General features: G+C 48.8%; 2 protein-coding genes across 3 annotated transcripts; both read left to right on the forward strand.

Annotated features, from left to right (window-relative positions):
- The first annotated feature begins 20,909 nt into the window (after positions 1 to 20,909).
- XIRP1 (xin actin binding repeat containing 1) lies at positions 20,910 to 43,525 on the forward strand. 2 transcript variants are annotated; one of them, XM_084222971.1, is made up of 4 exons: positions 20,910 to 21,050; positions 31,420 to 31,574; positions 33,234 to 33,287; positions 34,879 to 43,525. In XM_084222971.1, exon 4 carries the CDS (start codon positions 34,879 to 34,881, stop codon positions 42,562 to 42,564), a length of 7,686 nt encoding a protein of 2,561 aa, XP_084079097.1. In that variant the 5' UTR covers positions 20,910 to 21,050; positions 31,420 to 31,574; positions 33,234 to 33,287; the 3' UTR covers positions 42,565 to 43,525. The 2 variants fall into 2 exon arrangements, with proteins under 2 accessions (XP_084079097.1, XP_084079098.1); XM_084222972.1 differs by lacking the exon at positions 31,420 to 31,574 and having other exon boundaries at positions 20,916 to 21,050.
- Positions 43,526 to 56,308: 12,783 nt separating this feature from the next.
- On the forward strand, positions 56,309 to 64,486 carry LOC311157027 (solute carrier family 22 member 13-like; the record flags this gene model as incomplete). Its single annotated transcript, XM_084211399.1, has 11 exons — positions 56,309 to 56,680; positions 58,177 to 58,280; positions 58,718 to 58,872; positions 58,975 to 59,143; positions 59,544 to 59,664; positions 60,257 to 60,351; positions 60,836 to 61,050; positions 62,287 to 62,395; positions 62,510 to 62,720; positions 63,058 to 63,304; positions 64,356 to 64,486. 11 exons carry the CDS (start codon positions 56,309 to 56,311, stop codon positions 64,484 to 64,486), a joined length of 1,929 nt encoding a protein of 642 aa, XP_084067525.1.
- Between the last annotated feature and the right edge of the window lie 2,214 nt (positions 64,487 to 66,700).

Below are 66,700 nucleotides of genomic sequence, written 5' to 3' on the forward strand. Positions count from 1 at the left end.
GGGAGGGAGGATGGAGCAGGGCTGTGAGCTGGGCCCTGGGGAGGTGCCCCAGCCCATCCAGCATCCCTGGGCGCTGACACAGCCCCCGTGCTCCAGCTGCACTCAGGGCAGAGCCCAGCTGAGAGCAGTGGAGCAGCACAATTCCTCCTCCTGAGAGCAGGGCAGCCGCGTCTGCTGCCGGGGTTTCTGCAGCAGGGCACTGATGCAGGGCTGGAGCTGCTCCCGGGCTCCCTGCCCACTCTGCTGAGCCTGGAGTGGGGAGCAGCTCCCTCTCACCCAGAGACACCAGCACTGACATTCCCCAGGCAGATCCTCACAGATTTCTCACCTCTTTCCTGCAAGGCTCGGGGTCAGGGCTGGCAGGCAGCAGGGACTGAGCCAGATCTCCCAGAGCTGCTCCCTTTCCTCTGAGTCTGCACTTTCAGGTACATGAGTTTGGGCTGCCAAGAGTTTCTAGTGCATACACAAGGAAAAAAAAAAAAGAATGCACCAAACCTTTGCACTCTTTTCAGACAACCCAAAAATGCACTGCAAACTGTGCACAAGGGCGTGTTTACCAGGGATGCTGAGAGGCTGCTGTTGCCTTTCCCCTTCCTTCAGCATCAATCACGGCAGTGTGTATGCTCCAGGCTCTTAAACAAAACAGGGATAAGCTTCATATTGTGTGGCTTTTGCCCTGCATTTGCCCAAAGAGTACAAAAGCACAGGGTATGCACAGTGTGCAGTTTGCAGACACACACACACAGAGCCCCCATGGTGTCTTAGAGGCAGCCAGGAAATATTTCCTCCTCACAAGAAATGTATTTTTGCTGGTTTTAATTTTCAGAGCTTCCCAGGGGGGAAATAAAAAAAGATACTTTTCAATGAGAAGCTGAAGCCTGAACAATCTGTGGTTTCTCATTTTGCTGGGTGGAAAGAGGGTGGAAGGAGCATCCACCTCCAACCGCTTTCATAAAACCATCACAGGCAATTCCCCCTTCTCACAGGGAAAAGCCTGTGAAATAAAAACATGATCAGCCTGAAGGGACACTGCAGCCCCATACAGTCAGAGTATGATGGTTTATACACTAAAGATTGAAAAAATGAGGTTTTCTCTTGAGAAAAAGCAGTGCCTGGGATGAGCAGAACACTCAGCTGTGTGGGGCTCATTGTATTCAGAATTAAAGGTAGCTCTAGTTCTTCCTTTCTTTCCTCCTTTTCTTCCTTATTTCCACACAAACAGGCAGTTTCCCTGCTGTGATAAGTGATGAAGACTGAGGGGATGTGATCTGTACCAATGGAAAGGTATGGGACAAATTAAGGGGGTTTGGGGGACAGCCATGTGAGTTTGAGAGCAGCTCAGGAAAGTGTGGGGAGTTGATCTGTTGCCCTGTTCTTTTAAAATTCTTCTAAGTTTTCCGATGTTTATATTTTTGTAATGGAGTTTCTCACTCACTTTTCATGTAAATAATGATTGTTTTGCATTCCTTTCTGGAGGAAGAGAGTATTGATGAACTATTAGTTTGACCAGCGTGGCTAGAAAGGAAGCAATTTCATCCTCCAGTCCATAGTCACTTTTAAAATTCTATAAATATCGAGATCCAGAAATAAAGGCACCTTTTCTTGCCTTAGACATCTCAGCACGTGAGGTTCGTTCATTTTGTGTCGTATCGCGACATCGATCCACAGACGTGGGGGCAGCAGTGGATCCTGCTGTGGGGGGTAAAGCTGGTGTTCCCCTTCCCAACATCAGCATGGGAGATCCATGGTCAATCAGTGGATCCAGGAGGGCTGGATTCAGCTCAGGACTCCCCCAGATGGAGACAGCCATGGGGCTGGGCGCAGAATCCACCTGGGAGCAGGGCAGCAGCATTTTGGGGAGATGAGTCATGTTCTAAGTTCATGTTCTAAGAAGGGGAGCTCACCCCCCTGGGGTTAAGTTGCACCCCAAGAGGAGGTGAGCACTGGGAGGAGCCCATCAAGGTGCAGCATCTGACCATGGTGCAGAGGACTGACCTGCAACTGCCTGGAAGGAGCCCTAGAGAGGTGGGGATTGGTCTCTTATCTCAGGAAACAGGGGTAGGATGAGAGGAAACAGCCTCAAGTTGAACTAGGGGAGGTTGTGGTTGGAACAATTTCTCCACCAAAAGGATAATCAGGATTATCCCAGGCTGCCCTGGGAAGTGGTGGGGTCCCCATCCCTGGAAGGATTTAAAAGGCATGTAGATGTGACACTTGGGGACACACTTTAGTGATGGATTTGGCAGTTCTGAGTTGGTGACTGGACTTGATGCTCTCAAGGTCTTTTCCAACCTAAATGGTTCTCTAATTCTCTTTCATTCAGAGGGGGATACTCTTGTGGCAAGGAGAGACATCATCAGGTATTGCTCAAGGCCAGCTCTGGACAAGTGGAGGCTGTGTGAGTGCAGCCCCACACCATCAAAACTATCAAACACCAAAACCATCACATACCAAAACCATCAAACACCAAAACCATCAAGCACCAAAACCATCTAACACCAAAACCATCTAACACCAAAACCATCAAACATCAAAACCACCAAACATCAAAACCACCAAACACCAAAACCATCAAACACCAAGCAGACCTGCTGCTGTCCCACATGGTCCTGTGCACCATGAGACAGCCAAATTTGGGCAGCATTTCAGGGTGTTATCTACTCACAAACCCTGTCAGGTCCTACAGGCTGTGCCAGTGCTGTTCTCAAAATCAGCCCCTAAAACTCTAAGGGCACCAGAAGCCTTCTCTTTCAGAGTTTCATTTCTTACGGTCCAGAATGAGCTTTATTTCACACACCCTGTGGTGGTGAGTGGATCTATCACTGATGTCCTGAGAGCCACACCTTGGCTCCACTGAAGTCCAAGATTTGCTGATTTCACCTTCTGAGGCCAAACCGGAGCTGGAGTTGGCCTGGAATGTCCCCATACCCCGAGCCCTACATCCTTGGCCATCTCTGCAACTCAACCACCACCTGAACTTGAGAGCATGGAGTCCAAAAAATTCAAAATTTGTATCTTTTCATTTCCTTGGGGAAGCCAGGGGCTTCTTGAACTGGAAATTGCCCCCACAAAACCCAGCAATTACAAAGTTCCCCCCAAAAAAATCCAAGCTTTCCACCCTGCATGAAAGAAAATCAGAAGAAAACGCTGGCAATCAGGGAATATTCAAAGGGAATGTGCATTCATGAAGGCTCTTGCAGCAGTTTTCCTGTGCTTCCCACAGACAAAGCATTTGTGTTCCTACATGTTGGAGTGAAACTGGAGCTCCCCAGTCCCAGGAGGACGGGTTGAGCACACGTGGGGTCCCTCCCCAGCACGTGCCAGGGCTGTGGAAGCTCATCCAAATGGGCCAAGAAATGTGCCAGCTGCAAATGCACAGACAGGTCTTTTCAAATAAGCCCCATTAGTTCCACATGTGCATTTGATAGATAACTTTTTTTTTTTTTGAGTTACGTAACGTGAAACCAATAATTATGGAAATGAGTGTGAGGATCCAGATAGTCTCCAGAAGAAGAAGGCAGAGACAGGGAGAGTGAACAATACCAGAGACTTTACAGGGATTTTTCCTCCCTTAATGCAGCCATCCTAAGCAAACTGCTGGTGCAGAGCCCCACTCAGCAGAGCAAAGGAGAGGAATTGGCTCTGGGAGCTTCATCTCCCTGGAGCTGCACAGGGCCTTCAGCTGCAGGATTAAAATCTGGCTGTGCAGTCACATATCCAGCCCTGAGGCCACACAGGCAAATGGCTCTCCTCACCCCCAAAAAATGTGGAGAATGTGCTGGAAGGAGTGCAAATTCTGGTTCTTCCCTCAACTGCTTGTAGTTAGTTTGCTGTGAATTCCTTGGTTAGGGATCAAATCTGGAGGAAACAAACATCACAATCAGTATTTTTCAGAAAACCATTTATGCATCAATCTGTTTATAACAAATAGCAGATTTCTATTCACACCCAAACTGATTTATTCTCTCATGCTTGCTGGCTCCCCACCATCCCCACTCACACTCCCCTGAAAAACAGAGTACAAATCTGTGTGCAACTAAGCTGGGTGCATGGGGAGGAGAGAAAGAGGAACACACGGGTTTTTAGTGGGAATACAGCTATCAAAACAACATTATACAGTTGGGGGGGGGGGGGGGGAAGTAAAAAAAAAAAAAAAGTAGAGGTGATTATGTAAACTGCTGTCCCTGTCTGGTCAGCACAAATCTGGTGTAGGCTTAGGTCAGTCTGTTTGACACAGCTAGAAATGGTTGTCTGTGTTAACCATTAGCAGCTCCCAGTTCAAAGTTCCCTGTGAGCTGCCTCTGCTCCCTGCCAGCATTCCCTGTGCCTGCTTCAGGTGAGATGCAGGCAGCACTGCCCACCCCTGCCCATGTCCATGCTGCAGAGCTCAGCCCTCCAGCAGGGAATGAGGCACCAAACCTTCCCTTCCAGCCTGGGTGCTCCCCACAGAGAATCTGACTACAGCAAACAAAACTGTTGGGAAGGATGAAAGTTTGACAAGAAAGTCCCACAGATATGTGTGCTTGGCAGGAAGATTTTTGAATGTAGAATCTGAAGAAGAAATAGAGATGGAAGCAAGTTTTGATACAGAAAAAAAGAATTGCTGAGCCAGTCTTACTGGGGTAACCAAGGAGGCAAAGGGTGTGTTAGTTAGAAGGGGGTTTTATGGCTTAGAGCAAAGGATGAACCCACCCCAAACAAGAAGATGTTTTTACTAAGCAGACAAAGAAGTCAGCAAATGTTGCAAGTAGAAAAAAGGTCTCCGAATTTTCCACTGCAAGACAACCAAAAAACAACTTCTAGCTTAAACTGTAATGTACTGACTTTTAGTGATTGGAGAATGGTAACATGAATATGGTAATTATAGCAGTTATGACAGGCTATAGGTAAAAGTTAAGGTATAGATTGGTTCTACTGTATTAAGGTGCTCAGCAAAGAAAAGTCTATAATGCATTGTAACCAAAACCAAAGGGTCTCCAGGCCTGCCTGCAGCTGGAGCTGACAGCTGTAGGCACAGCTCTGTCACCCACCACCCTGCACTGCTGTAACATCTGGGATGGAATAAACTGCATTTGGAAGAGCTGCCTGGAGTCCTGCATCCCTCATTGTGGCTCTTACACAAAATCAAAAAGCAGAGTTTGCTGTTCTTAGTGTAGTGGTCAGGAGATGTCCTGGGCAGGCAGTGAGGCCTCAGAGTGCCTGGAATAAAACTCCAGCCCCGACCCTGGAAAAGTCCTGGAATGCAATCACAGGACAAGGAAGGGTGGGTGGTTCTAACAGGTAAAGGTGTGATCCAAAGGAGGAGCGTGGAAATGGCATCATCTGCTGCCTGGGGAAGCATCTGGAGGACTTTTATCACCCTTCTCATATTCTGCAGGGAAACCCCCATTGTTTGAGGGAAAAGGGTGGGATTTGGCTGTTTGTCACTAGAGGAGAGAAAAGGAAGCTTGGATTCTTAAAACCTATCAGCTGCCTTGTCTGTCCAGGTGTCATCAGGACAGAGACACACAGAAGTAAGGTGGTGGTTGCCACCTTTCTGCTGGAAACAGAGGAGGTATTTGAGGTTGGCTGCTCTTTCTATCTCAGCAACCAGTTTTTAATTAGAGTGAAGGACATCTGGAAAGGCCCTTCCAGAGGTACAGTCAGTGCTGAACTCTTTGCTTCCCTTGGAGAACAGGAGCAGAGCAGCCAGAACACAATTTGTGTCCCAAACATGTCAAGGGCTGCTGGAGAGAGCATTTGGGGACCACAGAGGTGCAGAATGATCCTCACATCACCTCCTTACCCCTTGCCCTCCACAGGGGGAACTGCTGAAGCTCAAAAATCACATCCCAGCAAAGCTTCCAGTTTCTTCAATGCATCTCTTCCAACTTCTCACACAGCAAGGCACAATCCCCAGGAGTCTTCAAGAGTGGATCCTTTCCCTTCCTTGGTTGTTGGAAGAAAAGTTGTTTTGGGGGCTGGTGCATCCATCCCTCCACCCTCTAACTAGTCCCCCACGGCCCTGATTTGCTACCTGGAGCCAAATCAGTGTGATTCAGACTCCTCTTCCTTGTAACTTCTCAGCATCAAGAATTCCTTCCCATCTTCCCACAGATCCTTGCCAGCAGAGCAAACCCAGAGCACCACTGATGGCGAAGGCTGAAATCTCTATGGGATGAGCAAAGCCCCCAGCAGAGACAGTAGCTGAGGAATCAGCCTGAGGCTCTGTAATCCTGGCAAAAACAGTTCCAAAACACACTTTATCTAGTGAGGGTGCCTCAGAGCTGTGCAGGGAATTGTTTCATGCAGGCCTTTTATGGAGAGAGGAGCTGGAGAGCAGTAGTCCCCAAAATAATTCATGAGGCTTTTAGCAGCCTCTATTACTTGCTATTGGAAGAACTGAAGTGCTCATTGTTTCATTCTGGCAGCCAAATCCTCATCCACTAAAATAAATAACTATCGAGGATGCATCCCAGCTTCAGAGCTTTGGGTTGCCCACAAAATTAAAATCCTTCTATCCTCCATCAGGTTTGTCTCTTGATAATGCAGCAGCTGCTACAGTCACTGGAATTTTCCCATTACCATGCAGGGCATCCTGCACAGGGATCCTCCAAGAAAAATTGTCCATCAGTTCAGGGAGACCCTGGGAAAATGCCTGGCACAAACCTGAGCTTGGACAAAGCCAGGGCTCAGCTCCAGGCTGGTCTCAGGCACTGCTGAAAGGAGCACAACTGACACCATGAGCAGAGTCCACCATGTGGAACCAAACTTGTATCTGTCCACAGGACAGGGAATTAAAGCCATTAGTGCTTCTCAGCTGTTTTAGATGCTGAAATAAAAGCTCAGTAAGGAGGTTTGTTCCAGTAAAAGCTGAATCAGAACAGATGGAGAAGTGCAAGCTATTATCTCCTACAGCAATGACAGGGACACTCCATTTGTTTATCCAGATCTCTGCCTTGCCCTGACTCACTGGCTTCCCATCTCAAAGGTTTCTTGCTCGGCTTAGTCATTTCTGGGTAAATTATTTTCCAACTTTTGATGTCAAATGTAGCTTTTCCTGTTCATTATAAACCAACACAGTGATCTGCTCTTATTTGTGCACTGGCTTTGCTGCTTGGTCAACTTTCCAGCGTGAGCAGAATAAATCCCAGGGAGAACTTTGCAGTAACCCAGTTATTGTTAGGTGAAAATCAGCTCTTTTTGTGTCACAGTGCTTTTTGTGAGGAAGAGGAGGCTACTTTTGCCAGACTCTGACTTTAATCAAACTTAGATTTTGGCTGAATCAAATCTCCTCAGACAGTCCTGCCCTCTGTTTCCCCTAATGGTGAATTATTTCAATTCATTTCATCTGGACCCTGGGCTGCCTTTTCTTCTTGCCAGCAGGAGCAGCGTGTTCCCTGGAGCTGTTAACACCCCAGAGAGAAACCCTCTCCTGCAGCTCCTGCAGAACCTCCCCAGCACAGCCACAAGCCCAGGGGACCACAAATTGAACAGAAAACGTTCTCTGGTTTGGAGTATGGGTCTATGACCTGTGCCAGAAGCATCCATTTAAAAAATCCTCTTATTAGTGGAGCTCATTCTGAGACAAGATGGGGACAGGGATTCCAGCAGCTTCCCACCTAAATCCGACTCCAGCTTTGGGCTGTGGGTGCCCAGCCAGGGTCTGAACTTACCTGATGATTTTATGGGGAGGAATGAGACCTCAATAATTGGCAAAAAGCTGGCAGGAGGAGGGGGGAGGCTTCATCTCCTCCGCTCCTCAGTGTCAGCTCTCCAATTCAACACCATCCCCATTTGCACATCAGCTTTTAATATTTAATTGCAGCTCTGCCAAGGGACTTTGCCTCCTCTCGTGCACAGGAGGGGGAGAGGAAGGAGGCAGCAGTGTGGTGCTGGAGAGCCCCAAGGAGAATATCAAATGGCAGATCTCAGGCAGAGGGAAGAGCTCTAGCATGTAAGTGATTTTACACAAAAACCCCTCCCAGATCACAGGAGATGGAATGAATTAATATCAGAAAAATCCTGTAAACCCTTAGCAACTGGGAGGGGAGGGGGGGTGCTGTGCTGGCTGTGGGAGCTGTTCAGGGTGGGCTGAGAAGGGTATTTTCATCTGCTGCCTGTACTTAAGGGAAAGGAGGGATAAGGAATACTGGTCTCCTAACAGGCTCATTTTGCCAAAAAAAAATTTTAAAAAATTTAAAAAATAAAATAAAATAAAATAAAATAAAATAAAATAAAATAAAATAAAATAAAATAAAATAAAATAAAATAAAATAAAATAAAATAAAATAAAATAAAATAAAAAAAAAAAAATTTAAAAGCAACTAGTGAGAGATATATTTCCCTCCCTCTGGTCTTTATTTCAGATGTCTTAACAGGCATGAGAAGGGAAGCAGATACTCACAAGCTGCTGAAAGATATTCTTATCCCCCCCAAAAATCTGTCCCTTTTGAGTGCATCTGGAAGTGGACACCCAAACATGGGTGGACAATGACTGGACACTGAATAAATAATATTCAGGCCAGAGCCATGGAAATTGCTGATGAAACATTTTTTTACAATCAACGTGGCTTTTAGAACAAATACTTTCAAAATGTAAATACAAGTACTTAATAATCCTGCAGTTCAAATGTCTGTGTCAGTAATTAAAAAGCAATTACATATAACTTGTAGGTCCCCAGAGCTGTGTCTGCATTCAGAAAATGAACCCCAGATGACCTAATGTACTTCCAAGTGTCAGATCAGTCACTGCAAATACAATGCCTGAGACTTCTGCTGTGCATTTCTGAAGTCTGGAAAACAAGAATATTTTTGGCAGAAGAGGCCAAGGGGTACTTAAATCTCCAGTAACTGTCTGAATCCAGAGCTAGTTCAGGTCTGTGTGACACTGGAAACATCAGAAAATTTTAACTGAAGTTGCATATGCAAATGACATTAAATAACTTTTAAATTATTTAAAGCTAATTTTCTTCACGTCTTTTCTTCCTTCACATCTCTCACTGTGATAGAAATGAACTTGGGGACCTAAGAGAATGAGATAAGTGGCAGACAGAGTAGAAAAGACCAATTCACTGCATTAAGTGTGATTTAATTTAACTTGCGTCTGCTTTACCCCATTTTGTTTTTCAAAAGTGCATTTCAGTGATGAGGTTTGCAGATGTATCCATGAGGACAGCATTTGTTGCCCTCCCCTTTGCTGATGCCCTGAGTGGAGATGGACACACCAAATTTTGGCCTCTTTTCCCTGAGTCTTCACATCCAGCACCATAACCTTTGCTCTCCTTCCAATGCCAGCAGACAGAAAACATGGAAAAAGCTGAGAGGCTGCGGCCAGCTCGGTCCTTCCCATCCCTGTGCCACTCTCCAAGGAGCAGCCCGGAGCTCAGGGCAGTTGTCCTGAGGAAAGCTGTGTCCGTCTCAGAGCTGGTTGCCAGGTGGGTGGTGTTTAACCTGTGGTTGAAGCTCCCCTCAGATCTGAGGGGTTCAGGGAGGACTGAACCCCCTCTCCACCTTTGTAACAGACAAACCTCGCTCAGATAAGACCTTTCTCAAGCACAGCACCCCAAACTGTCAGGTCTCAAGTGAGAGCTGAGTGTTTTCTGTCACGAGGGCTCCTCTCTGTTCTATATTTCCTGTGCATTATTATGTCTTGAAAGACAAGTCCTGATTTGAAATCCAGACACACTCAGCAATCTTCACTAAATAAAATGACACAGAGGAATTTGCCCTTGACCCCGAGGACTGGAGCATTCCCAGGTGGACAATTAAAGTTTTTAATCTTGGTAGTCTGTAAGGTGCCACAAGGGAAAGGAGCAAATGCTGGAGAGATGAGCTGATGGGGAGGAAAGAGGGGAATGGGCACTGCATCCCCTCCTGGTTTCTCTCAACTGTCTCTTCCCAAAAGGCTCCAGGGAGAATCACATTTCAGCCCAAGCCTCTTAAGGGCTGATTTCTGTTCTTGTTACAACCCATAACTGAGATCAGACCAAAACTCTGCCAAGCGTGAGACAAGATTAGGAACAGACCCCAAAGTACATCTCCCTCCGTGTAAGAGTGACGGAGCAGCTGTCAAGTCTGTCTCTTGAACTTCCCCGTGGGACAGTTTGGTTCCAAATATCCCAAAACTGGTTCATTTCCACTGCAAATAGCCATCTCTCTGACAGGGTCTTTGGGGAAAGCTGAGAGTGCATTCCCCAGAGCACAGAAGACAAGGAAGGTGGTTTATTCTGCAAAAGGTCTCACTCACCACTGGTGTTATATTAGGTCAGGTACCAACTTAATAAATCCCTTTACATGAGGTTAAAGCTGAATAAATTGACCTCCTGGAAAGCCTGACTTCAGCTCCAAGCTATAAATCAGCAAAGTGCAACAATACACCTCACTCAGGCAGTGTAGACCCCCTACACATCCCCCACCAGTGGGGACAGGGATGCTCCAGGGACACTTCTGCATGGAGCTGGGAGGAGAGGGCTCACCATGGCTCTGGCAGTACAGCCCTGAGCTAAAACCAGTCCTCTTTGGGAGATTTCTCACCTCTCTGTCACTCTTCAAGCTTCTCTTTGAGTCTGTCAGCTTTGATGTTTTCCAGAAGGTAGAGGAAGGTAGAACAAGCCTGTCCACAAAATGCAAAAATATATTCAGGCTGAAAAGGGACTCAGGTTCCATCTCCTGTCTATTCTGCAGGTACCAGCGCATCCTGAACGGTGAAAAAAGCGTGACCAAGCAAGAACATCCCAAGGTGAGAGCCAAAGGCTCAAAGCTGTTGGTGTGGGTTCTCCTCACAACACAAAGCTGCAGTTCTTGGCAATGAGAGACAAACCAAAACCCAGAATTTTCTGCAATAACCAGTGCTGTTCTGAGAAACCCCAGGACAGGTCAGGCCCAATTGTCTCTCAGTATGTACAGAGGGGACTGGCATACATAGGATGCTCCAGGATGGAAATTTTCTGTATGATATTCAGGTTGCTGTGGAGTGAAAAAAATGTGGAGGTAGAGACTAACAAAAACAATCAAGAAGTGAAGGACCTGGCAGAGGATTTAGTGCTGGCTTGAAAGTCATGAAGGCACCCAGAGAGGCACACTGGGCTGGCAGGGATGACTCTGGGACATCTCTGCCCTCCTGCTCCACCAGCTGGAGATTTATTGATGTTGCCCTCTGCATCTCAAATTAGGTGCTTGTGTCATTTCTGCCACGCTACTCCACCATTCTAGCACTTTCTTGGTGTTTTTTACTGTAATGGGACTTTGACATCAAGTTCTTGGGTAGATTTTGCAGTTAGGCGTCTGCAGTTCAGGATATTAAATGGAATTCCCCCCAGCCAGAAGCTGTGACTACTGTTCCCACATCATGGCAAAGGGACACCTCCCACCTGCCAGTATTCCTCCTATTTTGATTGCAAACTCACTGGCATAATGTGCAGTTTTCAGCTCTGTGTTTGCTCATTTGACCCTGCTTTGTGATAAGGGGCTCCTTACAACCTGGAATGAAAAAGATAACACACCAGAGCCAGATATTCTGGACTTTATCCAGCTTTTCTGCTAAAAATGGGGTTGATTCCCACTGACCACAGAAAGATGAATTCCACCTAATTAAACAAAAGGCAGAATCTGAGAATTTTTATTTTCAGTCTAGGTTTCTAAGATGCTGGAGATTTCTTATTAAATGATAGAGAGGGGGATTTTCTCCTGTTTGGAAGCACATTTTCATAGAATAGGAGGATGGAGATGAGAATCAAGCAATGATCCAAGAGAGGAAACAACCACTGGCCATATTTTTTTGACTCCAAGACTTTCTTGCATGTTCAAGTCAGGAGGGCTCACCTGAAACAAAAGTGAAAAAACAAGCTATTGTGTCCTTAACATTAATTTCAGAGACCATAGAAAGTGGTGGAATACTCTTTCATTCCACAAAGTTAGAAAATCAACAGATGTGACGCTTGAAGTAGAAGAGCAGGAAATAGATATTTCACATAGGTTATTATTGAAATTATATAAGAATCTATTTTGATATTTTGGGTTTGTTGGTTTTGGGTGTTTTTAGCTCATGGAGGCAAGATATCCATCACAGAACAATGCCATTCCAGTGGGGAAAAACTGTGCCTTACCTCGAAGCCATCCCTATGACATGTACCCAAGCAAGCCCATGGAGGCTGTTCCCATCCCTAAGACTGGTGCTCCAGCAAGGAATTTCAGAGGACTCCTGACCAGCTGTGACACCCCTAAAACCACCCCACACTGTAAGAGCTCACCCTGTGCTCCACTGGAGGTACCATCTCCCAAAGGCCCTGTGAGGAAGAGGGAGGCTGATCACACCAACATCCTGACCACAATCCAACCCCTGAGCCTGGAGAGCAAACCCCACAGAGACCCAGCCTTCCTCTCCCCTCTCCAGAGCATCCAGAGGAAGGCACGCTGGAGTCCTGCCACCACCACAGGGAAGGAGTCTGCTGCAAAGGTCAGTCGGTGTTTTCTGCAAAAAGCTCTGGAAATACTTTTTATCCTTGTAAATTCCTGGACTTCCTGGTGGTGTTTTATCACTCACTGATGTGAATCCCTAGGCACAGGGGAAAGGTTTCCCTGTGGATGTTTATGTCAGCTCCATCCAGCCCTGGGTGATTTGATGGCACCAGGGGCAGGGGTCAGATGTTCAACAAGATGTTCCTTGTGGTGATCCTCTTCCTGGAGGGAAGGAGTTGGTAGGAATGGGCAGCCTGGAGAGAGACCTACAACCAGAATACATGGGACAGTCTATCAACCATGTTGATATCATCTGGAATATTAATTATGGATGAGATCCTATCAGAAATTATCTTGTTCATCTCTTTGCTGTCTGAGATCACCCAGTGAGGGATTGGTCCTTCACTGGGAGAGCAGCAAAGGACAACACCCATCACTACTGGGTTTGAGACACAAAAATCGTTGTGGGCGTTGGTAAAGGAAATGGATGGATAATCCTATCTCAGAAATCAAAGACAGGTAGGGAAAATACCAACTAGCTCTGGAAATGAGGCAGAGCATCAAAAAACTGTGAATCCCTTGGAGAGAACAGAGCAAAGCCAAGGCTGGGTCCTGCAGGAAAAAAAAAACACCTTTGGCTCTGGAAAGCCTCTGGTGCTGTCACTTTCTCCTCACTGGGTCTTTTGCAGTTCTTCTCCTCTATTTATGGGAATTTACCTGTTTCCCTGCTGTTGCTCCCACACAGGAAGGGAAGCAGTCCCGGGACAGGCAGGGGATCATCTCTGCGGTGCCGGATACAGCTGGTGACTCAGCCACGGGCAGAAGCTGTGAGTTGGATTTATTTTGGTTTCCAGGCATCATTGCTACCCTGTTTCCCCCTCTACAGAAGCAGCTGGGAAGGCTCTGCTGGATCCTTACAGGGAGCTGTGTTTCCCACAGAACCCCGCAGCAGACGCTGACCAGGCGATGCTGCCTGGGGACACGTGGGTCCTGCCAGGACTGGACACTCAGGAATGTGGCCAAGGATAGGGAGCACAGAGAGCAGACAAGCCCTTGACTGCAGCCCTGATCAGTCCCACCACACAGAGCTGGCAAATCCCAGCACAGCCGGGATCTGGGCCAGTGATGAGTCCACAGAGCCATGCTGGCTCTCCCTGTGCTGTTATCCCAGCAGTTAAAAATAGCTGCTATTAAATACCAAGGAAGAAATACATCCATGTTTAGTTTGGGATGAGTAATATCTCCCTGCACCTCAGCCTTGAGGAGAGGAAGAGGGAGAGGTTCCTTTGCACCTAACTAAGGAGTCTTGGCTGGGCTCCTTTTTGAATTTGGCAGCAGTGGTGTATCAGAGAGAGTCATCCTTGGCTTAAGATAGGGCATGTAAGTGATCCCTAATGTTATGATATCATCAGGACTAAAGCAGGTCAGGGATATTTCAAGGCAAGAGGCATTTGTCAAGAGTAAAAAATCCAAGCTTTGCATGGGAAAGAGTAGAATTTTACAAAACTTTGCCGTTTGACTTGGTGCTGAAAAAAAACAGATCTCCAAAAAAATCCCAAAATTACTGGATTAGAGACCACTGGACCATCCCAGGATTTTTGGCCCTGGATCAGGAATCCAGGGTCCCCTTAAGCCACGTATTTAGGATTTCTTTTTACTTTCCATTTCTTTCTTGCCTTTCACACAAGAGGGGGGAAAAGTATCACACGCTGCCTGGATTTGAGACCCTGTATTTAATTACCCAGCTGCATGGGAAAAGAAGTCTCTTACAGGATCACACAAATGATGGAGTTTTCCACAGCATTGCTGGGTTTCCACAACATTGCTGGGATTTTTTTTTTTAGTATCAGAGCACATGATGTCACCAGGCTATCTAGCTCAACGCTGTCAGTTTTGTGTGCCTTTTCCAGCACCAGGAATATCTTTTCCCTGGCTGGCCAGGGGTGAATCATGGCCTATCTTGGAGCCTTACACCACTCCCCAGCCCCTGACTCAAAGGCCTTGTAATAGCCATGGCTTCATGGGAAGGGCTTTGTGCAAGGTCCTTCTGGGGAGGCAATTCCATCCAGGGAGCTGGGAATGCCACAACTCCTGCTGAGGTGGGTGCTGGATTTGCTCAGAGACAGGAGCTGTAATGCTTCCTAAAAAAGTCCAGGGGCCAGCTGTCCCAAATCTCTCAGGGACCAGACACATCCAAGGCTCTACCTGTGCTGTGCTCTGTCATTCCCATGGAGCCAGAAAGGTGTTGGTGCTCTATGAGCCCCAGCTGTGACCAGGGCAGATCTTCTATGGGAGTCCCCTCACCACCCCACAGGGACAGCCCCACTGCCCTTCCTGAGGGGTGACGAGGTGTCTCAGTTTGGAAAGACAGGTGTCTGCTAAGGAAGGCAGGAGCCTCCCCTGAAATGGAGAATATAAACCCTCCTCACCCCTCCGAATTGCTATAAATTTAAAAATTAAGAGGCTCTCAGGCAAAAAAAATTATGGGAGCAGGAAACAGTTCTTTATTAGGGAATAAAATAAAAAGATAAAATAAACAATGCAGTAAACTAAAAACACTGACAGAGTCAGAACACAGCCTGACACCCTGTGGGTCAGGGTGTTGGCAGCAGTCCCATTGAAATTGTGGCTGCAGCCTCCTGGAGTGTCAGGTGTGGTTCTGTTGGAGCAGGGATCCTGTAGGAAGGGTGTAGTCTTCTTCTGAAGATCCAGTGCAAGAGGAAGCTGCTGTTCCTCTGGGAAATACAGCAGGGAAGCTGTGCTGGGGTTCCAGGATCTCCAGATTATATCCAGGTAGGAATGCTTGGCTCCTCCCTCTGGGCTCACATCTCCCAATGGGATGCTGTAGTTCTTATCAGCCATGCAGTGACATTCAACAGCCTGTTATCAGCAGGTGTCCCCTGCCAAGGGAGGAGTGATTGTGGAAGAGATCAGGCAAACTGCCCACTTGACACAAGACAGCTGCCACACAGACGGTCATAGAAAACATCTTGCCTTGCAATCTGGAACACAAGGGGACATCCCCAACTTGGGATGGGGAAGGCAGGGTCAAGTGGTTTGAAGCCACACAATGACACAAGCTAAGCACAGACAGACCACAGTTCTCAGGGGCTGGGATGTCTGATATGGAGAGCAACAGCTTGGCAGTCTTCAAGACAGCTCTGCTGACTTGGGTTTATCAGCAAACACATGTCAGTGTGGAGCTGAATAACTGCACAAAATGTCAAAGCACCAGTGGCTGCATCTCTTTCCAGGCACAGCACAGTCACACCTGAGACACTACTACAGGGCTGAGCATTGCTCCAGGGAATGGCTGTTTCACCCCTTAGAAAAGTACATTTCCAGGCAGCCAAACCAGCTGGGCTGTGTGCCCCGGTCACACTGGCAATATCAGATGATCTGGAGGAAGCTGCCACCAAGGACGTCACCAAGTCACTGATTAAAGAGGTCCAAGTGGCTGTAGTCTGCAGTAATGAGATTAAACTGAGCACTGGAAGATTTACACAGCAGAACAAAATTCTTCCTAGGAAGGAAGATGGCAAATCAAGGAACCATTTTTCCCAAAGGGAAATAGCTGAAAGCTTGAGTCCTTTCATATTCAGCTAAATTATTGCAGGTGGAATCTTCTGAGTACACTGGATTTAAAAATCAACAACTTCTACATGGATTTTGGCAATCAGAGAGAGGGAATTGTGGCCAAGAAAGAGAAAAGAGGGTCATGCACACAGGTTTGTGTGTGTGTGTATTAACACTGCTCCATTATCCAGGGCTTCCAGCTGAAGGGCACACGGGGATGTTACCTCAGTGCAGAGCAAAGATGAAACAGGAGCCTGAGGTGACTGCAAATTGCAGAGCATCCAGGCAGCCTCAAACCCGCCTGCAAACCCCTCCTCCGCCGTTGTATTCTATTCTATTCTATTCTATTCTATTCTATTCTATTCTATTCTATTCTATTCTATTCTATTCTATTCTATAGTTCATTTCAACCTCTGCACAAGGGGAATTTTCAAAGCAAGGAGAGGAGGCAAAGGAGAGGGCAGGAAACAGTGTGGTCCTCCACCCTGCAGGCAGGCAGACTCAGGTTTGGTTCAAGATTTGCTTGATAGGATCACAGAACAATGAGGTTGGAAGAGACCTCCAAGATCATCAAGTCCAACCTATGCCCTAACACCTCACCTAGACTATAGCACCAAGTGCCATGTCCAGTCTTTTTTTAAACACATCCAGAGATGGTGATTCTATCACCTCCCTGGGAAGAGCTTTCCAGCACTTTATTATTCTTTTGGTGAAAAAATTTTTTCCTAATATCCAACCTATCCGTTCCCTGATGTAGCTGGAGACTGTGCCCTCTGGTTCTGTTAGTGCTGCCAGGTGGAAGAGACCAACCCCAGCTGTCTGCAGCCTCCCTTCAGGGAGCTGTAGAGAGCAATAAGGGCACTCTCTCAGGGCTTTAGCTGCTCACAGTGACGCCAAGATGTGTTAGAAAGTCTCTTTTCCCAGCCCAGCGGTCGAAGAAGGAGTCAGGGCTCTTCAGTTCTCGGTCTCAAGGTTGTTTATTGTTTCTTATCTATAAAATTCTTTCTCCTGGCCTGCCAAGGTCTGTTCAGCAGGACAGACAGAGGCACTCTGGCCGCCCCCAGGGCGGTGTTATCTTTTTATACTAAAAACTCTGTGTACAATATTTACAATAACTTCCCAATACCTGTCACCTGTGTTAGACAGTGAGCTTCTACTCTAAACCAATCTAAAAGTGCCAACATCACAGCAGAAGATGGAGGCCAAGAAGAAGAAGGAGAAAGGCTGGACATGCTCAGATTCCTCCATCTTGCCCCCTGAACCCCCATTCTAAAAACCCCAAAAATCTATTTTTTCACCCCGTGATAAACTAATTATTATTCTACTTATAATTTTGTGGCTTGCAGATCTTCATCTAAGGTCGGTAATTTGCTCCATGGGTCATAATCAAAACCACAGACATCTTGGGCTCTGTTCCAGCGTCTCTGAGCCCCCTGGTAGGGGTCTTGGCAATCCAGGACAGTTAGAGGGATGCCCTGAATCCTGACAGGTCCCCTCTAAGCCTCCTCTCCTCCAGGCTAATCAACCCCAGCTCCTTCAAAGGTTCCTCAAAGGGAAGGCTCCATCCCCTGCTGGCCGCAGCCCCGCACGTTCCCTGCGAGGGGGTGCGGTGCCATCTAGCGACAGCGGCACCGACTCAGCTCCATCCCAAACCCGGCTCCGCAAGGATGCTCCGGGCTCCGCAAGGATGCTCCGGACACCGCGTCCCAGCCCCGGCGGCGGGGGAGTGCCGCCCTCCCTGTCGCGGTGACCCGGGGCTCTGCAGCCATCATTCCGCCCTCTGCGCCGTGCTGCTCGGCAGATGGGCTCGGGAGAACATGGCCAGTGAACTGGAAAGCTCTGAAAGGCGGGGGGGGAATGCTGATTTAAGATAAAAGGCTGTGCTCATGCGAGACAGCTCCGAGTTCAAGGAAGCTCCAGCACTTGCCTCGATAGAGGCGCGTACAATCCAAATAATCCTTAAAAGCTCATTTCCCTTCCAGCAGTTGCTTTTCATGGGCATGGGAAGCAGGAGCTGATTGTCAGGATTCCTGTAAGCGGCCAGTCTGTCCAGCCCTCACTGCTTTGTGCCTCTGCAACTCGGGAAGGAGGGAAACTTGGGGCGTTTAAGCACGAGGTCCATCTTGTGCCCCATCACAGAAAGAAGGGGCAGCAGGACGTGCCACCCATCCCCTGTCACCTCCCCCAGCCCCTGTGACCGATTAGGGGAGCTGGGATCACAGGCATTTTTTGGGGAGGCTGCCATGGGAGCACACAGTAGTTCCCAGGGATTCTTGGAGGGCAAGGGAGGGATCAGCCCCTGCTGATCAGCCCGGCTGAGATCTGCCAACAATCAAAGCAGACAGGCTTGTCCCTCCTAATTGGCTTTTCCTGCAAGCCCCAGCCTCTGCTTTCACTCCATCTAACCCAAAGAGCCTTTCTCTTGCTGAGACCCTCCTGCCCTCTTCCCTGGGCTTCCAGCAAGAGCCACCCCATGGCAGCCAAGGGCTCAGGGCTGCCCTCTGCTCCAAACCCTGGGACTGCTGATCTCTCCCCTCACACACTCTGTGCCTCTCAGAACACCCCAGTGACTCCATGATTTATTTTTTTCTCATTTCCTGCCTTCTAATTAGTTGCTGTCTTTCAGACAGGAGGACAAAACCCTTTCCCCAGGAGCTGTGCAGAGCTGCCAGGTGGCTCAGATCTCTCAGGGCTGCAGGAGCAGTTTGCAGGGGCACTGAGGGGACACAGGTGGAAGTCACAGCCCAGAGCAGAGCAGGTCCCTCACCTAGGGATGGGGAGGGACAGCAGGAGTGTGACAGCCAGCCATGTGTGCAGACAGAACACACAGATGCTGCAGATGAGAACAGAACTCCACACAAATATGCACACACCCCCTGTGCGCTCCTGCCAGGCACAGGCAGCCCATGACACACAAATACCCACTGCCAGCTGCTGACTGAGCTGATTTTCTCTGCCCTTTGCCTCCTGCATTTATGTCCTTTCATCCACATGGAATAAATAAGATATCTCAGCTCCCAGTGTGCTGCTGTGTTTGCAGGCACCACTGTCACCCACTTGGTGCTCCCTGAGTGGGTGTGTGCTTGCTGACAGCCCCTGCATCCCCAGCCTTCCACCCCACCACCTGGCTGGCCATCCAGGACCTGCTATCACCCTCCTGGCAGCTCTATTTCTGACCCTCATTTGTGGAAGGAAATAACAAAGAGCCCAGAGAGCCCATCAGGAGGGGTGATGATCTCCAGAGGCACTGGGTGTAACACAGACAGCAGGGCAACAGCAGCTCATGGCCCTGCAGGATGGTTAAAGAAACTGGGCCATGGCAGAGAGGAGCTGGGCCCTTCCAGGAAAGCAGATGTTCATCTGCAGCTGGACAGGCTGTGATGGGAGGTGATGCATGTGATGTTGGCAAGGAACCCACATCTCATGCTGAGCTGCAGCCTGGGTGATGTGTGGGGTCCTCTCCTGATACCTGCAGACCCACAGGGAAAAGAGAGGGGCAGCAGCCCCTCCAAACACCCCTGGAAAAGGAAAAGCCCAGCAGAACTGCTCAGGAGAAGTGCATGAAAAACTTAAACCTCTCAGTGCTTAAAGTGGGCTTATGAAATGAGGGAAAGGAACCTTTTACGTGGGGACACAGTGAGAGAACAAGGGGGAGTTATTTAAAACTAAAAGAGGAGAGATTTATATTAGATGTTACCCTTTATTCAGAGGGTAGTGAGGCACTCAAATGGGTTGCCCAGAGAAGTTGTAGATGCCCCATCCCTGGAAGTGCTCCTGGCCAGATTGCATGGGGCCTTGAGCAACGTGATTTAGTGGAAGGCGTTTCTGTCCATGGCAGGGGGTTGGGAACTGGATGATTTTTAATGTCCCTTCCAACCCAAACCCCTCTGGGATTCTGTGGAAGTGGAAAATCAGCATCCCTTGCTTGGCCCTTTGCAACAAAGAGCATGGAGTGTTTTATCTCAGATGATGGGGACTTGTGCTGCTGGCACAGCCAACCCACATCTTCCATTGCCACGGGGTGGAGTTCTCAAACATGCACTCTAAAGGTCTCAGAAAAGCAAACCAGAGAGAACAGTTGGGCCTGGTTCAATATTACCGGGTACCTCAGTCAAATTGTATCCCAGCCTGCTACAGCTGGGCTCTGAAAAGCACCCCCAGAGCCTTTGGTTATGTTTGTATTTGTGGATCAGCTTGGCCAGGCAGGATCACCAGCTCTGGCACACAGTTTTACTCACCATTAGCATGCTAAAATAGTACCCTTTGCCCAGCTGAACTTTGAGGGCATCAAGAGCCCTCCAGGATTGAGTGCTTTATTATTATCCCTCTCCAAACACTTCCCAGAGCAGCCACCTGTGACCCCACATTGCTGCAGTGACAGGAGCAATTCCCAGTTTACCATAAAGCAGGTAGAGTGGTTGCCCTTCTTTAGTCACTTTCCCAAAGAAAATTTTTTCATTCTTGCTTCTGAAATGCTGGAACTGATGAGGAAACAGGGAATCAGAAAATGTAGGTAATATCTCTCACCTTCCCAGCATTTCTCTTAAAACTTTGGCAGTGGTCAGAGGTGGCAGGGGGGCTGGCTGTGAGGATCACAGCCTGAGGACGTGACAGTGAGTCAGGGAAATGCCTCTTCCCCATTGCACCTCTGCCTGGCTGCATCCCCATCCCTGACCAGGCTACACCAGGGGTATTTTGAATGAATAAATTCTGAAAATAAACCAGGGCCCCAGCCTTTCCCAACCCCTGCTCAGAATTGCTGGGACTGATGATTGACTCAGCCTGGTGGAAGAGCAATTTCACTGTTCCCTAAAAATAGACCAAGTAGTTCATCTTCTCAACATAGCCCAGCACCCTGAGATAAAACCAGCTGCCAGAGACCACTGGGAGGCAGTGAACAGGACTGAGGGTGTGGGGTGTGGAGCAGGGCTCCTTTTGGGATACACAAAGGGCTGCCTGGCCCTGGGCTTCACACAGAATTTCCCCTGGGGCTGTCTGAGACTCGGCTCAGCTGTTGGGACTGCAGAGACCTCCCTGTAAGTAATGGTGGGGTAGATTAGGAAGGGGTGAAGTGTTGTGTGAATATGAACCTCAGACTGATCCCAAAATGCAGGGCAAAGGAGAATGCTCAGTGCTTCATGCTATGAAAGCAGTGCTGGAGCTCATGGAAAGCCATGGGTTTTGTACTGCTGGCCTGGATCTTGGTAAATCCTGCTCTGTGCTGCATGGTGTGCTCCATGTAGGGGGGCTTTGGTTGGGTTCGTGACCATGGTTCAGGGCACCTGGGTGTGTTCTAGACAGAAACAGAGCGTTGTAACTCTGTGCTTTTCTTGTAAAGACTGAAAAGTTTTCTTAAAATACTGAAAATCTCAGCTTTGAAGCTTAAATTCATGGGGAAAGATCTTAGTGTCTACTCTCTCCCCCAAAAAAATATTGTTCTTTATGATCACCTTGAGCACAAATAGGGGAAAGAATCAATATGGGATCCAGCTGAGCCACAGGGATGCTGGGGGTGGAGGGGACACCTTCCAGACCCAAATCCTGCTCAGGACTGGGAGTGGGTAGGCAGCAAAACGTGGAGTGTTCAGAATGAAATGAGCTTTGCTTCATCTTACATCCATGGAGAACAGGAGACTGGCAGGATTAGTTAAGGAGGGAATTTCTTTCCCTCTTTCTTCAATCCCTGTCTCCAGAGAGGGTTGGAAAATGTGTTTGTGGCCCTAAGCCAAACAAAGGGCTTCAGGAGCCCGTGGGGTCAGCAGCCCATACCCCACTCCCTGTTTGTGCTCACAGGTGTGGAAGGACACTCCAAAAACCTGTGTGACTCTAAGGGGGAGCAGAAATGTGCCCCTGTGTGTGCACATGTGTGTGTCCCACCTGATTATCCATCTGCCTTTTGGCTCTAAGGGCTGTCTTGTGGTCACCAGGAGAGCCAGGACTTCAGGTCCAGCACTGGGCATGCCCCTCAGTCACCATGGGAAGGGCCTGACCTGAGCTGAAAGCTGTATTTTTTTTCAGCTCATGCATTTGTCAATGGCCAATATTTCTTTCTGAGATTCATGTCCAGCTGATGGCTGTGAGAATAACTAATTCTGTAATTCAGTGTAAAACTGTAATTCTGTAATTTTCAGAGAAATTCTGTAGCTTTCCCCAGTTCCCTCCAGTCTCCAATCTTTGTATAAAAAAAAAATTAAAAAATGAAGTGCCTTCAGACTTTGGTTAGAAAAAAGGGATTTAGGGGAAAAAAGGTGGAGTTGTCTTCCTTTCCCTATGCCTCAGGTACAGGTATCACTTTGTGAGAAGAGGCAAAATATAAAAATCCATACTGTTGTTCAGGCAAAGTGGTAAATTATTCACTAGTGGCAATTAAGGGATTCAGCAGGGGTGGAAATTTGTAGGAACATCTTGCAAAGGTTGTTTTCAGCCCTTGAATAGACTCAGTATTTTAGAGAATACAAAAGCTTCCTTTTGGGGGAAAACCAGGCAAGGATGCCCTAAATCTGTAATAACAGGGAGGGAGAAAATCCTTCTTTAGCTCTGGTGAAAGTCCCAGGACTGGGTCTGAAGAGAGTAGTAGGAATCTTTCCTTGAAGCACTGTACCTTACTGGCATCTTACACTTTCAAGCCAACCATTTCTCTCCTCTTCCATATTCTCACTGGAAATTTGCCTCACTCAGAAACAAATGGAAATTCCTGGGAATCTCAGTAGCCACGAGTGGGTTTGGGGTTTTCTCTTTAAAGAATACTGCCAAACTGGTTTGGGGTGTGACTCTTTCCTCCAAAACAGCATTAAGTTTTCTTGGCTGCCAGCAAAGCAGAGCTGACAGCAGCATGGAAACACCAGGACAGGAATAGAAAGGCAAGGCAGGGCCTTGCAGCTCCTCAGGGCACGTGGCATCCCTGCCATGCCCCCACGTAAACACCATGGCACGGCAGGGAAATGCTGGGAGAGGCAGGAGCCTGATCCCAGCTGGGCCCTGCATCCCAGGCAGGCTGTGAGGCTGGGGATGCTCACAGATGCCTGCACACACATTCCCAAGGTATCTTCTCAGAGGGGGGAGAGAGGGCTTCCCTTACAAGGTCTGGTATTTGTGGCATGCCCAGAAGCCCTCTCCCCAGGCTGAGGCTGTTCCAGTGGGGAGCTGGGAGCTGCTTTTCCTGGGTAAGGGGGTTTAGAGGGAGGGAAGCTGCTGTCATGAATGGTCATCCTGAGCTCCGGGGTGTGAGGGCTGAGATGCTGCAGTGCAGGAGGGAACAGATCCTGGGAGAGGGGTTTGGGATAAAAGTAGTGTGTTACTCTTAGGTTGGACATGATAAAAACACATGTAATCAGGGTCTAAAAAGAAAAAGTTTTTATTTCACGTGTTCTCCAGCTTATATACTCTTAAGAAAGAGTGTGATCTTAAATTATTAACTACACATCACAATAACTTATTATATTTATTGGTGCAAACTCAAACTATTAGCGTCAATATAATTAGTAAAAGTTTTACAGAAATGTAATAATGCATCTGCTTATTAATCTACACATCTACTTATCTACTATTTAATCTACACATCTACTTCTGCACATAGTCGAGCTTACAAAAATTTTCATGTATCTTTTCTAATCTGTTTCTGTGCTAACAGCCTTGTCCTCTTCTTTGCTATACATACACTCGAAAGTCATCAATTGTTATTTCTTCTATGAACTCAGCTTTGCTTGCAGGCCAGCTGCCAAGCCCCTCCATGCTAGCGCTGATGATGGGATAGAGGAGACAGAGAGGTGGGGAAATGGATGTCAAGCAGGAGTGTTTATCACCGCTGCAGTGAAAACCCCCTCTGTGAATAGCAGATAAAGAGTCGCTGGAGGGTACGAGAATGAGCGGGGCGTGACCCGCGGTGTGCCGGGGCAGCGCTGGACACCCGCAGTGACACACGGCCAGGGACAGAGCACTAAACATCCACCGGCCGTGATTAACCCTTTATTGACTTAGCACAGCGTGGGGGTGTGCACAGGGGTCCCAGGACGAGGGAAGAGATGAGAATCTTGACTCCATGTTTCAGAAGGCTGATTTATTGTTTAATGATATATGTTATATTAAAAGAAAATTATATACTAAAAGAATAGAAAGAAAAGGATGTCATCAGAAGGCTAGCAAGGAAAAGGAAAGGAATGAATAATAAAATCTTGTGACCCCTCACAGCCTCGACACAGGTGGCTGTATGGGTCATCAAGTAAAAACAATTTCACATGCTGGGTAAACAATTCTCCAAATCACATTCCAAAGCAGCAAAACATGGAGAAGCTGAAGCTTCCCAGCTTCTCAGGAGAAAAGATCCTAATGAAAGGATTTTTCATAAAATATGTTTGTGAGAGCAGAGGGACACAGAGAACGAGGCAATGCCCAGGGCACAGTGGGGCTGCACCCACCTTGGTACCCAGCCTGGGGGTGATGCTGGATCCCTCCTCAGGGAGGATGAGCCCACAGCAGTTGGGCCCACGCGGGAAGGCCACGTCCCCAAGCAGCAATGCCACAATGCCACTCGCAGCTGTCTCTCAGCAGAGCTTCTTGGCATTTTTTGGTGCCCAGAATAGAGTCCTCCACATTCCTGGATTTTTGCAAAGCCCAGAAATAGCCCTGAGCTGCCTTGGGGCAGATACTCAGCTCTGCCTGAGGCTAAATTTTCCCAACTCTTCTCCTCAGAAGCTCTCTAAATTACCTGGGGGGTCATGATGCTGCTCCTGCAAAGGACATTCCAGCTGATACCAAAGAGCCAAAATCATGCAGAAATGACCAAAGATCATGAGCCTTCAGTTTGGAGGTGCTGGAAATTGCAAAGAGATCTGATTTTGAAAATCAAGGGCAGGAAACAAGACGTTCCTCAAAAAATGGGCTTTTTCCTGCAACCCCTTCCACCCTCTCAGATTTGCAAATGCAACTTTACATGTGTGCAAAACATTAATTATTTTACTATAATTAGTGGACAACTCCTAAAAGCATGAAATGGTAATTTAAATCTTATTTCCTCTTCAACACAGCTGGTCTTTAGTTACATTATTTTATTTAACCTCTTTGTCTAGCACCTTCCTCTGTTTCTGGTGCTTTTCTTTTCTGCCCATTTCCCACCCCAGAAATCAGCTATTAACTCTGTGTACCAGAGCTTCCCTTATAATTGCAAGATATGGCTTGCAGACAGAGCAAAATCTCTCTTAAACCCTTTCAAAAGGGAATAATTTCTATTTATTTGATATGTGTTAGTCATTACATTTATGTTCTATACTAGCAGGGCTCCCCACTTCCAAATCAGGGATCTATTTTGTGTGATGCTGGACAAATTTATTTGAAAGGACAAGGTGTGCTCGTGAAAGTTTGTAATCAGAAAAAAAAAGCCTTGTTAGGTTGTATGATTTTTATTAATCATCCAGTTGCAATTACTGCTGTTCTTATATCTGAGTTGGTAGGTGAGCATGAGGAAATTGCAGTACTTACTTTTGAAGGTCAATTCCTAGCCTGTATAGTTAAAACAGGAACTCTTGGACCAAACCAGTAAAAAATCACATGAATTCTATGTAAAAAGAAAATGTTTACCAATGCCACTCTGGCACATAATGGGCCAATCCACAGCAGAAAGAAAAAGCCTGAATTTCAAACACTCACAGTCCTTTGTAGGACTGAAAATGAGAGAAAGTACCGTGGTTTGAAAAGAGAACAAAGTGTGATCACAGGACGGAGCACCAATGAGGGTGAGCAGAGTGTTGCAGAGCATGACTGGTCCTCAGTCTTTGCTAGATTCTAAAATCCCATCCATGCTCCCTGTTGCATCTTTGTCCCACCTATTTTCCCGTTCCTTCAGGAGAAAACAGATGGTATTTTAACATTCTCTAAAGCCTCATGAGTAGGTCATGAGGGCAATGAGGAACAGATAGAGATTCTCTCCTGCCCAAATCCTTTCTGTCCCAGAACTACCCTTCCCTGCCCACCCATCACTGAAGCATCCCAGAACCACTCACCTTTCCAGCAGCCTCCAAACTGGGACAGCAGGGAGCCTGCCCTGCTTCCCACACCTCCCTCAGAATGTGTTCCCTCTGGCAGAGCTCTCCTGTGGACCAGGGCTGCTGGCAGAGGGGTTAGGGCAGAGATTTAAACCTTTCCCTGCTGGCTGAGCAGCCCCAATGGGCTGCCTGGCTCCTGGATTAATCAGCAGCACCGGTGTCCCAGCCAGCTTTTATGGGTGCTCACCCATCTGTGCAAATTCCCCCAGCCCAGCCATGGAGCTGTGCTGGTATTTAGGAGTCACTTTGGTCAGGAAATTGATTCTCTGGGGGGAAAAACTGGGAGGAGGATGGGACAGATGTGATTCTGCACATGCAGCTCCCACCTCCAGCGGCAGAGGCACTTAGAAATGGGGTTCCCATCTGCAGGGATGTGCTTCCAGCTTTGGGACAGGTCAGTGAGGTGCTAATGTTTCACTGGGATGAACAGCAGGGACAAGCAGGTGGTACTGGGGACATGTCCAGTCACACAGGGGTGTCACACACTCCTGGGTCAGGAGGCTGAGCTGGTAGTGACCATCTGATGGGGGTAACCCATGGCTGATCCAAGGCAGGGGGGAATACCAGCCCCAAATTCCCAGGGAACCACCAGCCCAGAGAGTCACAAAGCAGCACCTCCTTGTCAGCTCATCTCCATTCTCCTGGAATAGAAAGTCACTTGTTTTCCTGCCCTGACTGCCCGAGTGCTCAGGAGCTCCAGGACAGGAGTCCCTTTGCTCCTACCGGCCTCTGAGAATTGGGTTTGGGTCCTGCTCTATGAGAGGCACCAAATGTCTCGTGGTACTGGAGGCATGGCATAGCCAAGGCATTAGACCACAGCACACCTGTGCTCCATGGCACAGGACAGCCCAGGCCCAGCAGCCAACAAGGCAAACCCAAAATTGACCACCAGACACTGAGCAGGGGGTGGACGATCCCAGATTTGGGAGGAGATGGTCTCTGCAGCACTGCACCCATCAGTGAGCAATGGAAAGGGACAGAACCCCAGCAGAACTTGCCCCACAGGCCCATCCCTGACTTTTACAAGCCCTGTGCAAGCCCCCATCTGCTCCCAGGCCCCCTTACACAAGCCCGGCTCCCGCAGCGCGCGCGGCGGCGGCACAAAGGGCTTTGCTTAGCAGCTGTGTTTGCTCAGGGTGGCTGATTTTGGGAGCACAGCTGATGACATGTGGTTGGCCAGGCGACCCGGGAGACTGGTGCTGAGCTTGCAGCTTCCTTTTTTAATAGGTGACTCAGGCGCTCGGTAGCTCACTGGGGTTGGTGGTGGGAGCCGGGCTGTGAAGCAGCGCCAGCAGCAGAGGTGGTGGACACCAACAGGTGGGTAGCGTTGTTTGTTCATTGGATAAAGTGGTTTAAATAGAAAGTAGAGTGAGACAGAGCTGCCCTGCTGCTGCTGAGATGGGGTTTTCTCAGGGGAGGGAGGGGGCAGAGGTTTTGTTGGTGATTTGTTTTCCACTTGTTAGGATTTGGCTGCCAGGTGTAAGATGATTCTGGTTCAAGAGACCTGCAATATTATCTCCAGCAGGAGACAAAGCAGTTGAGTGATTTATGGGCAATAATTGGAGAGGAAGTGAGTGAACTTTCAGATGAATATTTATGAATCCTTCCCCCCACCCCGTTGCCTTGCCTACTCCCCCTGTTTAGAAATATCAGTGACTACAAACGAATACAAGGAATTATTTTCCCGTTGCAAGTTTCCTCCCTGCCTGCCTGGGGTGTGACTTACAGGGCAGAGAGGCTGTAAACCAAGCCCGACCTGCACATACACGGGGCAAGGGAAGGGCTCAAGAAGCCCGACAGCTGCTCCTTATGGGCAGTCCAAACATTGCAGCCCCTGACACAAAATGTGCAGATTCATCCGGCGCCAGACAGTGACACGAAGGACATTTTGCCGACAAACGCCAGCAGGGAGGAGCATTCCCTGTATCCTTCATTTGGATAGCAGCGCCGTCGGCCGCGGTGCCAGCCGCTGTGTGGGACGGGAGGAGGGGGGCTTCAGGAGATCTTTTCCTCCTATTTTAGCTCGCAGGGATGCTTTAATGCCTGAAGTATCGTGTTTAACACCCCTGGGGCCGCAGTCGCGCAGTCAATCAGCGCGGCGCGGGATGCATCACTCAGCGCCGGGGCGGATGCCGAACGCGCCAGCGGAGCCCTTTCGCTCAGCGAGGCAGAAATGTGGAGCCTGGCCCTGGTTTCAGACCTAGCTTCCACCTCGTACACAACAAATATCACCCTAAGCCTGAGTGCATAGCGACCTTTAGCTGTGCTTCAGCATCTCCGGCCGGGGAGCTCCGCGCTCCCTCCCGGGGGATGCTGTGAAGCCGCGCCTTGCTCCCAGCTCCTGGCGCGTCCTCGGTGCCGCTCGGATGTCTCTATCCGGGCACACGTGGCGGATCAGCCCTCTCGCTAGCAGAACGAACTGTTGTTCTTCGGCTCTTATCTATAATTAGCGATTTAGAGGGAGGCAGCAGCCTGTTTCCTCAGGCAGAGACCAGATTTTTGTGCAAGCACAGAGCCAGCACAGAGGGTTGGAGCAGCCCTTCTCCAAGGCAGGAGGCTTTGTGAGAAGTGATAAGCAAACACAGGGCTGTGCACAGCCTGTGCACTGAAAAAAAAAATAGTCACAAATGAGAAGGGAAGAAGAAAAAGAAAGAAAAAAAAAAGGAAGCAATAAGGGGATGCCTTCAACAAAAGCCTTGTATCTAATTATATCTGTCATTAAAACAAGCCCTGTGGCTTTTCATCCATCCAAGCTAAGGGGTGAAGGAACGGGCAACACTGACACTGTGCTATTTCCCTCTGCCTGAACTGGAAATCCTCCTTCAGCTGTACTATTTGCTCATGGCTGGAGGGGCATGTTGCTTTTCTTTGTGCAGTATGTGAACCTAAGGTCCTATAGGTCAGTACAAATTATATCATCTCAGCAGTAATGCCCATAGCCAGGGGTGGGAGGAGACCATCAAACACCACCAGCCCCGCTCATGGACACAGGGATGCTTTTGCTAAGCACTTCTCACCAAAGTGGTCAAGCACAGGAACACTGATGTCAGCCTAGGCAGGGTCCCTGCCTTGCCATGAGGTGGTCCCACCTCCTAGATGTGGTTTTCAAGACAGCCTAGGGCTTCTGTTCATTTTCACCCCCAGAAAGGCTGAAAATGTTTGCTTGGTTTCCTCTCTACCTTGAAGGCTCACTGTGCCCAGTTCTCCCCATTGCTCTTACTGCAGGACTTAGCCAAATCTCATTACCATGCAAAGAAACTTGCTGCTTGTCAGACTGATTGGACTCCTTTCTGCCTTTCCAGTAGGTAATTCAGCAATGTAGGATGAAAGAAAGGCATTCCCAGACAAGATTTTTTCAAATCTCTCAAAAAGGAATTTTTTTACAGATTCCCCAAAGGTTTCTAAGTCCCTCCTGCAAGGACCCTCCTGATGTCGCTAGACAAAGGGGAACAGTTTTAAACTACAAGAGAAAAGATTAAGATTAGATATCAGGAAAAAATTCTTTACTGTGAGGGTCGTGAGAATGAGTTGCCCAAAGTTATGGATGTGTTCAAGGCCACTTGGACAGGGCTCAGAGCAGGCTGGCTTAGTGAGTGGCACCCCTGCCCACAGCAGGGGGTTGGAACAAGATGTTCTCCAAAGTTCCTTCCAACACAAGCCATTCTATGATTTCCTGGATGCTGTTCATCTCAAAAATCAAGGATCTAGTCAAAATTTGGGGTGTCTTGAGCAGACTGGGGGGAAATGATGCAGCCAGAGGGTGGTTGCAAACCCAAAGCCTATCTCAGGATGCACCGTCTGCCCCAGCCTTGCAACTGTCTGCAGTGGCTGTGGACAGATAATTCCCTTTGACTCAGTGTTTAAGCTGTGAACAGCAGAAATCAGGGAGAGAGGTGCCATATTTAGATGGAGATTTTGGGAAGGAAAAAGAAAATCATTAAGGAAATACCTTCTGTTTTCTCCTCTGGTGTCCTAGTGACCTCCAGCAGAACTGGGCAGCTAAATCTGCATTGCATCCCACTGCTTCCCCATGTATCCAGCCTTGGTTCTGCATCATAATGCCTGCACACCTGCAGGAGCAGCTGAAATAAAGGGCAACAGAAATCTTGAGGTTTGACACCTTCCAGCAGCACAGCTGGCAGGGTCTGACAACACACTGAGGTCCCTCTGCTCTTGTCATCATGGCTTTCTGGTGCATGCTTGTGCCTGTAGGAACTGGTATTTCATTTGGAGTACATTTTTAGTGCATAGAGTTGCTTCCTGTCAAATTAAAATAGAACCAGAGTAAGTTTATTTCAGTATTTTAGAGAAAAACCTGAAAATCTGAACTTAAAATTCAAAACACAAAGAAGAAGAGTAGTCAGTAGGTTTGTTGTTCTCTAATTCTCGTGATTTGGGGGGCTGCGGTTTTAGGGCAAAGAATGCTGGAATGGCTGCAGTGCTTCTAGTGTGCACATATTAAAAAGTACATCAGCCCTTTCCTGCCTGTGCAATAGCTGGATTTGTGGAGAGAGAGCCCATTGTTCAAACCAAAAGCATTGCAAATACCTCACTAAATCCAAATGCAGCAGCACAAGCCCTGCAGAGAACGGGAGAACCTTCTCGTGTTTGTACAGAGGGAACAGAGAAATTACAGCCCTGACCAACCTGGAGGGCTGAGAGGCACCCTGGAGGTGCAAAGCTCTACATATTGTGTGTGTCTGTGATGGGAGGTGGAGATAACCATCCTCACACCTGGCAGATTTAACACAAGAAAGTTCTTGGCTACATTTTGAAGTTGCTTCTTTCTTTGAAAATTGAAAGAACCCAGTTTTCAAAGGGGGACCCCATGGAAACTGGTGCAAAATATCAGGTCTCTAAATTCAGAGCAGGGTTTGAAGGCTCTGCCAAGGGCTCCCTGGTACATACTGTGGCAGGTCTCACCCTTTTCATCTCTCCTGAAACGAGCTCCCAGGGGAGAGGCAAAGAGGATGTAACTGCTTGTGAGTACACCCATAGGAGAGTGGTGTGGCCGTGGAGCAAAAAAAGCAGGAATTGGCTCAAGTTGCATATGTGTAATTCCTCCATGTGCTCTGACTGGCTGGTGTTTGGTGACGGCCTTGCCCAGGGAAGCAGGAATGGGGCCATCAGGTCACTGCCAAAGTGTCACTCTCATCCAGGCTCAACAATCTGCTTCAGCCACCTAGGGGATGGGAATGTCCATGTTTTTTCCCTGAACAGGAAAGGTGTGATGTTAAGTTTTGGGGACCAGGGTGGGGGGTGTGGGGAGCCCTGGTGTGCAGTGCCAGGAGCCCAGCAGAGCCCGTGGGAAGCTGCTGGCCCTGCCCTCCTGCCCGCGGCTCACCGCACACCTCTGTCCCTGTTTCAGATGATCGGGCACGGTCATTTTTAGACCCGTCAGGCAGCGCCAGCCACACACTTCAGCAAGGACGAGGGAGGTGCTCTGCACCCTCCGTGAAGGAGCTGTCGGCTCTGTATCTCTCGCAGACAGCTGCTGCTGCCGGCGCCAGCCCCGCACAGCCGGTAAGGACCGGGTCCTCCCCTCCCCGCCACCAGCGGCATCCCAGCAATGTCCCCTCTGGCAAGTGGCTGTGAGAGGTGACAGAGAATCTGTGTGCTTTTGCAAATCTGAAGAAACACCACGTCTGGTTTCCCAAAAGTGACCATTTTACCCTTGCTGCTTGCAAATGTAAGATGTGTACAAACACACGCATATATCACATACTTATTAAATTCACACATGCACACACACCAAGCACACACACACACAGCCCCACATCCACTAGCCTGCACAGTTTACTCATAATAAGATTTCCTCTTTATTTGCACGTTTATATTCATATATATCCATGGAGAAAATAATCAGTACAGAGCAACACATATGTCTCCATGCTGTCCCCATTCCCACACACACACATTGTATTTGCTGGGAATGTCCTGACGAAGGCAGGAATGATGAATTTGATTTTATGTTTTTAGAAGGCTAATTTATTACTTCATGATATTACATTATATTATATAATACTAAACTACATTGTACGAAAGAATACAGAAAGGATACTTATTAAATGCTATAAAGATAATAATAAAAAATTGTGACTCTTTCCAGAGTCTCAACATTGCTTCTCCCTGATTGGCCAAAGAGTCAAAACAACTCACACTAGAATGTAATGAAACCATCACCTGTGGGTAAACAATCTCCAAACACATTCCAGATGAGCAAAACAGAGGAGAAGCAAATAGATAAGAATTGTTTTCCTTTTCTCTGAGGCTTCTCAGTTTCCCAGGAGAAAAATCCTGGGCGAGGGGATTTTATCAGAGAATGTGAATGCCACACTCACACACACACACACACACACACACACACACCCCTATATATATGTCCATATGTGCCACATTCAAGCATAACTTTGCAGTGCAACCTGTGCTTCTCTGTTTATATCCCTTAATCTGGGATCCAGGGATTTAATCCTCCACTCCAGGGTGATCACTAGGCCACAGGATAATACAGGTTATAAGGGTTATGAGGCATATTTTTCCCATTTTCCCAGTTCCACTGGTGATTCAGGAGTGACATGAGATGGAATTTCATATCTGGACCCTTCCTGCTGGCACGTTCAGGTTTCCCCACACTCTGAACCTTTTATGGGGCCCCTGTTCAGAGATGCACTCTCATGAGTGATATCAGGGAGAGGTCCAGATGAAGCAGAATCAGTTAAAAATAAATATGTGGACACTGCATTTGGAAAATTACAGCTGGTTAGAGAGCCAAGAAAACTCTTTAAAATTTCAAAATAATAAATTACACAATTCATAATGCAATTACAAACGTAGATCAGTTTCATTTTTTAAAATATTTAAGTATAAGAAAAAATATAGGTTAAATCAAACTTTGGAGAAATCAGTGCTAGTTTTGTTTTTTTCCCTAACTTAAAAAAAAAAATGTTTGTGGTTTTGCTTGTTGACTGAGACATTAGGAAACATATATCTGATCAACCTGGAATAAGACTGCTTTCTCAGCTGTACAGAACTGCCAATGAACCAATGAACTGACAACATGCATGGTTTTCAGTTCTCTGTAATTTATATCCACTTTAGTACACATAAGTATATAAAAATATATATGCAGATAATGTGTCTTGCTGTGTAGTTTAATGGCATTTCTCCTCATATCTTTTCCAGAGTACTGTGAAGGACAACTCCATTCACTCTCCCCACAGACAGAAAAATACCAAGGTAGGAAATGCTTAAGATAAGCACTGTTATCTAACCAAATATTTGTGGCCTGTGAGTGTGATCTAAATACCCACACAAGGCAGCCAGGAGCACTTACATGCTGAATATAGCTATCAGCTGCTCGGCTGCCCTTCCCCACATTCAGAAGTTCTTCACAGATAAAAAAAAAAAAAAAAAAAAACAGACAAACCCCTTATTTTAAAAAGTGCATTCCAAGTACATTGGCTCATGCAAAAGATTTGCATTTTTCACTCGCTGCAGAATATGCTGATTTTGGTGTTCTGAGTGTGGGTTTCTTTTACTAATGTTCAAAATTTATTTTTAGCCAGAACAATCTGTGTGTAACAGAGTGAAATAACACCATGCACCATTGCTTTGAGCAACAACTAATAATATTCCAGGCATAACTCTGCAGACGTAACTGCACAGGCATGCCAAGGGTCAGCAGATCTGTTTACTGAAAGGAAAGCCACCAGGATTTCAGTCTCTTTTAGACAATGATTAAAGGCTTCAGCTACCTTCCCTGTGGATAAATGCCCAGGCAGTGCAGGTTGCAGGTATTCAGTTCAGTGTTCGGTGCTCAGGATGCACAAACTGAGGAGAAAAATTGCAGAAATGGAGGCTCAGAGGGAGACTGGACAAGCACAGCCCACTCTGTTCACTTCTGTACCAGCACTGCTGTGAGTTTGAGATGAGCTCAGTCTGACCGAGTATAAACAGGTCTAACTTTCCTGGCCCTCAGCTATAGGTGTTACCCCCAACCTCTGGTCTCTCAGCCTTGCTTTTCCTCCTCAGGCAGCACAGATCATGAGACCTGCTGATTCCAGCAGACCTTAGTTAGCCTCATGCCTGTACAAGTCAGCCAGTCAGAAGAGCTTTATTTAAGTCTCCAAATGTGTAAATGTGCATCTACTCTTGTGCAAATGGGGCACACTTCTGAGTGCAACAGAAGAAGTCACTAATCAGATGAACATCCTTCCCCAAGCCCTCCCTCCTGAGCAGTGAGTGGGTACCCCACCGTGCTACCAAAAGCTCATCATGTTACCTCACCAGCCAACCTCATCAGCTCAGTTTGAAACTTTGGTTCCTTCTCCCCAATTTCTTCCTGAGACCTCTTCACAAATAGCTCTTTGGCTTTCTCCTGCACCCAGATCTTTTGTTCCCTGCAGGTCCTCAGCCAGGGACACAACAGTTCTTTCTGGACACTGGCCAGCAGGAGGGAGAAGTTAACTTTTCACTGACTTTTCTAAGTCAGCCTTATCCTTCTTGTGGTCACTCTCTCTTGGTCACATAGCCCAAACTGGGCACCCGTGTTGTGCTCTAGCTTGACTGAATCTTGGGAATTGTAGACTAACCACCTCACCTGGATTAGAGACCTTGCTTTGCTGTGGAACCAGGGCTAACACCAAGCCTGAAGCGTGTGCAGTGGTGTGATGTTTTGGAGTGCTGTGTGCTACTGAACCAAAGGTATGGAGCTAACTGGGAGCATGGATTTCCCCTGTTGGCTTTCCCCTTTGCCATTCACTCCATTAACAGCCACGGGGAAGGGGGGTGAGAGGTGATGCTGATGATTAAAACTGTTTCCCCAAAGATGTCAGAGGCTCAGAAATCATCCAAGGTTGCCACCCAGAAAATGGAAGATGATTTGCCCCCACCTCCAGCTGTTGGCTCAGTCCAGGTCGTGGCTCCAGGGGTTCAGGATCTCAATGCACTCCCCGTGCCTCCTCCAAAGCAAGCCTTCTCCAAGTTCTACCAGCAGCGACAGGTGAACGAGCTGAAGAGGCTCTACAGGCACATGCACCCCGAGCTCAGGAAGAACCTGGAAGAAGCTGTGACTGAGGACCTGGCAGAAATGCTTAACACCGAGGACCCCAATGCACAGGCCTCCGTGAACCTGGATAAAGTTCTCCCAGGAGAGGTCCAGTCCATGCGCTGGATTTTTGAGAACTGGGCACTTGACTCCATTGGGGACCATCAAGCCACGAAGAAGCTGACAGAAGAAGAGATCATTCCCAGTGGGGATGTGAAAAGCACTTCCCTGAGGTTTGAAAGCCAGTCCATAAATGGGTACAACCTGTCCACATCAGCCAAGGTGTCAGAAACAGACCTTGCCAGAGGGGATGTCCGCACTGCCCGGTGGCTGTTTGAAACCCAACCACTGGACACATTAAATAAACTGTATTCAGATGAAACTGAGGTGCAGGAGGCTGTTCTCAAGGAGCCTGTCCAGGGGGGTGATGTGAAAGGGGCCAAACAGCTCTTTGAAGCACAGTCCTTGGATGCCATAGGACGCTGCTCCTCAGTGGAGGAGAAGAGCATCCTACAACTCAAGTCAGAAATCCAGGAGCTTAAAGGCGATGTCAAGAAGACTGTCAGGCTCTTCCAAACAGAGCCCCTCTGTGCCATCAGAGACAAAAGTGGAACTATCCATGAAATCAAGTCCGTGTGCCGAGAAGAAATTCAGACCAATGCGGTCAGGACGGCTCGCTGGCTCTTTGAGACCCAGCCCCTGGACACCATCAACAAGGACACTTCCAAAGTGCAGATAATCCGTGGGATTTCACTGGAAGAAATTGGAAGGCCGGATGTCAGTGGAGCAAGGTGGATATTTGAAACTCAGCCTCTGGATGCCATCAGAGAAATCACAGTTGAAGAACAGGACTTCCAGGCTTCGACAGATTTTGTCACAGGGGCAGATGTCACTAAACAACGATTGCTCTTTGAGACCCAGACTCTTGACTCCCTGAAAGGAGAAGCTTCAGAAAGTGTTGTAGCCAAAGAACAAGTAATTGGAGGTGATGTGAAATCTACACTTTGGCTCTTCGAAACGCAGCCAATGGAAACCCTGAAAGACAATTTTGAGGTGGGACGTTTGAAGAAAGTAGAGCTTTCAGCAGAGGAGAAGGGAGATGTGAAGCAAAGAAAACATGTCTTTGAGACCTGTCCCCTTGGCAGCATCTCCAAGACATTTGAGGAAGAAATTCCAGCCACCAGTGTGGAAGAGGTAGTGAAAGGGGATGTGAAATCTTTCAAGACCCTGTTTGAGACTCTTCCCTTAGACAGCATTAAGCAGGCTGATGGTGAGCCCGCCACCAAAGAAGAGGAGGAGAAGATTCCAGCTGGCAACGTCAAAGCCAACCAAATCCTGTTCGAGACAACACCCCTGTATGCCATCAAGGATAGCTTTGGCAATTTCCACGAAGTCACCTCTGTAAGCAGAGAGCAGATCATCAGCGGTGACGTCAAGAACTACAAGTGGATGTTTGAAACCAGGCCCCTGGACCAGTTTGATGAAAGCATCAAGAAAGTGGATATAATACGGGGGATCACAAAACAAGAGGTGGTGGCTGGTGATGTCAGGACAGCCAAGTGGCTCTTTGAAACTCAGCCCATGGATGTCATTCATCTCCAAGCCACAGAAGGGGAGAAGCATCCCTCAGTGAAGAGGGAGATCTCCCAGAAGGGCGATGTGAAGACCTGCCGGTGGCTGTTTGAGACCCAGCCCATGCACACCCTGTACGAGAAGGCTGAGAAGAAGCAGGAGGAGGATGGCAGCGTGCCCCAAGCCGATGTGAAGTCCTACACGTGGATGTTTGAGACTCAGCCCCTGGACTCCCTGAAAGGCCAGGAGGAGCAGTATTTGCAAGTCAGCAAGGCCTACAGTCAGGAAGAATTGCAGGGAGTGGACGTCAAAACTGTCCGGCACCTGTTTGAGACTGAACCCTTGGGCAGCAGCACTGCCAGTGAAGCTGACAGGAAAAAAACCATGCGGTACTCCAGCCGTGTGGAGTTCCAGTCTGGGGAAGTGTCCAGAGTGAAAGAGTTCTTTGAAGCCAAACCCTTGGACACAGCCACCAAGCCAAAATCCCAGAAGGATGCTGGAACAATTGAAGCTGGGTCTGTGCACAAGTTCACGTGGCTCTTTGAGAACTACCCCATGGACACCCTGAAGGACAGCTCTGAGGGCATCCAGGAAATACCTCCTGAAAAGGATGCCAAGGGGGGAGATGTTGGAGGGAAGAGGTTTGTATTTGAGACCTATTCCCTTGACCAAATCCATGACAAAGTGGATGAGACAGAACTCCAGAAGATCCAGAAAGACACCATGAGTAAAGCTAACGTCAAGTCCTGCACAATGCTCTTTGAAAGCCAACCTTTATATGCTATCCAGGACAAAGAGGGGGGATACCATGAGGTCACTTCAGTGCAGAAAGAAGAGATCATGAAAGGTGACATGAAAGGTGCCCGGTGGTTGTTTGAAACTAAGCCCCTGGATCAGATCAAGAAGGAAGAAGAGGTGTTTGTGATTAGGGCAGTCACCCAAGAGGACATCAAGAAAGGAGATGTCCAGACTGCGCGGTGGAGGTTCGAGACAGAGCCTCTTGACTCCTTCTCAGGGGGAAAGCTGTCTGTGCCCAGAACAGTGGATGATGTGCAGAAGGGAGATGTTCAGTCCAACAAGCAGCTCTTTGAGTCCCAGCAAGTGGGCCAGAAGAAGTACGTGAGGATGGTGAGTGTCAGTGACGTGCAGCGGGGTGATGTGAGGACATCCACTTGGCTCTTTGAGAACCATCCCGTGGACTCCCTGTACGGGGACGCAGAGAGAAGCTCATCCCTGAGCACAGTGCAGAGAGAGGACAGCCAGAAAGGGGATGTGAAACGCTGCACTTGGTTGTTTGAAACCCAGCCCATGGACACCCTTAAGGACACAGAGGTGACTGCCAGCTCTGGGGCCCAAGAGGAGATCCCTCGTGCAGATGTGAAAAGCACAACGTGGCTCTTTGAGAGCACGCCCCTAGATAAATTTGGTGCTTCTGAAGGTAGCATAGAAATAGAACTGAAAGAAAGAACCATGAAGGAGACTTTAGAGACTCTCTGCACTTGCCAGGCTATCCAGCATGATGGGATCCTCATTGAAGCTAATGATATGGAGAGTGTGAAGATGGTGAAGTACCAGCTCAGCAGCCCAGGAGCTCCAGAGATTCTGAAAGAGGAGATTGTGGGAGGCCACTTGCAAAGGATTATGCTGCAGCTCCTGCACAGGACCAATGTGGAAGCACAGAGCATGCTGGTGGAGGAGGACAGAGAGGGCAAGATCAAAGTAAGCCCATTGCAGCTGCTGGACCAGAGTGAAGCTGTTAAAGGCAAAGAGGACTTGAGTGGAGATGTAGCCAAGGCCTTGCAGGGTCTCCTCAGTCAAGATGCTTCCATCAAAAAGGGGATGGTCCTACAAGAGACAAAATCAGGATCACTGAAGATGACTCTCTACTCCCTCCTGTTCCATTCTGTCCAGCAGAAAGTCGTCAAGGGGGATGTGAAGTCAACAATTGGGAACTTGTTGGCTTCTTCTCAGGAGCAGAAAGCAGCAGCCACCATCAAGCGTGAGGACAATGAGAAGGGAAATGTCCAACTTTTTGCGAGCTGCATTGAGAAGGGAGACCTCAGCTATCTGAAGAACCTCCAGCAGGAGTCAGAGATACAATCCCTCATCTCTTCCCAAGCAGAGGAGGAGGGGGCAGATGAGAGTGGCCCACGGGTTGTGCAGGGGGCTAACATACATGTCTTGACAAATAAAGAACAAATGGAGAAAGTAATTGCAGGATGTGAGCCAGGGGCTGTGGAGGGAGCAAAAAAGGGATTTGTATGTGAAAGTGTGGGCAGACAGGGTGTGCTAGAGAGAGAGGCTGTGCATGCAGCAGGTGTGGCAGGCACCACTGTGCAATGTCTTGGGAAGCCCCTGCCCACAGCAATGGGAAAGGAAGAAGTTCTGTCCGGAGGGCTTAAGGTGACTACAAAGTCAATCCAAAGGGTTGCAGATGCCAGCAAGAAGGCAGAGAAAGAAGAAGCCACCACTGCCCATTTGAAGGAACCAAAATCTATGATACAAAGCACGTTTCCAACACAAGTTACAGCTCAGAGGGCAGAAGTGGATGGGAAACAGCAGAGTGTGGTGCCTGGCGAAGCCAGCCAGACTCAGACAGAAGAAAAGGCTCTGGGGACTGATCTCCAGGCTGCAATGCAAAGCCTGAGGCTGGCAACAGCAGAAGCAAAAAACATTCAGCACCACGTTCAGAGCAAGTTCCAGAGGAACAGGGAGGAGGTCCACACAGCCTGCAGGCAGCAGACAGTCAGCTCACAGGGGACCATGACCCTTCAATCGACCGTACACCAGCAGGACTCCTCATCCACCAAGCAGGAGAGCAGCAGCACTGCCACCAGGACCACCACCACTAGAGTCCAGGAGGCATCCAAGACCCACACAAGCGTGTCTCAGAAGAGCATAGCATCACACAAAAAGGTCAGTGCTTCTGAGGAAGTACAGGGACGACAACTATTGAGCCAGGAAATCCAACTTGTGCCCAGTAGAGATTTTAGCATTAAGGATGGCCTTTATACTGCCACACCCGTGAAAACCTATGTAAACCCTTGTGTTGAGTCTGATTACAAAGAGCAATCAGAGCAAGAAGAAAGAGATGTTGGTGTCAGAGGGGATGTGCAGACAGCTATCAGAGCACTGCAAAGTGCCGCCACAGAACAGCGCCTGGTAGAAAAGGAGGACGTTGTCCGAGGTAATTTAAAGGCCACACTTCAGTCGCTGGAAAAGTCTAATGTTAATGTCTCCAGAGGGGATTTTAAAGCTGCTATGATATACAGAAATGCAGGGCAGTCCTATTCTGTGTGTAAAAAGAAAAATGAGACTCAACTCGCTAGTAAGGAGACTGCTGTAGTGGCTTCAGGGTCACAGGCTGATAATGACTTTCCTCCTCCTCCCTCAGTTGCTGTGATGAAAGCAGAGCATTGCCCACCCTCAACTAAAGCAGCAAGAGAAGGTGCTCTTCCATTACCAACCAGCAAAGATGAAGCCCCAGGATGTTCTGCACTACTCCAGACCCCTCTTCCTGCTCTCCCTTCTCTGTCCTGTAAACCCAGTGACCAGAGTCCTGCAGAGAAGCCCAGGACTCCTCCAAAACCAGAGACTACTGTCTCACCCAAGAAAAAACCTATTCCCCCTCCAAAGCCTGAGCACCTCTTACATGAGGCCCATTCTGCCTCTGCAAATTACAGCACAAGCAGATCAACAAAACCCATCCCTCCACCCCTGCCTCCAAAACCTTCAGGCTTGAGGGAGATCAACAAGCCAAAGCCTTCCCCCACAGAGCTGGGATTAAGCTGCATGGAAATTCATGAACAATCAGGCTATGAGGAGGTTCAAACAAAATGCTGCCATTCAGAGACATCTGTGAAGAAATCTGTCACGGTTCAGGGTATAAACCCTGAGAGAAAGCTGCCAAAATACACTGCCAAAACCCCTCTCCAAATAGCAGAAGAAAGGTACAAGGCCAGCAAAGGAGGACAAGGAAAGGTAGAACCAGACAGTGCTAAGACCTCAAAGCCAATGAAAAATGGAGTGGTTGGTTTTGAAGTCAAGCAGGGAATGATGAGTGATAAAGCAGCTGCTCCAAGGAGGTGCCCAGGCGAGGTGGCTCAAAGGCAGATAGAGCTATGCCGAGAGGAGAAGGGGTGCTCTTCACTGTCACCTCCAGCCTGTCCTGGCAGAGCACAGGCACAAGATGTGCCAGGACAAACTGAGCCAAGCACCTCCCCTGTGGGTCACAACAGCCCTCCAAAAAGAGGAGATGGCACTGCACAAAACGCCTCATCCAAGGTGGAAAGGGAAAGTGTGTCTAATTCTTATGGATCGTGGGATAGTCAGAGAGTCGTGCAGCAGGTGCATGAGAGGAGGCAAACGTCTCAGTCAATGTCCTTCCATCAGCAGTCAGTGAACTCCTTTGAGGAGCACCAGCAGGGAAACAGCAGGGAAATGAATTGTCCTGATAGGGAGGCAGAGACACCTGCCCAGGAGAAGCCAGTGGTTGTTATGAGAGAAAAAAAAAAGAGAGAAACGGAAGATGAGCGTCGGAAAAGGTTGTCAGTACACAAGGAGGAGATCATGAAAGGCAATGTCAAGGAGGCTATGGAGATCTTTGAGAACCTCAGGAGACAGGAGCAGCTGCAAGAGATCTTGACCCGAGTCAGGGAGTTTGAGGAGGAGACAAGCAAAGTGGATGTGAAAGCCCTCAAGAGCTTCTTTGAGAAGGTCCCCGAGTGGGTTGTGCGCCAGAAGGCCAAGCAACAGGACAAGGCTGAGGCAAAGGGGGACGCTGACGGTGTCTCCTCAGTGGATCTGGTTTTTGAGGACCTGGAGCGAGCGAGTGCTGAGATTCTGCACCTGAAGGAGCAGACACTCGCCCGCATCCAGGACATCGAGGAGGCCATCAAGAAAGCTATTTATTCTGTTTCCAATCTCAAGTCTGAGTCAGACATTGCTGGGCTCTCAGGGCTGTTCAAGGAGTCTCTGGGGAGCGCCCAGAGCTCTGTGAGCAGTAGCAACATCCGTAAGATCAGCATTGTTTCGAGCAAAGCCAGGCAAGAGGAAGTCATGCTGGAGACAGGGGAAGCAGCGTCGGTGGAAAGTGCGAAGGTGGCAGAAAAGACAGAGGCAGCCAAGGCAGAGCTCGAGGTCCCCCGCCTCGTTCAGTCCCGTGTCAGCTCTCCCTCCTCACCTTCCTACATCTCCATTGAGTCTGCTGCCAGGAAACCAGCAGAATCACCCAGGACAGCACATTCCCCCCGGGATGGCCCTTCACCAGACTGCCTTGACTCTCCAGGAAAGAGGGAGGCTTTTGCTCAGAACAGCTTTAGCTCCTATAACCACCCCTCAGCAGGGTCTGCTGGGCACGACACGAAACCCTCAGAGAAGAGATCAGACCCTGTCCAAACAAAAGCTGGGCTGAGCTCCATGAAACAGCACACGCCTGGCAATGCCAACCATCCAACCAGTGACAAAGACAAGTGCTCTCTGGACACCTCCAAAGACAGCTGCCACTGTGGGATGAAAGGCAGCTTTTCGGAATACCGCTCCCTGAACGTCCCCAGCCCACAGAATCCACGGAGGCAGAAAAGCATCTTGGAGCTGCAGACGGGGCCCGATGGGTCCAAGCTCTACGGAGCCACCCGGACTGTCATGGAGCAGTACGAGGAAATGGACCAGTTTGGAAACAAAATCATCACTTCATCCACCACAGTCACCAAGCAGTCTGAGACGCAAACGTCTTCCACGCGCGATGTGGGTCCTCACCCCCAGTATGAGGTATCTGCCTCGCCTGTGTTTCGGAGGTACTTGAAGAGCCCAGGGGAAGACTTCCACGCCAATGGGAGTTTTCAGGAGCCAGGAGTGGTCTTTGTCACCTTTGGCAACTCCAAGCCAAAGAAATAGGAGATTCTGCAGAACGAGAGAGGACTGTATAAGACAAAAGAGAAAGGCCACGATAAACATTTTTCCTGTTTTATCCACATTACATACAGGGATTTAGCCACACCCTAAAGACTTCTCAGGGTCATCCTCTTGGTGTTTGCACACAGACAGGACAAGTGCAGCCTGCCTTGACACTGGAGAACAGCCCTCACCTGGCCAACCCAACAGACTTGGTGCTGCACCACAACCCAAAGTCCTGGCACTGTCAGAAGCACAAGGGAAAAATCCACCCAAGGCCACCTTAGGGTACTTCCCCCGAGAATGTTTGGTGGGGGTGGTTGGACGTGTTGGATTGGGCTTCTCTGAACTACTGCAGAAGGAAGGATCAGTTAAAGAACAGTCAATCTGGTCACTGGCAAACAAAAACCTTTATGGCACCTTTTTCTAGGAAGGGCATCCTACACACATACACACATATATATATATATACACACAAGCTCATATTGATGGGTGGGTTGGATAGGTTTTCTCTTAGCCAGTAAGAAAAGAAAAGCAAAAAAAAAATATCTTGAGTTGTTGTCACTCTTGGGCTTGGGGGAGTTATTTATCAGTTTGTTTTTCAGTTCCTGGAAAGTGCTTGATGATACTGGAAATTGTAAAGCTAAGAACTACAGCTACTATCAACGCCATTCCCCCAAAGAAAAATGCTATAAAAGATTCTTGAGACAGAATGGTTACTGCTTTCTTTTCTTTATTTCTAGAATTGTAATTTATTATTCAGTATACACAAACCCCTTAGTTTAGATTTTCCATGCTTTCCTACATGTTTACTGTTTAAATTGATTTTGAGACTTTGTAAAGCAATTTTTCTTATTATGACTTTGTTTTGTACATTCTCAACACAAGATTTTAGATCTTTTGTGGCTTTTTTTTTTTAACTTCTATTGCTGCGTTCTGACGGTAAACTTTACCTCTAAAAATACTTTGGTCTGGTTGAGTTTCTTTTGTTCAGTGCTTCTTTCCTCTGAAAATACCTGGAAATTATCTCTCAATTGACCAGTTGAATCATAAATTGAGAGCACTCTGAGTCACTGGAAGGATTTGGTCTACATCTTCTTTATGCTGTGGGTGGATCATCAGCCCTGCAGCATAGTTCATACTCTGATCTGAAAAATGAGTCCAGGGTGATACAGACCCTCCAGTTCAGGGCTCTGGGTAGGATGGGTACACCAGGAAAGGTGTGGACCCTTGTGTGTATCCCTTTCCCCCATGGGAGAAGGCAGCTGAGGTGTTGGACCTCCACAAGCCTTACGAGGAGGAGCAGCTGATGAGCAGCCCCTCCTCACTGCTGTGCCTCAACTCAGCCCACCCTGAGTCAGGGGTGGGAGGGTGGCAAGGAGTTCACTCCAGGTGTGGGGGAATATGAGGAGCCCATGGAGGGACTAGATTGCTTCTCACAGAGTCACAGCATATCCTGAGTTGGAGGGGATCCTCAAGGACCACTGAGTCCAGCTCCAGACCCTGCACAAGAAATCCCCAAAAACCACTGAGCATGCTCTCACTGGCTGAGAGCATTGTCCAAACACTTCTTGAGCTCAGGCTGGTGCTGTGATCACTTTCCTGGGTGCCTGTTCCAGTCCCCAGCTGGAAACAGGGAAAGAGCATTGTCCTGACATCCAACATTAATCTTCCCTGACACAATTTCAGGCCATTCCCTCAGTTCCTGTCACTGGTCACACAAGGGGAGATCAGTGCCTGCCCCTCCTTTTCACAAGGAAGCTGTGACTGCAGTGAGCTTTCCCCTCAGTCTCCTCCAGACCAAGTGTCCTCAGCTGCTCTTCACACGGCTTCTCCTCAAGGCCCTTCACCTCCTTTGTCCCTCCCTTGGACACTCTCGAATAGTTCCATGTCCTTCTTGTTGTGGTGACCAAAACTGCCCACAGGACTCCAAGTGAGCCTGTGGAGCTGTGTCCTACAGCCTGGCTCAGATTTAGACTGCCAGCCTCTGGGTCTGACTGGAGCTCTACTGACTGATCTACAGGCAGACACCTCATCCCTCCATCCATCAATTTATCTGAGAATCAGACAGTAATCTCATTTTAAAAAATAATTTGGTACAGTTAATGTTTGCCTTTTTTCCTCTAAGGAAAAAGAGCCCACACTAATGAATCAGGAGCAGGACACTGGAGAGGAAGGGACAGTTCAGAGCCTACCATTCCATATCCCTAAGCCCATGGTTAGGTTTTAAATAGCAGCTGTCATCTTGCATTATGAACACCTTGTTTGGAGGTGTTCCAGACCACGCTGGAGTTCTGCTTCCTCCCCAGAAAAGAGGTACCAGAATGCCCTGATTTATATCTAGAACCCTGTGAATTTGAAAGACACGCCAAAAGAAGAATAGGGACATCATTTTCAGTTCCACACTGAAGGCCGAGCTGGAACAGCAGATCATAATAAACTGAGCAGATCTGTTTTCAGGCAATCAGAAAAAAAAAAAAAAAAAAACAAAAAAAAACCCAAAAAAAACTACTTAGATCTTCCCCATTCCTTTAGTAGGACCAGTTGCAAAAATAAGGGAGACTTCACTATCTGGAGATCATCAAAATTTTTTCAACACTCCTTTCTTCTCACTGTTTTTTCCATCTCAGCTTCCATCACACATTTGTTTCATTTCTCTTGAAGGACAGCTGTGGAGCAATTTTAGTAAGCTGCAAACAGGTTATTTGAGCAATCAAAATTACTCTACATAAACTATTCTGCACTGCCACTGCTTAAAAATGCCAATCCTATTGTTTGTGTTTCTGGTTTTACAGGATTTCTAAATGTCTCAAAGAGCCATTTATGAGGCTAAGATCATTTTAGACATGTTTCTTTCATGGTATTTCCATCAGCTAGGAACAGAAATATGATGAGGAGACAGATGCTGCATTATTTCAGCACCATACATGGCTCCTTGAGACACTGAAAGAGCTGGAGAGAAAAAACAAATGCAAAGATTTGAAACTCAAACACAAACTAAAGGATCAGTTCACATTCCCTGAACTTCAGACTTTGCAATAATAAACCAGCAGAGCACATACAAACTTTCAGATCCCAAATGAGTTGTCACAGATTTTCTGTGATTTAGGGGTACAAGACATGACATTGTTCACTGTTCTTTGCCCTGGTGGGTCTCTGCACTCGCACACAGCAGATATTTTCAAAAGTAAGCAGGATGGGAGAGCTGTCTGGACCAGGAGGCAGAGGACAGTTGGAACTGTCAGAACTGTACCTCCTTCAGGGGTCGAAGGACAAGTTCAGCTCCAGGTTTGGTTCTTTTGCAGCAGTGGACAGGAAATAGGCTTCATTTGAAGTGCCCACAGAAAGTGCTGCCCTCCCCAGCTCTGTCAGTCACTGGCCTCCCTCAGGACACTCAGCCTTCAGTCTGAAGGATTCGTGCTCACCATGAAATCACAGATTCGTTAAGGTTGGGAAAGCTCTCTAAGACCATGGAGTCCAGCCATTAACCCAGCACTACAATGTGCCACAAAACCCTGTCCCCAGGTGCCACATCCACACACCTTTTAAATCCCTCCAGGCATGGTGGCTCCACCACTGCCCTGGACAGCCTGTTCTGATGCCTGACAAACTTTTCTGTGAGGAAATCTTTTCCAACACCCAATCTAAACCTCTCCTGTCACAACTTGAGGCCATTTCCTTAGGTCCTATCACTTTCTACTTTGGAGAAGAGACAACCCCCACCTGGCTGTACCCTTCTGTCAGGGAGCTGTACAGAGTAAGAAGGAGCCCCTTGAGCCTCCTTTCCTCCAGGCTGAGCCTCCCCAGCTCCCTCAGCTGCTCCTCACAAGCCCTGTGCTCCTGGCCCTTGCCCAGCTTCTCCCCTTATCAATAACACAGGCATTTTCAGGCTGACCTCCACTGCTATATAAAGGTTTTAATTCACACAAGGAAAAAAAGGCAACAACTGATAAGCCATAATCCAGCTGTAACTTTCAGCACTGCAGTGATCAGCAGGGTACTCGAAGAGCCTTCTAGGAGCACCCTGTAACTGCTTTCCACAGAAGCCTTAGAATAATTTCCTTGCCCACAGTGCCATTCAATTGCTTCTAATCACCTCTCTATCTTCCAGACCATTGACAGGACACCTCTGAAGAGCAGGAGTGTTTGCCATGTGTCAGACAAGGATCATTGAAAATAAATCCCCCTGTGAAAGAGTCCAGTATCCCCTATAAAAGGTCACCCCACTTTGGAAAGACGCTCCAGGAGTTCAGACATTCATTCCCAGTTCAAAGGAGAGATCCTGCTTGTTTGCTAAACAGCTCTGCTTCCTTTTTTTAGCATGGATAAAGGAAAGCATATTTTTTCTTATATAACACAGACATGTTAAGTTACTATCCACTCTGCCAGGGCACAGACACTTGTGCTGGCTGAGAGCTCATCACCAGCTGAGGAAGTTCTGCAGTCACATTGGTGAAATTCACTTTGCAAGCAGATCAGTTTTGTACAACTACATGGGCCTGTTTCAGGGTAGATATTTTAGATTCTTTAGAATCTTTAGATTCCCTTAACTGGATCTCCACTCAGAATAGTGGGAGTTTAGACACCTATTACTTCTGTATTCACTTACACACCTATGGTCTGCTCTCTGCAAAGGACTGGAAGAGCAGAGGGGTGCTGGGATCATTTCGGACTGAAGGAAGGACAGGGAATTTGTTTCCATGCTTCCCTCTAGAAGGAAGAAAGAAACCTCAAGATGTCAAGCTCATCTTGAAAGTGTTGTCACAGGAAAACAAAGATGACTTGGTCTTAATGGTGTGTTCAGACAAATGGAAGTTAAAAGTTAAAAATTGGTTCCCCAGGTGTCTGTAGCTAGTAAAAGACAAGGTTTTGTTCCCTATCTTGTTCTTGTTCAGGTCCACTCATCTCTTGAGATGCAGAACCATCTTTCCTATTTCATAGAAACACAGAGCCAGACAATGTTTTGGGTTGGAAGGGACCTTAAAGTTCATCTAATTTCAAAGCCCTGCCATGGCCAGGGACACTTTCCACTGGATCAGGTTGCTCAGGGTCCAACCAATCTGGCCTTGACCATTTCCAGGGAAGGGGCGCCCACAGCTTTTCTGGATGCCAACTTGTTTACTCTGGTCACACCTAAAATCTGGCCATCAGCCACTCCACATGAGGGCAGAAAGTGAACTTGTTTTTCTTTGAGCTGAAAATGCTGCAAACCAGGGTAGGAACATGTGGGGAAAAAACAGAGGGATCAGAGAGCCCCACCAAAACTGTGGTAAATAAGCTCCCTACAAAGAGGCAGAGTTGTCCTGATGTGAGGGAGTGTCAGTATGTGGCATTCACATTCTCTGAAAAAATCCCAGGATTTTTCTCCTGGGAAGCTGAGAAGCCTCAGAGCAAAGGAAAACAATTCTTATCTCATTTGCTTCTCCTGTGTTGTGCTCCTTTGGAATGTGTTTGGAGATTGTTCACCCACAGGTGATTGTTCCATTGCATTCTGCTGGGAGTTGTTTTCACTCTTTGGCCAATCAGGGCCAAGCTGTGTCAGGGCTCTGGAGAGAGTCAGGAGTTTTCATTATTATCTTTTTAGGACTCTGTAAATATCCTTTCTGTATTCTTTAATATAACACAGTATTATAAAGTAATAAATTAGCCTTCTGAGGGCATGGAGTCAGATTCATCATTCCTGCCTTCGTTGGGACAAAGCCTGCAAATACAGTATCAGTACTTAGAGCATTGATCAGTCAGAGTTAGGCTGGGCCCAGCTGTGCTCCTTTGGAAAGAGGGCTTTGGAAAGATCTGCATTTCAGATTAACCCACCAGCTGAGCCTCTGCTGTGCACCACAGTGAGGGGTGCACAGAGACATCCCCACTGCCACCTGCCTGCTCTGGGTCACTTGACCATGCAGAATACCTGGAGCTATTCCTACTGCTGGGCTGATAGCCAAGATTCTCTTCCCCCTCTCTCTCTCCCCTACTGTGGCTGGTGCTGGCGATGAGTTCCAGAGGGATTCTCTGGGCTTTTCACATAAAGAGGTGTTTGGAGAATCAGGCTGTGGCACACAACACAATCCAGAGAGTAAACACAGTGGAGTAAATCACCAGACCCATGGAGCTGTGGAAGCTTTACACTGAAATAAGCTGCTTTTCCAGAGCTTGGACTACGTCTGTGTGAGCAGCCATGAGACACCAGTGATTCCAGGAGTTGCACAGAGTTTTTGAATCAGAGGAACATTTCTCACCTCACTCAAAGTTTTTAAATAATTCAACTGAATGAATCATTTACTCTCAATCAAATTAACTTTTTTTTCTCATCAGAGATGCAAAGCTGTTCTGTCTTTCTGTTCTGACTGAAAATTAACACTGACCCATCCAAGATGACAGGCAATTTGAGTCAGACAGGAATCTGAACTCTCCCAACAGATCTGCACGAGAACAACAAGAAAACACAGCGCAGTCAGGAGATTCAGTAAATTACCTTGCAGACGCACTTCCAGCTGGTCATGATTCAGTTACTTAACCTCAGTCTCTCCTTCCTCAGCCCATGTTGAAGGAAATGTGTGCCTCCTGCCTGAAGCCAGTCTACCCCATGGAGTGTGTGGGCACTGAGCAGCTCTGTGTGCACCGCTCGTGTTTCTGCTGCCGGGTCTGCGGGAGGAAACTGAGGTGAGTGGTCAGGCTCAGGAGCATTTATTTTCAAGGGATGCCCAAGTGGTTCCCATCAAATTTGTCCAAGGGTAATTCTGACAGAGCAGGAGTCAGGAAATGAGGAAAAGGGGCAGGCAGTTTCCCTGATCCCATCTGCCTCTCCATCACTGGAGGCTGAGGTCTGCCCACCTCTGGATCAGGAATCTGCATGGATGGTGGTGCAAGGGTGAGCTGGAACTACAATAAATATCCACAGCTTGGGAATACTGACAGGAGATGTAATTGGAGGAGTCACTTGGGTGCCTCCTATGTTCATAGAATCATAGAGTCATTAAGGTTGGAAAAGGCCTCTAAAATTATTGAGTCCAACCATTTACCCAACACTGTCCAGCACCAAATCATGTTCCCAAGCTTCACATCAAGCCAGGTAGGCTGGAAGGCACCTCTGGAAGCCTCCACCCACCCTTCTCAGGCCCAAGGAGGGCAGGAGCTCAGGAACATGCCCAGGAGAGCTGTGAACCTCTTCAAGGCTGGAGGTTACCCACTCTCAGTTGGGGCCCCCTTTGAACATCTGACCACCAGTGAAAATGGCTTTTCTTGCATCTTACCACAACCCCCTGTGTCACAACTTGTTCCCACTGTCTCTCATCCTGTCACTGCCCCCCTCCAAGAGCACTCCTGCGCTGTTTTCTCTATAACCTCCCTTAAAATAGACACACACACCCATGAGTTTCTCCCTCCTAACCTTCTCCTGGCTAACCCAGCTCTCAGCCTCTCCTCAGTCACACAGGTCCCTCACCACTTTAGTGGTGGATTCCTTCCAGTACAGCAATGTCTTTTTTCTGCTGTGAGGAGCCCAAAACTGGATGAAGTACTCCACATGGAATCCTCAAAAAGTCAAATATAGAGGAACATTCCCTTTTCTTTGCCATGCAGCTCAGGACATAGTTGGCTTCCCTGTCCCCAGGGCACAAAGCTGACTTGTTTTAGCTTGTCAGTGGCTGAGACAGCCACCCCTGTGAGGCTGCCTGAAACCCTGTTGCCCCCAGCTCTGCAGACACTTCCTCCCATCCTGCAGTTGTTGTATCTTGGGAGCCCAAGGCACTTTTTCCCATAAGGTTCAGGCTGTGCATACAGGGGCAGAGATGAAATGCTGGTGTGTAACCTGGCCTGAAAATGAGAAGGGGATTGCACACAGCCTGGGCTACAGCCCCCAGTGGTATTGCAAGGAAATGTTTAATTTTTCACGTTGTTTTGATGTTTGAAAGAAAAATCAAACATATTCTGAGAAAGCCAACACTACTTTTGAAAGGTTTCATTCTTCAACCCCCTCCCTCCCTTCCCCACTGAGAAATAAATGGTTTTGCTGAAAGCCTGTCCATCAGTGCTACAGCTCCCCTCCCTCACAGCCACTGACAGCCGTGCCAATGTGTGTTTTCCAGCTTGCAAAGCTATGCTGCCCTCCACGGGGTGTTTTACTGCCAAGTCCACTACAAGCTGATGGCTGGGGCTGGAAGCAGAAGTGAGATGGAAAGGCTGGAGCACCACCAGGTTCAGCATGGACCACAGCCCCAGGACTGGTGTAACAGGGCCAAAAAGACTGAAACAAGAGAGAAACCCACAGCCTTCAATGCACACTGTGATCTGCAGCTGGCTGAGCACAGGAACAGCAGGGCTGTCCTCGGAGGGAGCAAGCTCAGAACAGTCTGGCCACCTTCAGAACCAGCCTTGGCTGCAGGTGGGAAAGCTGGAAATGGAGTGTGCTCCTGGAAAAAGCCTGCACTGAGCCTGCAATCCTGCCAGGCTGCAGGCAGGATGGTGCTCAGGGGTCAGGAGGGAGCAGTGGAGACAGGAAGGTTCTTACCTGGAATCACCTACACCAAGGAAAGAGAGCAGGGGCGTTCCTGGCCCAAGAACAGAGAGCAGAAAGGACCTGAAGAGACTGGGGAAGGGGATGGGGATGGGGATGTGCCTGAAGCGAGGCAGGGTGGGAAGGTGTCCCAGAGAGTGGCTGCAATCCAGCAGGGCCAAGCCCAGCTGAAGACAGGACCTGCCTGTGCCTCCCTCCCTCCCATCCTGGAGCCTGTGAAGCCCCTGCCTCGTGCCTCACTTGCTGCCCACCCCACACACCAAAGCCCTAAACCCACCCCCAGGACGTACCTGGGGGGCACAGGGGGCTGCACCCTCACTGCCACAGAGGCCCCAGTGACACAAAACAAGGTCTGTGGGTCACTGAGCACACCCAGTGAAGGAGGCGCAATCGCAGATTACAAACCTGAGCTGATCACAGCCCCCCCAGATACTGCAGGGGCCAAGCATCACCTTGGAGAGGGAAGGAACAGCACACAGGCCATTCATGTGCCAGGAGAGCCCAAAACCAGAAACACCACAAATACAGAGCTAAAATATTCAGCTGAGGATCTTGATCCTCCTGAAGATGAAGCTGAAGAAGCTCATTCCCCCTCTGGAGTGTTGAGGACCTCTTCTGTATCTCCTGGTTCCCTGGAGCCAGGAGGGCCAGGTGTGTCACCTGAGATCTCTGAAATGTTGAAAGAGAAATCAAGGGCAAACACCAGAGATGTCCCTGGCAAACAGATTCCATTAACTTTGGGGGAAGCCGTGCAGCCATCCAGCAGAAGTGATTTGCCTGGAACTGAGAGCAAAGGGGCAGAATTTGAGAAGACAAAAGAGAAACCAGTAACTATGTCAGCATCTCTGGAAGAGCCCAGTCCTGAGCATACATCTCAGGAAAATGAAGCTGAAAAGAGCAGAGTCTCTTCAGCTGGTTGTCCAGACAGGACAGATGATCCCAATGTGTTCTCTTTACAAGAAACAGAACCCAGGGACACATGTGGCCCACTGAAAGGTGACACCCATGAGGGTATTTGGAAACACGATACCAAATCATCTGGCAAGGATTTTCTAATATCAACAGACACACCCCTGAAAGGAACTTGTGCCCCTTGCCCCTCACATGATGAGGTCAACAAGCCCAAGTCAAAGGAATCCCAGGAAGTTCTTAGCGAAGACACCTTGCACATTTCTGAGCAACCAGCCAAGACATCAGAATATTCCAAACCAGAAACATCCCTGGACAAATGCAGAGGCTGTCCAGTAGGTGAAGAAAAAGTGGATCTGAAACTTCCAGGGGAAAGCACTGAGCCTGTGTCACAGACCAGGGCCCAGAGCAAGGAGGCCAGAAACAGCCAAGCCTGTAGAGAGACACCAGGTAAAGGTTTCAGGCTTGGGAAAAACCCCTTCATTACCCTTTTTGGCTCTGAAGACAAAGTCAGAACTCCCAGGAAAGAAGCAACAACCCAGAGGAAACCCACAAAACCCCAGTCAGCCCTTGCCACTTTGTTTGGTCACTCCTCAGAGAAGAAGCAGAGTGCACCAGAAAAACCTGCAGGATCCTCAGAAAAAGCAAATATTGATGGCAGGACAGAAAAGGCCCAGGGCCTCCCCAGCTCCTCCAGCCAAGCAAAGCAAAATGCCTCCAAGAATGATCAGGTGCCACCGCCTGGAAAGGTGGAGGTGTTCCCTAAACACCTCCAGGAGAGCTCTGGAGGATCCACAGGCTCTGCTGAGGGCAAGGAGGAGGCTGATGTCCTGTTGTCAGCTCCCAGCACAGCCATGTCACATGATGAGAAACGAGAGAGAACTGAACGTGACATTCATCACTCAAATAGTCAGGTTTGGCAGCAGCACAACAGCTGTTGGCCCCCTCTCATGCCAGCAGAGAAAAGTCAGAAAGAATCTGCAGGAAGCTCAAATCATGGAACAAACCCTCTACAGCTTCCTCCAGAGCTTGTGCCTGCAGCTGACAGCAGGAAAAATCCCACCAGGGAAGGGAATGACCATGCTGCTCATCTGCCAGGATCCCAGAACCTGCTGAGCTTGGATGTCCAGGACACAGGGGAACAGGATGGGATATTTTTTTCACCAGGCAATTCAGAAGAGTTACCCAAGGATGCCGAGCTTCAGTTTGGCAACATGGATTTTCTGGTGGGCAGTAACTTGTTCTTTTCTGGACAACAAGAGTTCCCCAGTGTAGCAAACGAAACTCCAAACTCAGAGGCAGAAATTCCACCTTTCTTTGATCCAAATCCTTTTGATTTTTTCCAGGAAATCTCATCAGAAACAAACACTTCACTAGAGCTCTGGGACACCTCCAGCCTCTCGCTTCTTGATGGGCAGGATGAGATTAATATGAGAGACCTGGAAGGGATTCAGAGCTGTGAACTCCTGCTGCAGGGGGATCCACAACACCAGGCTCCAAAGGCAGCAGAAGAAATGTTTGCAATGGGTCTCAGTGCTGAAGGCTCCACAAAAAAGCATCTCCCTACACAGGATGACAACTGTCCCTCAACATACACCTTCAGCAGCTCTGCTTCTGAAACCTCTAATCAGGGTGTCCATGATCATTTTCATGTTGATTCCACCAAAACAGACCAGGAGGCTCCTGAAAAAATGAACAGGAACAGTAAAACATCAGGAGACAAAGAAGATGTTGACAGTCTGTCTTCTGAAGACATGGAGATGTTAAATTATGACCTTTCAGAACAGCAGTTCTTCATATAGGTGAAAAAACAACCCCAACAAACAAACAAACAAACAAAAAAACCAAAAACAAAACAAAACCAAAAAAAAAAAAGAGGGAAACCTGTGAGGGTTTTTTTTAACCTTTCAAAATCAGCACAAGTTTGCTGATATGGGAGCAAAAGTTGATTCTTGAAATCAGCTGTACAACGATAAGCAAAGAAAGGTGAAATGAGTGTGCCAAGGTCAGAAGGGCAGAGGAGGGAAATGAACCCTGGTGTCCTGAAGTTTAGGGTGTGGGGACATTGCTAAATCTGCTCTCCCTGTGCCCCTGCACTCTGCTCCTCCCTGAGTGCCCTTTGCATAAATATTACATAACATAAATGCTATAGGAGTTAACAATTATACTCATGGTAAACAAGCTCAAGAGAAAGCCCAGAGGGTGAAAGCATGAACTATGAAAAGGGTCAGAGAACATATCAGTTCACATGTTTTAATCAGCTGTCTGTAAAAAGAAAAAGATAAAGGTGTTAATATGATTCATTTTTAAAATTAAAAAAAATGAAATTAGATGAAATAACAAAATAAAATAAAGTAAAATACCCCAACAACCTCCCTGCCTCACCAGTGCCAAAATAACCCTGACTCTGTCAGATCTGCTGGAGGAATAAAGCTGCCTAATGACTGCATCTACTGCAAAGCAGTATCAGTGCTCTGTGCAGGGAAACTGCACAATCAACATAAATCAGGGGGAAAGGGATATCCTTGAAACTTCTATGATTCATCAAATGCTGCAGTCAGTCTCACCTTGGGGTGGGCCAAGGGGCTCAGGCTGAAGGAGCTGCTGGCTCAGAGCTGTGCCTGAAACCTGGCCAGGCTGTGCTTGGAGGTGGAGAGGAGGCTCACAGAGATCAGACACCTCTCACTGGAGCAGTGGGAAGTGGCTGGCCCTGTCACCTCTGCAAAGCACCTTTGATGGCCCAGATGAGCTGGCACTCCCAGGTGACACCCATGAACCTGATTTCTGCCTGCCAGCTCTCAGAGCAGGAAGGCAAAGGCAGGAGCAGCACAGTGGGTGGGTATGAGTCCATTTCCCCACAGTTCAGCCCAGCACAGAGGTGTCCAAAGGGGCCTCCAGCCACTGCCACTCCTGATGGACAGAGAAAAGCCAAGCCCATCAATTCCTGCCTCAATGCTCTCTTTCCTGCACTCATTCCCAGGCATGGTTTCTCTTCCTGAACTTCTCCCTAGGATGCTCCCCCTCCCTTCTCCTTGACATGCATGTGCAGCTTTCCAGCTCTCCAATCCAGGCCTTCCCTGAGACATTCTGGCTTCTCCATTTTCAGGGGGCTTTGCAAACCTCACTGACCCACCTGGGCAGAGCTCCTGGACGGAGAGGAACAAGCCCAGGATCCCTACCAGTGGGGCTGCAGCCAACAGCAGCTTGCAGGGCTGCCCCAGCCTTTCTCCCTGAGAGATCTCCACCATGTGGGATTGACCCACTCAGCCCTGGATGATGGAGACAGTTATGAAGACACCTTTCCATCAGAAATGTCATCTGAGGGTGACAAAGGACTGAAACTTTCCCAGGGCTTCAGAAGAGCCTGGCTGGTCATGGCTGGAAGAACAGCTCTAAGGAAGGAGTCTCATCTGGGTTAGCACAGGAAACTCTCTCAGATCTGGGTCACCCCCAAGGAGGTTTTATAGTCACAAATTGGACCTCAGACACAGAAAACTCCTCAGCTGGGGGCTGAGGAATGGGAGGGAAGACCATGAGCCACACACAACGGGGCAAGCCTGAAGACTTGAGCTTGTTGCACACTGACAGAGAAGGCAGGACAGAGACAAAATGTCTCTGCCAGAGCAGATCTCCTTGGCCAAGTCATCCCACCAAAAGGCCAGAGTTGCATTCCTCTCTAAGCCAGGCCTATTTTAGGATTATCCCTAGAATCTGCAGTCTAGATCTACTTTTATGAAGTTTAATGTAGAACCAGTGTTTCTACAACAGAGTTTGGGACACAGCTGTCAAGAGCAAGTCTATTGGACTGCAAGACAGATCTCCAGGGCCAGAGGGGAAGTGTTCTTCTGCTTCTCTTCCATAGTCTCTTACGTATCTCTGTCTCCAGGATGCGCTCTGTACTCATTCAACCATTAATGGGAGCAGCAAATTTACTCTGTTTGCAGCCCCACCACCTGCACAATTAACCCTCATTTGTAGAATCCCAACTTCATGCCTCAGACACAAACCCCGAGCTGCAGCACAGCTGCCTTCAGGAGGCCTTGTGACATTTCTCAGGCTGGAGAAGGACAAGATGTCACCACGCCATCCCCAAGGGAGACAGTGCTCTGGCACCTCGGTTCTATTCCCAAGAGCAGGGAGGGAATGGCTGGTGACAAAGTGCAGCCAGGAGCACGGCACTGTATCATCATAATGGACCGGTGTGCCAGTGCAGGTGCTCATTTTATCTCACTGGATTAGGGCTTTAGTGCTCACACAGTTTAAACATTAATATTTGCCTATTTAAGCCATCGGCAGCGGTGCAGCCTGGCCACAGAGGCGCTCGCCATGGCTGAGTTTGGGGATTTCTTAAGGGCTCTGGGGGAGTTTGGGCTCTATCAGAAACTGCTGATCCTGCTCCTCTCCCTCCCACTGCTTCTCAACCCTTTCCAAATGGTTGGCCAAGTGTTCATGGTTGTGGAAGTGCCTCACCACTGTGACACCAGCTGGATCCGCGCCGTCGGCCCCAACCTGACGGAGGAAGAGCAGCTGAACCTCACCCTGCCCCGGGGCCCCGACGGGGACTTTGAGCAGTGCTCCATGTTCTCCCCGGTGGACTGGGACCTGGATTCCATCCTGGCCTATGGCCTGAACCACACTGAGAAGTGCAGCAGTGGCTGGGTGTACCCCTCAGAGCAGCCACCGTCCCTGCTGACCGAGGTCTGTACCTGCTGCTGGATGTGCTGGGTGTGGAAAGGAGGGATGGGAATATCCTGGCCTGTGCTTTGGTCAGCCAGTTCCAGCTGTGGTGGGAGGGGCTGGAATATCCTGGCCTGTGCTTTGGTCAGCCAGTGCCAGCTGTGGTGGGAGGGGCTGGAATATCCTGGCCTGTGCTTTGGTCAGCCAGGGCCAGCTGTGGTGGGAGGGATGGGAATATCCTGGCCTGTGCTTTGGTCAGCCAGGGCCAGCTGTGGTGGGAGGGATGGGAATATCCTGGCCTGTGCTTTGGCCAGCCAGGGCCAGCTGTGGTGGGAGGGATGGGAATATCCTGGCCTGTGCTTTGGCCAGCCAGTGCCAGCTGTGGTGCTGTCAGGTTGAGATTTACTGCAGGCTTTTGCCTCCATCGCACAGCTGGAATCCCTGGGAGCTTGTTGCAGCAAGGCCATGGGGAAGATGCCTGGGAAGGGCACAGGCAGGGACTGAGTCCAGCACACGTCCTGGCCACCATCTGTCCCCTTTCCACTTTCCAGACCCTTGACTTCATGATGTAGCTGCCTGGAGGGACCTTTTGGGCATCCCTGACACAGTATCCCTTGTCCTTCTGCCTGCTTCTACTCACCTCATCTCATCTGTGAAAGACATTTACCTTCCAAGGCCTTGTCATTGATATTTCTTGGGCCTGCAGGAACTTTCAGGGCTGCAACAAGACATGCCAGGGCCCTTGCAGCTGACCACAACCCTCGTTTATCAGCACCCTCAACTTCTCCATTCTGCCTTATCTCCCACCTTCTAGTTTACATGGTAGCAATCTCTCAAAGGTTGTACTTGATGCTCTTCGACGTCTTTTCCAGCTTAAATGATTCCATGATTCTCTGATTATCCCTCTATAGAACTGTGCTCCTCTCTCACTTTCCCTCCTTCCTCCTCCCTCCTCTCCTACCTGCCAGCTCCAGCACTTTCTCACAAGTACCTTCCATGGAGCTGGGACAGAGGAGAAAGTCCAGCCTCTGGAATTTGCAAAAGCTCCTCGGTGTCCCTGAAGCACCAAGTCCACTTCAGACAAGGCTTCTCTGCAGGTGTCAGCAGCTGCATCCCTTCCCATTCTCCCTTTATCAGTAAAAAACACTGCTCTCTTTCTCTTTCCACCCTGCCCTGCCTTTTCAGCCACAGAAGAAAGCTGATACAGCTCTCACCCTAAGGCCACAATTTAAATCCAAGCTCACAACCAGGACACTCCCTCTGGGACCTTTGGGCTGGAGGGGAATCCTGCAGATCCCAGCACCCAGCAGATGGGCACCAGTCCCACCATTGATTTGTGTCCTAAGCGCTCACCAGGAAGGGCTCAAGCCCTTGGGAGGGCTTCTCTGCTCCCAGGAGCTGGAGCAAGAGCTCAGGCACCCTAATCCTGGATCCACCACCAACAAGAAGGCTGCCCAAGCCCAGAAAGCAGCTGGAGTCTGTCAAAAGCATCAGCTTCTGTGTTTTCCTTCCTCCAGTTTGACCTGGTGTGCGACAGGGCGGTCCTGAATGATGTCTCCCAGTCCATCTACATGGCTGGGCTTCTCATTGGAGCCATGATCTTTGGGATGCTAAGTGACAGGTGAGCAAACACAGTTCCTTCCCACAGACACTGCCCAGCACCCAGGGACAGCCCACATCAGGGGGCAGACTGTCCATGCACTGAACCTTCACAGCATGCAATACCCTTGCCTGAGACTGGGCATCTGGGCCCACCTGAGAGGTCTGGAAATGTCTGAGGGTTGAACAGAGAGGCAGATGCAGCCTTGTGGGGGGGTTCTTCAGGAATCACAAGTTTAACCCCTGCTCCTGTCTCAGGCTTTGTCAGAACCATGATGGGTCAACACTGGAGACACTGATTTTTCTGCACATTGTTTCTTGGTGTGTAAAGAGGAGCTATGTTCACATGGATGTCAAATCTCCTCTGGTTCTTAAATCACTTTGCATCCCCCCTGGGCTCTTCCTTCTCCCGTTGGGGTCTCTCCAGGTACTGACTGGGTCTTCCCTCTCCTTCCACAGGATAGGCAGGCGGCCAGTCTTTCTCATCTGCATCCTCATCCAGGCTGTGTTTGGCCTGGGAATTGCCTTTGTGCCCCATTTCTATGTCTTCATGGCCATCAGGTTTGTCGTGGGAGCTGCGGTGTCAGGAATTATGATTGCAGTCGTGTCCCTGGGTGAGTGCAGGCCCTTGCCCTGAGGCAGCAGATGCAGCCTCACAAGACTCAATAACTAAAGAGAGCCCAAAACAAAACCTGAACCTTTGTTTTTCCTCTTAGCTACAGAGTGGGTCGGTGTCTCCCACCGGACAAAGGCACTGCTCATCACTCACACAGCTGGCGCCTTCGGGCAGATGTTAGTGGCTGGTTTGAGTTATGGAATTCGCAACTGGAGGCTGCTGGAAATTGCTGGATCTGCTCCTATGTTTGCCCTTTTCTTCTACATCTGGTAAGGAGCAGGGCAGAGCTTCTGGAAGACACAACCCTGATGTGAGTGTGTGAGTGAGGAGGAGGCAGCAGCTCAGAACCAAGCTGGGTCTTTCCCATCCGAGTGCAGGTGCTGGAGGAGCTGCTGCACAGCTCAGCACATCTCCCAGGGCACTGCACTGCTGAGAGCAGCAGCTGCTTTGCTTCACATCTCCAAATGTGGCCTCTGGAGCCTAAATTTAGGGTGTTCAGACCCATTGATGCCATGGGCCATTCACTTTAGATTTGGGTTTGATGATCCTTGTGAGTTCTGGGATCTGATTGTGTGGTGCCCAAGGCTTGCTGGATGTGCTCCCAGAGAAAGGGGCTGTGGGGGAGCTCAGCAGGACACAGCAGCATGTACTGGCCTCCTCTCCTGGCAGGGTGCTCCCAGAGTCAGCTCGCTGGCTGGTGACCAAGGGCAGAATCGAGGAAGCCAAGAAGGTCCTGCAGAAGGCGGCAGCCACCAACAAGCGCAGCCTCCCAGCAGAGCTCCTGCAGCAGGTACTGGGGGTCCTGGCCTCAGACCCTGCCCTGGGCCTTGCAGCAGCCCCTGGAGCTCAGCTCATCCCAGAACCATCTCTGCATTCCCACTGCGGCTGCTCTGCCCATGGGCTCTGGGGGACTCCAGCTCCAGCTGAGTTCCACAGGGACGAGCTCAGGCAAGAGGCTCAGCTGCTGCTGAGGCTCAGCCTGGAGCTCTCTGGGGTCCCCCTGGGGGTCTGGGAAGCACTGAAATGCTTCCCTGGCCTTTCTCCTGTGAGGATTCCAGGAGTGTGACTGATGAGCACAGAGCCTCTCTTTAGTCTCTGGCTTTCCATGCAGAAATGCCTGGAGGGGAGTTCCCTCCTTGCCCTCCCCACAGGTCCTACACTGGGGAGATGTTCATCCCCAGGAACCTCTCAGTCACCACCCCCTGTGCTGGGCACCCAGGGGGCAGAGGCAGGAGCCCAGCCCCACTGGGCTGCCCTCCCTGCCAGAGCACTGGGGTCACAGGCCTGTCCCACTGATGCTTCCCATGGACTGCAGGTGGACAAGGAGCTGGACATGGGTTTCCTTTTCCTGCTCTCACTCTTTGACTTTCTGTGTTTTGAAGTTGAAGCCTGAGAAAGAGGTCAAGTCTGGAAGTTTCCTGGATCTCTTCAGGACAACACACCTAAGGAAGGTCACTTTAATCATGTCATGTGTCTGGTAAGACATTCCCTGGTCCCCTCTGTCAAAACTACCATGTAAAAGAAGAGAAGTTGGGGTTGACAAGAACTGTAAATGAAAGCACTTCTTCCGGTAATATACATGTGTATGTCTTGATCTGCTGCCATTCTACCTCCACATACTGGACCAGATTTACCATGTCTGGGCAGGGGAAGTAGATTATCCATGATATTGTGGGTCTTGTTAGAAAGGCTTGAGCAATTCCAGCTTTGGCAATCCCTGGAGGAGTTTTGTGCCTATCTAGAAGCTTTGTGTTCAGTCTAGAATTTGCTGACCATATGGAGATCAATTCTGCTTTATCTCCTGCAACTCTGTACCATACAACTGTCAAAGGTGCTGACTAGAACCAAAAAAGAGATTGCTGGGAATTTAAATAATGTGTTCTAACCATTCTAATTTTTGGTTTGAAAGCCCCAGAAAACCCTCTGGTGACAGGTTCTATTCTGCTTTACTTGAATTCCAGGTTTGCAGACAGCATTGTCTACTATGGGCTGAGCCTCAGTGTGACAGATTTTGGTCTGGACATCTACCTGACACAGCTGGCCTTTGGGGCAGTGGAGCTTCCAGCTCGAATTTCCTGCATTTTCCTGCTGGAGTGGTTTGGGAGGAAGAAAGTGCAGGGCATTCTCCTGCTGCTGGCTGGCCTCATATGTCTCATCCTCACTGGCATCCCTGAAGGTGAACCTTCCCAGCCTGTGAGCAGAGCTGGGCAGGGCCCTGCACATCCCTACCCTTGTCCAGAGCCATCCTCCCACCCTGCAGACCCACGCTCACTCCCACAGGCTCAGCTGCCCCCACTGTCACAGCCCCCAGGCTGCTTCATCCCCAGCATTCTGGCTTCCCCTCACCTTGGATTCCTTCTCCCTCAGGGCTGTGCCAGGTTCTTCCACAGCTCCTGGCCCTTGGCAGGCAGTGTCCATAACCCACCCCCCATCCACTGGATACCACCACCCCCTGGCAGAAAGCTTTAGCAGGAGAAGTGCTTTAAAAGCCACCAGGTCTCTCTTTCTTAGATGAAGAGAAAAAGCAAATGCCCACTCCCCCTCATCAGTTTGCATCAGTTTGTGCCCCAGTCCATACCCCATCCCTGCTGCTGTGCCAGGGCTGTGAGGCTGCAGGTAACAGTGGGGCTTTGTCGGGACAGATGTTTTTCAGAGAGTCGCAACCTTCCCCAAGAAGTGTCTTGAAAAAGACACCTCAGGGCCACAGGCATGTCTGTGCTCATGCTGAGTGACTTCAGCTCTTTTGTGATCTGGGAAATGCAGGAGGAGAGATGTGGTCTTAATATGAAATTCCAAGGGAGTCTTTATTGAGCTTCTTCCTTGAAAGAGTCCATGAATGAAGAGCCTCTCAGGCAGGGAAAGCAGGGATTTATATATGGATTTGGAGAGGCGGAGCAGAACACCAGGACCAATGGGATGAGGGCATGGGGGTGGAGCAAGGGGGAAGGGCCAATGGGATACACTGAATTTTCAAGTCACAGTAAGGCATGCTGGGAGAAGCCTTTTTGCTCACCCTAACAAGGGTGGGTATTGCTTGAGGGGTTTTCCCTCCAGGGGAGTGTTGTGGACTTTTTCGCTGTTAGCCCACCAGATTCCACAGGGTTTCCCAATGCTTTCCAGGTCAGGGACGTGGCATTTGCAACCAAGCACTCCCCAAACACCTGTGCTGGCTCTGCAGCTCACTTCAGTTGCACATCTAGAAAATGGCCTCAGGAGAAATCTGGGTTCTCTTTGCCACAGTGTTTTTTCCAGGTAAGGGTATGCTGGGGATCATTTCCAATGGGTTAGGTGGTAGCTTTGCTTAGCAAGTCTATTAGAAAGGGCTGTCCAAGAAATCCCATTGGAGAAAGCTCTGGTCCCAAGGGAAGCATCCCCCAGGAGGTTACAGTGGTTGTTTCTCCTCCTCCCTCAGACCAGCTCGTGGCAATCACCGTCCTGGCCACCATTGGCAAGTTCACAGCCACGGCCGCTTTCTCCACCTCCTACGTCTACGCCGCTGAGCTCTTCCCCACCATCCTCAGGTGAGATGTCCCCACACATCACAGCTTCCTTCTGCCACAGCTGGAGGTGGCCATGGGCATCATTCAGTGCAGGAGTGTTGACCCCTGCCCTCCCCGTGCCCCTCTCTCCCGCAGGCAGACGGGCGTGGGGCTGTGCTCGACCATGGCGAGGGTGGCCGGGATCCTGGCCCCGCTGATCATCCCCCTGGCCCAGTACCACCGGGCCATCCCCAAAGCCATCTTTGGGAGCATCTCTGTGCTGGTGGCTCTGTTCTGCATCCTGCTGCCCGAGACCCGCGGCATTGACCTGGCAGATGACACAGGGAACCAACAACCTCCAGATGAGGTGGGTACAGGGAACTCTGAATTTAACGGGGAAAAAAAAAAAAACAAAATAGCAAATTTAAGGAAAAGAAATCAGAATCAGGGATGAATACAGTCTCATCTCCTCCTCTTTCCTTCTTATCTTCAGGAGCAGAAAGCTGAAGCGTCTCTCTGAGACACCAGAGATGATGACACAGACTTGGAGAAGGACATCTGCAGATGCTCAGAGAGCAAGAGATGATTGGACAGGCATCCACTAACAGTCTAGTCTGAGTTCATCATTCTTGAAGCAGACCAGGGAGACATTGCTGCCTGGAAACTTCTCTTTCAGATGATAAACACAATATCCATGGTCACAGGGAGAGGAGATCTATGTCACTCTGCCTTTGGAACACATGCACTTCCAAGTGTCCCTGAAACCCAGTTTGCTCATGCCTGGCTGGCCTCCCAACGTGTTCCCCAGTCCTTTGCAAGCTGGTACCCGTGGAACCATCCCTGTCGTGTTTTACAGCAATAAAGAATCACCAGTAGAGTGGCTGTACTGGGCAAAAGCGGGCGCTGGGTTTGTCCCTCCTGCACTCAACCCCTTGGGTCGTCGGGCTGCGCGTCAGCCCAAGCCTCAACGTTTGATCAGGATGTCACTGCACCCCTGTCACACACGTATTTAGCTTTTCTTTCCATGTGGTGTTGAAGTTGAGTTTCTACATGAATAATTAAAATTATGCTCTGAGTTTGATAAGAGACACTTGTAATGCAATATGTGAATAATAAATGGTGTTGACTTTTTTTTCTTACTGTTTCACAGTTGGCCTTTGTAACTGCTCTTGGCTCTGGAGTGTGCTCCTGGAAAAAGCCTGCACTGAGCCTGCACTCCTGCCAGGCTGCAGGCAGGATGGTGCTCAGGGGGCAGGAGGGAGCAGTGGAGAAGGGAAGGTTCTTACCTGGAATCACCTACACCAAGGAAAGAGAGCAGGGGCGTTCCTGGCCCAAGAACAGAGAGCAGAAAGGACCTGAAGAGACTGGGGAAGGGGATGGGGATGTGCCTGAAGGGAAGCAGGGTGGGAAGGTGTCCCAGAGAGTGGCTGCAATCCAGCAGGGCCAAGCCCAGCTGAAGACAGGACCTGCCTGTGCCTCCCTCCCTCCCATCCTGGAGCCTGTGAAGCCCCTGCCTCGTGCCTCACTTGCTCCCCACCCCACACACCAAAGCCCTAAACCCACCCCCAGGATGTACCTGGGGGGCACAGGGGGCTGCACCCTCACTGCCACAGAGGTCCCAGTGACACAAAACAAGGTCTGTGGGTCACTGAGCACACCAGAAACACCACAAATAAACCAACCTCACTGGAAACAAACACCGCATTAGAGCTCTGGGATACCCAAAGCTTCTCGCTTCTTGATGAGCAGGATGAGATTAATATGAGAGACCTGGAAGGGATTCAGAGCTGTGAACTCCTGCTGCAGGGGGATCCACAACACCAGGCTCCAAAGGCAGCAGAAGAAATGTTTGGAAGGGGTCTCAGTGCTGAAGGCTCCACAAAAAAGCATCTCCCTACACAGGATGACAACTGTCCCTCAACATACACATTCAGCAGCTCTGCTTCTGAAACCTCTAATCAGGGTGTCCATGATCATTTTCATGTTGATTCCACAAAAACAGACCAGGAGGCTTCTGAAAAAATGAACAGGAACAGTAAAACATCAGGAGACAAAGAAGATGATGACAGTCTGTCTTCTGAAGACATGGAGATGTTAAATTATGACCTTTCAGAACAGCAGTTCTTCATATAAGTGAAAAAAAAAACCAACAAACAAAAAAAAAAAAAAAAAAAAAAAACCAAAATAAAACAAAAAAAAAAGTGGGAAAGCTGTGAGGTTTTTTTTTTTAACCTTTCAAAATCAGCACAAGTTTGCTGATATGGGAGCAAAAGTTGATTCTTGAAATCAGCTGTACAATGATAAGCAAAGAAAGGTGAAATGAGTGTGCCAAGGTCAGAAGGGCAGAGGAGGGAAATGAACCCTGGTGTCTTGAAGTCTTAGGGTGTGGGGACATTGCTAAATCTGCTCTCCCTGTGCCCCTGCACTCTGCTCCTCCCTGAGTGCCCCTTGCATAAATATTACATAGCATAAATGCTATAGGAGTTAACAATTATACTCATGGTAAACAGGCTCAAGAGAAAGCCCAGAGGGTGAAAGCATGAACTATGAAAAGGGTCAGAGAACATATCAGTTCACATGTTCTAATCAGCTGTCTGTAAAAAGAAAAAGATAAAGGTGTTAATATGATTCATTTTTAAAATAAAATAAAATGAAATTAGATGAAATAACAAAATAAAATAAAGTAAAATACCCCAACAACCTCCCTGCCTCACCAGTGCCAAAATAAGCCTGACTCTGTCAGATCTGCTGGAGGAATAAAGCTGCCTAATGACTGCATCTACAGCAAAGCAGTATCAGTGCTCTGTGCAGGGAAACTGCTCAATCAACATAAATCAGGGGGAAAGGGATATCCTTGAAACTTCTATGATTCATCAAATGCTGCAGTCAGTCTCACCTTGGGGTGGGCCAAGGGGCTCAGGCTGAAGGAGCTGCTGGCTCAGAGCTGTGCCTGAAACCTGGCCAGGCTGTGCTGGGAGGTGGAGAGGAGGCTCACAGAGATCAGACACCTCTCACTGCAGCAGGGGGAAGTGGCTGGCCCTGTCACCTCTGCAAAGCACCTTTGATGGCCCAGATGAGCTGGCACTCTCAGGTGACACCCATGAACCTGATTTCTGCCTGCCAGCTCTCAGAGCAGGAAGGCAAAGGCAGGAGCAGCACAGTGGGTGGGTATGAGTCCATTTCCCCACAGTTCAGCCCAGCACAGAGGTGTCCAAAGGGGCCTCCAGCCACTGCCACTCCTGATGGACAGAGAAAAGCCAAGCCCATCAATTCCTGCCTCAATGCTCTCTTTCCTGCACTCATTCCCAGGCATGGTTTCTCTTCCTGAACCTCTCCCTAGGATGCTCTCCCTCCCTTCTCCTTGACATGCATGTGCAGCTTTCCAGCTCTCCAATCCAGGCCTTCCCTGAGACATTCTGGCTTCTCCATTTTCAGGGGGCTTTGCAAGCCTCACTGACCCACCTGGGCAGAGCTCCTGGACGGAGAGGAACAAGCCCAGGATCCCTACCAGTGGGGCTGCAGCCAACAGCAGCTTGCAGGGCTGCCCCAGCCTTTCTCCCTGAGAGATCTCCACCATGTGGGATTGACCCACTCAGCCCTGGATGATGGAGACAGTTATGAAGACACCTTTCCATCAGAAATGTCATCTGAGGATGACAAAGGACTGAAGCTTTCCCAGGGCTTCAGAAGAGCCTGGCTGGTCATGGCTGGAAGAACAGCTCTAAGGAAGGAGTCCCATCTGGGTTAGCACAGGAAACTCTCTCAGATCTGGTCACAGCCCAAGGAGGTTTTATAGTCACAAATTGGACCTCAGACACAGAAAATTCCTCAGCTGGGGGCTGAGGAATGGGAGGGAAGACCATGAGCCACACACAACAGGGCGAGCCTGAAGACTTGAGCTTGTTGCACACTGACAGAGAAGGCAGGACAGGGACAAAATGTCTCTGCCAGAGCAGATCTCCATGGCCAAGTCATCCCACCAAAAGGCCAGAGATGCATTACTCTCTAAGCCAGGCCTATTTTAGGATTATCCCTAGAATCTGTAGTCTAGATCTACTTTTATGAAGTTTAATGTAGAACCAGTGTTTCTACAAATGAAAACAGAATTTGGGACACAGCTGTCAAGAGCAAGTCTATTGGACTGCAAGGCAGATCTCCAGGGCCAGAGGGGAAGTGTTCTTCTGCTGCTCTTCCATAGTCTCTTACGTATCTCTGTCTCCAGGATGCGCTCTGCACTCATTCAACCATTAATGGGAGCAGCAAATTTACTCTGTTTGCAGCCCCACCACCTGCACAATTAACCCTCATTTGTAGAATCCCAACTTCATGCCTCAGACACAAACCCCA

Source organism: Fringilla coelebs (genome assembly GCF_963513975.1).
Source record: "Fringilla coelebs genome assembly, chromosome: 1".
NCBI lineage: Eukaryota > Metazoa > Chordata > Aves > Passeriformes > Fringillidae > Fringilla > Fringilla coelebs.

What these genes read in the sequence shown, in the direction of transcription:
- XIRP1 (XM_084222971.1), top strand. Translation starts at nt 34,879, where the DNA reads ATGTCAGAGGCTCAGAAATCATCCAAGGTTGCCACCCAGAAAATGGAA.